The sequence below is a fragment of the Vidua macroura genome, chromosome 15, assembly GCF_024509145.1.
Source record: "Vidua macroura isolate BioBank_ID:100142 chromosome 15, ASM2450914v1, whole genome shotgun sequence".
NCBI classification, from domain to species: domain Eukaryota; kingdom Metazoa; phylum Chordata; class Aves; order Passeriformes; family Viduidae; genus Vidua; species Vidua macroura.
This window is the reverse complement of record NC_071585.1, coordinates 2,531,931-2,600,750: the sequence shown is the minus strand read 5'-3', so window position 1 is coordinate 2,600,750 and position 68,820 is coordinate 2,531,931. Positions and strand designations below refer to the sequence as shown.

Genomic DNA, 68,820 nt, shown 5'->3' with positions numbered 1-68,820 from the left:
TTCCACAAGGCAATACCAGAGACACGGAGCCGTGCCTGGGGTCAGAGCAAGAGCAAATCTCACTGTGCTGCATTTCCTAGGACATGGAGATGGCTCAATCCCAGACCTGTGGGAATGGCAGGGATTGGAATGTGATGGGAACAGGGCTCGAGCCTGCTTAGCAGAGCTTTGGGAATACTGAGAAGAGAAACAGGGAAGGTTCCTATTGCTCCGATGGCAGATGCATGACAAGGAGCCAATTGCTGTGCAGAAATCAGGGATTAACCCACAGAGAGCCAACAGAGAGGGGGAGAGAATGCAGGGGGCAAAACACGGCATGGAGATCAGGACACAGAGGTGGCTGGGAGCACACGGAGCACAGGGAGCACGAGGAAAGGGGGAAATGTGGGAATACACGGCCAGAACCTGGGACAACCTCATGCAGGAGCAGAAGCCATCCTCCTCCTCAGGCAGGGAAGCAAAGGCAGAGATGGAGGATTCACAGCCACGAGGCCGGAATGCACCAAAGGCAGCAAATCCCCCGGCCCAGACGACACATCTGGAGCCTCCAAGAGCCCCGAGCCCGGTGACGGAGCTCTCAGCAGTAAGACACAAATTCACATCCTCCAACTGTGGCACCGGGGGCAGTAAAGGCTGGGCCTACATTTGAAAGCAGGCCCCGGGGTGTGCTCGGGCTCACAAACCAATAAGCTTTGCTTCAGCGCGAGCAAATGCTTGGAACAATTATGCAGAAGCGTAATTAGAAATCTTGGCGAGCAGGGGCTCCTGAGCTGCCGTATCCAGCACTTCAAACGAGCACACGAGCTCCTGGTTTCCAGGCTGGGTTATTCCTGGGGCTGCTTCCCCCCATGGACACACGAGCCGTGCCCGTGCATCAGCAGGCACATTTTGGGGCTGGGATGGAGGGCTTGGCAGCAAGGAGAGCTGTGAGCAGGGCTCAGGGCCAGCAGGACCCAGTTTTAGATGGGTTTAGGCTCTGCCAAGCTGCTGGAACCCACCGTGAGAGCTGCAGGTCCCACCCAGCAGAGCTCAGAAGGCTCAAGGCTAGCAGGATGCAGTTTTAGATGGGTTTAGGCTCTGCCAAGCTCCTCAAACACATCCTGAGAGCTGCGGGTCCCTCCCAGCAGAGCTCAGGGAGAGCAGGATGCAGTTTTAGATGGGTTTAGGCTCTGCCAAGCTCTTCAAACCCACCCTGAGAGCTGCAGGTTCCTCCCAGCAGAGCTCAGGGAGAGCAGGACCCAGTTTTAGATGGGTTTAGGCTCTACCAAGCTCCTCAAACCCACCCTGAGGGTTGCAGGTCACTACCAACAGAGCTCAGGGCCAGCACGACCCAGTTTTAGAGGGATTTCGGCTCTGCCAAGCTCTTCAAACCCACCCTGAGAGCTGCTGGTCACCATCTCAGGGGGCTGCAGTGCCAGGAAGATGCTGCCAGAGGTTGTTGTTTGCTCTTGGTGTGTCTTTTCCTCCTTCAGGGCACCTTTTGCACCTCCCCATATCCAGCCACCAATCTGGGGATGCCTCAAATTGAAGTGAGTCCCTGGAAGTGTTCAAAGCCACGCTGGACAGGGCTTGGAGTGACCAAGTCTAGGAGAAGTTGTCTGCCAAGAGGGTTGGAATAAGGTGGTGTTAAAGACCCTTTTCAACCCTTGATTCTGTGACTCCATGGCTCCAAAAAATGTGCAGTTGTGACACCTGGGGACATGATTTCACAGTGAACACGGTGGTGCTGTTGGACTTGATGACCTTGGAGGTTTTTCCAACCTAAACAATTCTCTGATTCTGGGATCTAAATCCTGCAGAGCTCCCTCACATCGGTGACATCAGCCAGGAGCTAAAATCACCTCATTGCCTCAGAAAACCTGGCTGAAAGAGAAGGAAATGAAACCCAACCCTGCAGTGCCCAAGGGCCTGGCAGTCCCCTGAGGCACCAGGGTGTCCCTGCAGGGCTGGGGGCGCTGCCTCCCGCGGCTGCTGCTCTGGGGTTTATTTTTGCCCTGCTAACAATAGGATTGCAAACCAAAACTCAATTATGGGATCCTCTGTATCCCTTCCTCCCCTCCCACTTTCCTGAAGAGGTGGAGTGGCACGGAAAGGTCCACAGGGTTTTAAATACCTGACTCAGGCTCGAAAAAAACACCAAACAAAACCAGCTGAGAAAGACATTTCTGTAAGATTTTTGGTGACAAAGCTCCCTGAAAAGCACCTTTGGGATCATCCTGATGCTCGGGGTGCCCCTCTTTGTGTGCCTTCGGAGCTCCCCGTTGTTTGGAGTGGGGGCTGGGCAGGCAGGGGCACAGGGGAGCGTTTCTGCCCCAGGCTGTTCTCTGCAGAAAGGAGAGCAAGCGCCTCCCTCCAGGGCTTCCTCTGCCTGCCTGCTGCCCCGGGGCGTTCGTGCACCTTCCTCGGGAGCCTTGGCACCGGGCACCTCCGGGACTGCGGGCTGGGAGTCCCCACTGCAGCTCCCTCAGCATCAGCCCAGGGGCCTGAGAAGGGAAATCAGGAGGGACCCCAGCCCTGGCTCTTCATTGTTGGAAAAGTAGGCCAGGTCTCCCAGGCTCTGCCGTGCTCCTTCCAGCAGTCCCAGCATGTCTCCAGTTCATTCCTGCCAACCCTGCCCTCTCCTGCTCCAATGTGATCCTCAGATCACAGGGAGGCCCCGATGTCACCGGCCCTGCTTTGAGCTGGGCCTGGCCGGTGCCTCCCGGGGCAGCTGTGGGGTCACACAGAGCCAAAGTGGGGCAGGGAGGAGGATCAGGAGGTTCCCAGCTTGGGGGCTGCCCTTTCACCCACCTAAAAAACCACTCGGGAGCTTCTTGGTGCTCGGTGAGGCACCCACACCCCCTGGCACCCCCTGGCACCCCCAGGAGGGAGCGGGAGGTGAGGGACACCCCGAGCATCACCATGGCTGTGGTGCTGGTGTCCCCGCAGGGCTGACAGCGGTGGTGGCACAGCAGTGGTGGTGGCACGGCAGCAATGGGGGCACAGTTGCTGTGTCCTCCCCACCCCTCCTTGGCTTTCTGCAGCTGCCCCATCCCACATCTCTGTGAGGTGACACCGTGGGTGTCGTACACGGGCCGAGAGCTGCCACCTGGAGCAGCCCAGCATGAGCTGTGGGGCAGCCCCTGCACGGGGCAGGGGAGCAGGAGGGGGGCCCAGATCTCCTTCTGCCCTGGATTTCTGCAGTCTGGTGCTGGCTGTGCCCCCACCTCCTGTCACCGGGCACCCTGTGACACCAGCGCTGCCCCTTCACCCTCCTCACGCTGCAGAGGGGCTGAGCAGCTCCCTGCCCACTCCACAGTGCCCTTGGATGTGCTCTCAGCCCTCTCCAGGTCTGAGTGGTGCTGCTGCAATCAGGCCAAGAGCTTTCATTTTGTGAGCAAAATTGGGACCAGGTTCACTCCAAACGTCTCGCTGTGAGCCAGGCCAACACTCTCTGGTGATTTTCCTTCCTCTGCTCCTCTGCCCCTCCATTGGTGTGCCTGGCACAGCCCTCCCTAACCCTGGTGGCACTTCCCTCCTTGGCTCCACATCGGGCTCAGCTCAGTGGGATTTGCTGGATGGGGACACCATGGGTTCACTTCCCTGCAGCTCCTCCCCAAGGCTGCAGCTCCCTGTGACCCCCCTGTGCCATCTCCACGCTCAGTCGTGATTTCCTGAAGGCTGTTGGGTCAGCTCATGGTGGTTTTGCCAGGGAGCTCAAGCTGAGGTGGCTCAGGGATCTCGTTATCCCGTGACAATGGGATCTCATCACCCAAATCTCCCCTCCAAATTGTCTCATTCGTTTTTACTCCTTGCTGTGGAGAAGACCCAGACACCAAAAGGGCTTCTGCTTCTTGACCTCCACATCCTGCAGCTCAAAGTCTCTTTTGTGGTTGAAGCCTTGATGGGTCTGAGCCAGAATGAGGTTGAAGGGTCAGGGCCAGGCTCTGGGGTGACAGGAAGAACATCCCCCCCATGGTGAGACTGTCCCCATCATTCCCAGACTGTCCCAAGAGCCTGCTCCATGCCCTCTGCAGCCCCTGCGTGGCTCTTAGCCCCAAACCCCCCTGCTCCCAGTCCATTCCTCTGGTGCTTCCTCATTTCACTGAGGAACACAGACACATTCCACCTGTTTCCAGCCAAGCCCCTGGGCAGCAGAGCCCGGAGCTGGGAGCAGCATCCGGGCCACCAACACATTGTCCCTGCAAGAGGCCGTGCCAGCAATGCTGGAAGGAGGCACCTCCCTGTCCTGAGTGCCTGAAGGTGCCCAGCCCATTCCCCAGATGTCAGACAGCCTCTCTCCAGGTCACTCCAGCACATCCCTGACCCTGGCAGAGGGCAGGGCTCAGTCCCGTGGCAGCAGGGCCAGCTCCTGTCCTGTGCCAGGCCACCATTGATGCTGCTGGTGGCCATGGACTCGTTTGCCTGCTCAGCTCTCTCAGCCCGTGGCTGCCAGGCTCCCAGGCATGTGGGCTGCAGTCCCTCCTGGGGGCCCTTGCACCGTGCCAAGGGAGCTTTTCTTATCTTCACAGGAATGAAAACCTTTCCGAAATCAAAGTGCTTGGGTGGCTTTGAAGAGTTTCCTCTGGAGATGAAACGAGGTTGCTTGCGAGCACCAGCAATCGCTGCTGAGCTGCAGCTCCTGGGGACACCGGGCTGCTGGGGAGCACTGGGCAGTGGCCTGGGGGTGCCCTGGCCTGGCCACTTTGGCCACAGGAGCCGCCCTCCAGGCTGGAAGCTGCCCCTCGTGCAGAGCCCACCAACAGCAGGCTGTTCTGGCTCATTCCCACCCGGCTCCACGCTGGGAATTGTGTGCCATGAAAGGCAGCCAGCAAAGGGACGGGAGAGAGGATTACGTGGAGATGCTGGAGATGTTCAAAGCACACCCTGCACTGCGAGGGGCTGCTCAAATCCTCCAGGGCCCAGGACCCACAGGGCCCCTTTGCAAGGCAAAAAGGAATTCAAGGGCCAGTGCAGCAAATGAGCCTGGAGAAAAACTGCCCCTCTGGAGGAACCCACCAGGCCGGCCTGATCTGAGGCGCTGGACAAGGGGTGGACGTGGAGGGGCCAACCTTGCAGTGGCCTGGGGACAGGCAGATGTGGGCATGTGATGTGGCACTCAGCAGCACAGGCTGTAGCTGTCAGCCTGCCCTGGGCAGCAGAGAACACCTGGCAGGCCGGTGTGCATGAAGATTATTTGTTGTTTGATATTTTCCCTTCAATGCTTTTGTCCCAAAATAAATACACAAAAGTTCAGGGTCCTGCAGGTTGTGTCTGTTAGGGATGCTGGAGTCAGGGATTGCTTTGGAGTGATCCACGCTGTTTGTTTACCAGGATGGGCAAAGTCTGCTCTCCCTGCTTGCTCCCAGTTCCTCAGGATCCTTTCCCAAAGCTCCCTCACCCCTTCCCTGCTCAGCCCTGCCACCTTTCCCTGCTTGCTCCTAATTCCTCAGGATCCTTTCCCAAAGCTCCCTCACCCCCTCCCTGCTCAGCCCTGCCACCCTTCCCTGCTTCCACGGCCTTCCTGCTCTGGGCAGGGCATGCTGGCCTGCGTGGCACCCAGCAACGCTTCTGTCTCTGGGGCCACATGGACTTTGTCCCCCTCAGGAGTGAAGGCCCACGCTGGGTGCCAGCCTGGGGTGGTGATGCTCAGGCACAGGGGAAGCAGGACGTGCTGTGAGCTCTGTGCCATCGCCCTGGCACCTGGGCACAGCTGGGAGTGATGTCCCATCCCGAGTATTCCACCACTGCATCCCAGGGTCAGCACTGCCACTGTGCCCCAGCCCCAAGAGAAGATCCCCCACTGCAGACCTCCAGCCATCCCTCTGAGGCTCCTTCTCTCCCTCGGGAAGGGCTGTATCTGATCTTGGCTGGCCTTTCTTGCAGATCCCAGCTTGTCTGCCACTTGTTTAGCCCTGCATTCCCCTTCCATCCTCACCCCAGGGCCTCTGGATTTTGCCCTGTAAAGTGTTGGCTCCAGGATATTGCAGAGCAAACACAGTGGAGATAAAGGGGCAGCATCACCCCCTCGGAGCAAACACAAGCCCAGCCCTGCAGAGGTCACTCAGGTCCATCGCTGCTGCCGCCCTTCCCACCCCAGCCCCTGGCTGGCCCCGTGCTCCTGCCCCGTGCCAGCTCCAGAGGGACAGTGACCTCCCCCCAGAGCCTGCCCCCAGTGCATTCCCATTCCCAGCCCGTGCTGCCCTGCTCTCCCCCATGCCAGTGCCAGGGCTGCCTGTTCCTGCCCTCCATGCCCACAGGGATCTGTTCCTGCCCTGCTGGTGCTCGTGGCACCTTGGCTCCCTGTCCCCCTTGTCTCCTCCTCTGTCCCCATGGCCTAACCCTGCCCTCAGTCTGTCCCTGCCATCTCCTGCCGGCTCCACGCTCACCCTGAGCTCTCCCTGCTCTGCTGTCCCCACCACAGTCCCTGACCTGCTGTTGTCACCCAGGAGCCTCCCATGGTCCCCATCTGTCCCTAAACCCTACAGAACTCTGCTGGTCGTGTGTCCCTCCTCGCCAGGGATGGGGGATGAGCCTCTCCCTGTCTTCATGCCCAGAGCTGCTCCTCTCCTCTCCTCTCCTCTCCTCTCCTCTCCTCTCCTCTCCTCTCCTCTCCTCTCCTCTCCTCTCCTCTCCTCTCCTCTCCTCTCCTCTCCTCTCCTCTCCTCTCCTCTCCTCTCCTCTCCTCTCCTCTCCTCTCCTCTCCTCTCCTCTCCTCTCCTCTCCTCTCCTCTCCTCTCCTCTCCTCTCCTCTCCTCTCCTCTCCTCTCCAGCCCAGCCCAGACTCCACGGGCAAGTCCCAGCCTGAGCAGAGGTTTCTGTGTGTCCCATCCCCGTGCCAGTCACGGGCAGGGCAGGGCAAGGCAGGTCTGCTCTCCCTGAGTCTCCTCCTGCTCCCTTGGGCCGCAGGATCCTGTGGAGGGAGGTCAGGGCTCCCCGACAGCTCCCGTTGGGAGGATGTGGAAACCTCCCTTCCCCGGTGCCTGCTTGCTTGTCTCCAGGGCTGGACGATCTCCCAGCAGCAGCTGGAGGTGGGATGTCAGGCAGGAGACCGTTGGACCCTAACAAAAGCAGGAAATGGGTGTAATTCTCCTTCGGAGGAGGAATGAATAGCAGATCCCCGGAGGAGGCGAGGCCAGCTCAGCGAGCGGCAGGACGTGAGAAACTCGCCTCATTCCTCGCAGGGCTGCACTTCCTGAGAGCTTCCCCCTTCCTGCTGCTCTCCAGCCTCCCCCCAGCTCTGGCAGACCCTCAGCAGCTCCGGCAGCAGGACAGGAACCACCAGAGTCCTGGCCAGGGTGCCTGTTCCCAAACCTGCCGCTGCCAGGTCATGGGGAGCCTGGGATGGGGACAGCTGAGGGGCCCAGGGGACATGAATGATGTGATTTAGTGGGTGACATCCCCATTTTGGATTGAGATGAGTTTGAAGGCCACTTCCAACCCAAACCATGCTGTGATTCCATGACTCTGTGACCCCACACCTCGTGTAGAGCCCCACTCACTCCTTCCTTATACCCAGGAGCAGGAATTTGAGTGTTTTGGGAATAAAGAGTGCCAGAGGCAGGGGATGGGAGGGAGGCCACAACAGCCCAGACCACTGGCATGGGCACGGTGCTGGGAACAGCAGGAGCCGCCCCTTGGGGATGGCTCCCAACCTGGGGGAGCTGTTGGAGCATCCCAGGGGTTTCCAGCAGCCTGGGAGTGCCAGGGAAGCTCCTCTCCAGTCTGAATGCCAGGATCAGCTCAGGCACTGAGCACCCAAGCTCCATCAGCCCCCAGCGTTTCATTTTGGGGCTCTGCTGCTTCTTCTTGAGATCTCTGGTGCTGCAGAGGATGGGTGGGGACTGGAGAAACCTTCCTGAACCCTGGAGCAGGGAATTGATTGATTAATCAGTGCTTGAATAATTGCAGGGCACTGCAGACATTCTGTTCCCTATGGAGGGAAGGGATGAGGTGGAGGATCTGGCCAGGGAGGTCACTAACCCCAGCCTGTCCTCGCCTCAGCCTCAGAGCTGCTCCCAGGATTAAATGGTTTCTTTTTAAAAGTGAGATCTAATCTGGTGACAAAAGCTGCAGCAGTGCTGTGAGCCCGTCATCTCCCCACGAAAAGCTCCTCCAGCCTTCAAATGCTCTCACCACTTGGATGCTGGATTTCAATCCAAGGCTGAATCTGCCTCTCTTCAGCTCCAGCAAGTTACTCCTTGCTGTGGGATTTAAGGGTTCCCCCGCTCTGTTTTCCATGTGGGAGGACACAGGCCAGGTGCTCAGATCACCTGATAACAGAGTTTTAGCAGCATCAAACCCTAGGCCTGCCTTTTCCAGCCTGTGGCTGGGTCTGTGGTGCTCATTCCAGCTCTCTGGTGTTCCCCTGACATCCCCAGTGTGGGTGCCAGACAAAGAGCTCCAGCAGGGCGCTATTCACCGATTTGCAGCCCCCACACACCAGTACACAATGGTCCCTAATTACTCTTTCACAGACAAATCTGCATTGCTGGACCAGGCAGATATTCCTGGGAGGGCTTAAACTTAAAGCTGGCTTGGTTGCTGGTTAAAAGCCAGGGTTCCTCTCCCCAGCCTGTATGGGCACGTCCAGAGTCACTGCTTTCCAAGATCCAGCCTGAGGGCTTCAAATCTAAACTTCAGTCCCAGCTATATTCCGGATATCTGCCGTCAAACACCCCCTGACCATTTAACCAGCTGAAAACATCCTCTTCCCTTTCTGTCTCATCACTCTGGGTGTCATTTTCCAGCTTTCCCAGCAAAGATTTCATCTCTTCATCTCCATCATTGATAAAAATGTTTCATACAGCGGACGAAGCGCGGGGCCCCGGGGGAGGGAGGTGGGAATAATGCTCCTTTCTGCTCTCTCCCCATTAGCAGCCCCCTCGGAGATCTGCCAGGGAAGCAGTTTGAATCCATCTCATCTGTGCCCTGTTAATTCCTTCTAATGCAAGTTTTAATCAAAATGTCAGGTGGAAGGAAGTCAAATGCCTCGGAGAGATCCGAGTGTGCTCTATCAACACAAGTGCCTCTCTCCCCCAGCCCTGACAGTGATGACAGTGATCCTGTCACACGCAGACAGAGGTCTGGGTGACAACCCTGCTGGCCCTGCCACCAACGCTGGCTGCAGCTCCTGAGCCTGGGGACATCACAACACCAGGTGGGTCTTGGTCTCATCCCAGGGATCCACGTGTGGAAGGAAACCCATGGGACACCAGCAACCCCCCCTGAGTGATGCCCTCACCACCTTCTCCAAGCCCAGACCCACCTTTCCTCCTCATTATCCAGGGAATGCTGCCCCCTGAGGAAGGGGAGGAGCTTTCTGTAATGCTCAGCCCCGATGTCCATCCCTGGAGGAGCTTCCAGTGTGGCAGTGGTGGAGCTCATGTGGCCCTGAGGGACAAGGGACAGTGGTCCTGAGGATGGGGAAGAGCTTTCAGGGCTGGATGAGGAGACTGGAGATGCTCAGCCCCAATGTCCATCCCAGGAGGAGCTCCCAACCCTGTGCCCTGGGATGCGGGGTGGGCTGAGCGCTGTGGGAGGACCAGGGCTCAGGGGCTTCCCCGGCTTGCGGGATCTTTCATCCTCCGTCACCACAAAGCCAGGCCAGATCTGCATTTGCAGCAGCCCACAGAAGCTGCCTCTGTTGTCTTATTTTTGTTATTTTTGAGAGGATATTTTAGCGCTGAGCACATTCCCTCCTGTTGCCATGGCAGCCGTGACAGGGGTTATATACCGTGAGAAAAATACCAAAATTAATGAGTGAGTGAAAGAGCAGCCAAGAGAAAAACAAGGTTAAAAAAAGAGTTAAAACAGTAATAAAAACAATCTCCCAATAATTTGGCAGCGAGCATCCCACAGGCAAGACAGGCGGCGAACATCGGAGCCCTGCGGCTCCTCCGAGGCTCCCAGCTGGGCCTGGCTGCCTGCGGCCCGTGGCCGGAGCATCGCCGCGGTCCGAGGGATGCGCTGCTCCCACAGCATCCCACCGACGCTCCGGATGGGGCTGCACCCACCCAGCTCCTTCCCCCGCAAACCTGCAGCCCTCGGTGACGCAGGAGGCGAGCGGAGGAGAAGTTCTTTAATGTGCTCATTTCCTCGCATTTGGGTTTTGAGGATCTTTTTGTTTTTAATTGTAGAAACAAGCGGATTGTCAGAACATCTGTGTTATTAGCATTTGCTGCCCAAATCCGAGCTGCTGCTTCTCCTGCGGAGCCCAGAGCTGATGAGAGAGAGAACAGAGGAGCCTTTGAACTCCTTGCAGCAGACGGCAGCCAGGTTGCTGCGTGTGTGTGTTGGGGAGGGGGTATTTATTCTCTTGTAAGGTTCATTTGCTCTCCGTGTTTCCCTTTCTTCTCACTTTCCCAGAGATTTAGCTGGATGCTCTTCCCTCGCAGGCTTTGTTCTTCTGACAAGGCCCCACCGGCACCACGAAGCAGCTGCCTCTGTGTGATGCCAGGGCGGCCCAGCACGGGGTACCTGGAGCAGCCCAGCACGGGGGACCTGGAGCTCGGGGCAAGCCAGAGCCTCCAGCAGCAGCTCCGGGGGCGGTGGCACTGCCAGCCCTGGAGGGGCTCATGGAATAACTCTGCAGACAGAGCTGCTGCCTGAGGGCTTCTTGTTGCTCAGACTGGCTCTGCTTTCTGGGAATGGTGAAGACAAGGTGAGGATGGGTGACTCATCTGGAGCTGGTACGTGTACAGGATGGAATTCTTCCCTGTTAGGGTGGTGAGACACAGGTTGCCCAGAGAAGCTGTGGATGCTTCATCCCTGGAAGTGTTTAGGGCAGGTTTGGACGGGGCTTGGAGCACCATGGGATAGTGAAACGTGTCCCTGCCAGACAAGGGTGGAATGAGATGGTCCTTGAGCTCCTTTCCAACCCAAACCATTCTGGGATTCTACAATAACTCCCAGGAGAAGGAAGTACAGGGAATGGTGAGCTTCCTGTTTGTCAGAGGGCAAGGAGCACTGTGGGAGAGGCTTTCAAAGGCAGTGGGGTGGAGGAGGAAGGCAGAGACGGATGAGGCAGCCCTGGGATGCCAAACCAGCAGGGGCCTGGGCATGGTGTCCCCCCAGCTCCCCAGGCCACGGGTGCTGCTGGCACTGCTCTGCCAGGTTGCTCCCCTGGGCTGCACAGAGGTGGTTCCTGATGCCAGGACACTTTTCCCCTGCATTCCTAGAGCCTGGACCTGTCCCTCAGAAACATGTCTGAGCAGATGCTGAGGTGACAGTCACGGGTGTCCCACAAATCAGCGGCACCCAGTGATCCACGTACGTGCCCAGCTCCCCGGCACTCCCTGTGCCACTGCCCATCGACTCCTTGGCTGCCCCGTGACTCTTGTGAAATGCAAACCTTTGGTCCCCAGCAATCTCTAAAGTTTGCTGTCCCTGCTCCACGAGCAGCCTTGGATCCACGGGGTCACTCTCGGTTTCTCCCTTTGCTCCAGCTCTCCGTCCCTCCAAGGAGGGCTGCCAGTTACTGATCCATCAAATCTCCCCTTGTCTCCGGAGAATTTCACTCCCTCTCCCTGCCCAGCTCACGCTGGATCAGCAGGGCACAGCCTGACAAACCCCACAGCTCCTCTCCCTGCCCCAAAGGTGGGCTGTGACCTTCCCTGGCTTCTCAATTCACATCTTCTGCTAAATTGGCTTCATGTGAATTGACACTCGGAAAAAAAGCCTTGCACACAGACGCGGAGGAGCCGACATCTCTGGAGGAGCAGAAAGTCTGGGAGGAGAGCTGGGCTTTCCATCCTGAGGGATGACTCGCCAGCCCCCTTTTCCTGTCTAGTGGGACGCAGCCCTGCCACGGCCTGAACCTGCTTTGTTGCCGGGGAAAAGCAGGGAGATTTGGGAGAAAAGCCCGGCAATTTTGGGGGGAAAACAGGGTGATTTAGAGTGTGAGATAGAGCCGAGCTGCTCCGAGCAGGCAGGCGCAGCCTCTAGATGGTGCAGTCATGCAGCCGAGCTGAGCATGTGTGCAGCGAAGGGCGCTGCGCAACAGGTTGGCGTAGCTCAGCGGGGAGACGCGCTCCCATCCTCGCTGCGGCGGAGCGGGAAGGACTTTCCAGCATCCTGGCGAGAAATCCGCGCCGCAACCGGCCCGGAAGGCGGGTGAGGGGCAGCGCCACGGGCTGCGCGACCCTCGGAGGGTGCTGAGGGTTTTGGCAGGCCGGGCTGCAGCTCTAGCTGCTGGCAGAGAGCGCGGCCGCTCCTTGCAGGAGCGCGGAGGCGGCGGAGGCAGCAAGGGAAGGGGCAGCCCTGGAACACGCGGTCCCCAGGCCTCCGGGGACTTCGCTTGGCCAGCCGAGGGGCCGGGGTGAGGAGCCAGCTGAGGGAGAACAGCTTGTGAAAACATCGCAAGGGCGCAGGGAGCTCGCGGGTGCTTTTGGGAGTCGCAGGTGCTCCGTGCCTGCTGCGCCCCGACACCCCGCACTAAATAAAGCCGTGATTCACCCAGGTGTGACGGCAGGGCACAGCGGCCACTCCAGCCCCACCACCGCAGCCAGCAGGGGAGCTCTGCGGCCCTGCCCGCAGCCCTGCTGGGCTGGGGGGCCGGGGAGGGGTGGGCGCAGCCCCCGCTGAGCTCGGTCCCACGGAGGGACCCTCCCGGCTGCGCTGGCCCGGGTCCCTGGCCCTGTGCAGCGGCGTTGTGGGGCTGTGAAGCGCCGGCTGGAAGAATAAATGATCCAATTAATGATTAAGAGCACCGAGAGGGGAGCGAGAAGGGACACCCGAGCCGCACGTGTGCGGGCGCGGAGCGGTGGGGGTCCCCGTGGTGAGGGGGCCCGGGGGGCCGCGGGGACCCCCGTTCTCCACGGGCACGGCGCTGGGTGCGGTGCCGGCAGCCCGGAGCCGGGCGGCTGTGCCCGGCAGCCGCTGCCCGCTCGTCCCGGCAGCCCGGCCGGGCTCGGGATCTGATAAGGAGCCGGAGCTCCACCTCCCATGGTGGTGGCGGCGAGAGGCGGAGGCAGCGGCGGGCGGGGGGGGGGGGAAGGGGCCGTGCCTGCGCTGCGCTTCCCCTGCACATCCTCACACACACCGAGGGACGGAGGCGGGCACGGACCGAGCTGCCCACCGGGGCTGCCTCCAGCCTGAGCCGCCGCTCCGCCGGAGGAGCCGCAGCCCCGGCCCGGGGAGGGGGGCGGTTCCCGCGGGACATTTATATATTTTCCCCCCTCCCCCCCTTTTTTTTTCCTTTTTTCTTTTTTTTTTCTTTTTTTTTTTTTAATTTTTTTTCAGTATTTTTTTCCATTTGGTTTTCATCCGTGGATAACGCTCGAGAGGAGCCGGGGGGGTGGGGGGAGCGCGGTCCCGGCGGGAAGGAGGCGATGGAGACGCCGCGGGACCAGCGCGCAGGGGCTCGGCACGGAGCGCAGCGCCGGCACCATCCAAGTAAGAGCTGCGGCGGGGCCGGGACCCCGGCCCGCAGCCAGGCAGAGCCGCGGGAGGGGTGCGGGATGCCCCGCGCCGGAGCTCGGCTCTGTGCGGGAGCGCGGGGCCGGGCGGCGGCGGGAGCGGCGCTGGCGAGCATCCCGCTCCCGAGCATCCCGCATCCCTCCGCTCCGCTCCGCGCCGGGCTGTGCGGGGCTCCGCGGCCAGCGGGGCGGCTCCCGCTTGTCCCCGGTCCCGCCCGGCGCTGCCACTTGTTGTGCGGCGCGGCGCGGAGCGCGGCCAGCCCCGCACAGCGCGGCGCAGCGCAGGGCGGGCGGTGGTTGCGGGAGGGCGGCTGTTGCGGGGGGTGCGCGCCTGTTTCGGGGTGTTTATTTTTCCGCGTGGGGGTGGCCCTGGGTGTGTGTCGCTCGTCCAGCCCCGGGTGTGTGCGCCCGCGGGGTGCGCGGCTGCGTGGGAGCCGCAGAAGTTGCGGGTGAGCCGGGAGCCGGCTGGGAGCGGGGCTGTGCGTGAGCCGGAGCGGGGAGCGAGGGGTTGGCGGGGGCGCACGCCGGGGGCCGTGGCGGGGTGTCCGCGTGGGGTGCGTGTGACACCGGGGTGCGGGGACGCGAGTGGGGTGCGCGTGTCTGTGTGCGGAGCTGTGTGTGTGTGACCGGGTGTGCGTGCGGGTGAGTGTGTCAGCGGGCTCCGAGTGTGTCAGCGGGCTCCGAGTGTGTCAGCCGGCTCCGAGTGTGTCAGCGGGTTCCGAGTGTGTCAGCGGGCTCCGAGTGTGTCAGCGGGCTCCGAGTGTGTCAGCCGGCTCCGAGTGTGTCAGCGGGCTCCGAGTGTGTCAGCGGGCTCCGAGTGTGTCAGCCGGCTCCGAGTGTGTCAGCGGGTTCCGAGTGTGTCAGCGGGCTGTGCGTGCCTGCGCCGCGGAGGATCCCTGTTTCCCGGTACGCGAGGCTGAGCGCGAAGCCGGTGCCGGCAGAGCGGCTCCCGTGGTTTTGTCACGGGTGTCTGCGTGCGTGTGTCCGTGTGTATGCGCGTGTCTCTGTGCGTGTGCGCGGGGCTGGCGGAGCCGCCTGGGGGAGCGGGGGCTCCGCTCCCCTCCGTGTCCGCAGCCGGAGCCAGCGGCAGCCGGAGCCTCAGCCTGGGCAGCGCCGCGGGGACCGGGGAGCCTCGGCCGCGGCGGCCGGCAGCGGTGCCCGGCCTCCATCCTCCCTCCAAGCCGCCGCAGCCGGCAGCAGCGGCTCCCGCGGAGCGCTGCGAGGCCGGGGGGGACCCTGTCCCCCTTCCCCAAGGTCCCCCCAACCCTCCCGGCTGCATCCCCGGAGCAGAGCCGCTCCCGCTGTGCCCGGCTCCCAGCGGCCCTGCCGGGGTGTTTCAGGCTCGCGACATTTTTGACTTCCCCCAGGGCCCCTCTCCAGCTGGGAGGGAGGGAACAGGAGCCCGGAGTGGCTATGGGGGACCCACGGCTGGGAGGATGGGGGTGCCGCTCCAGGGAGGCTCTGACAGGTCTCTGCCTCGCTGGCTGCCAGACTTGGAAGGGATGTGGAGAAGGCAGCAAGAGGAGGGAGGGCCCTGGGCTTTGCCGGCTTTTCATCACTGCTCAGCTCCTCAGGGATGATTTTGGGGTGACGCTGTTGCCAGGTCAGTGGGGTTCCTCCTCGCGGGGTGCTCTGGCTCCCGGCGCTCGGGCCCAGCCTGCAGAAACGCCGAGCAGCCGCAGTGGCAGCCGGAGCTGGAGCAAATCCTAGGACGTGCTACGGAATACCCAGGATTCAGCCCATGCGTGCCTTAGGCGCAGGACTGACCATCAGGGACTGTTTTCTCGGCTAACACGACCCCTGATCTCCGCGTGGAGCTGGGATGAGCTGTTTGCTGCTTGCTGGGATGTCGCTCCAGCTCCGGGTGTCGGAGCAGGGCTGGGGGGAGCACGAAGGGGGGATTAGCACTTGTGTGCTCAGTGCAGGGTTTGGAGAGACTTGTAAGCCGTGGCTCCGAGCCACGCAATCAGCCGCTGGGAGCGAGGAGAGGCTGGACTTTCGTGCCCATTCCCGAAGCGGTGCTGCCTCCCGTGGAATGGGGCCAGCAGGCTGTGGGAATCACAGGGAGCACAGGCTTGTTCAAGCAGTTGCTTAAATTCGCGGCGCTTTATAACCTCTCTCTCATTAAGGCTTGTTTTTTTTTTTGGTGGGGATGGCTGAATTCTGTCGGATTTTGCATGCCACTGTCCTCCGAGAGCTTCCCAGTCATGCATTAAGCAGCGTGACTAACGCCTCTCTCATGTGGTTCAGTCTCTCTCACACACTCCCCGTAGGGAGAATTGTGTGTGCGGAGGAATAGTTGTTTTGGGAGGGGCTTTTATTTTTAAGTGCTCTGTGCTTTGCCAGCAGGTTGGAAAAAGGTGCCTGGCACCAGAGAAGAAAGTGTGGGATGGTCCTTAGATCCCATGGGAAAATAGCCTGGTGCCTTGGACTGGCCCCTGGGAAGCCTGTATCTCCTGCACAGACGTGCTTGTGGAGGCTTCCTCCTCCTCCTCCTCCTCCTCCTCCTCCTCCTCCTCCTCCTCCTCATGCCCAGCTATGGGCTCTCACATCTGCGCCGTGTCATTCTCACCCCTGGGTGCTGAGCAGGATTCCTGACCCTGCTGATTCCTTATCCTGCTGAGCCCAGGGCCCCTCGTGCCTTCCAGCAGTGCCCCTCAGGCTCTCAGGCCCTCTCCTTGCACCTCCCTGCTCTGCAGGGTGCCTTCCTTCAGCTGCAGAATGGGGCTTGGGCTCAGATTCCAGCCCTGGTTTTGGAGCAGAAATCCTGGGTGCTGGGCACCTTTGGGTGACACCCTTCCTCCTCCAGGCTGGCACAGGGCTCCTGGCATTTCCAGCTGCTGGGCCCTCCCTCCCAGCTCCCTCAGCCATGTGAGGCATCAGCACTGCCTTGAGACTTTCCCCTTTCCTGGCGATCTTTCACCTCGCACCAGGGCTTAGTCAGGACGTGGCTACGTCACCAACAGCCAGGCCCAGCCCAGTGCAAACAGCCCAGTGCAAACAGCCCAGTGCAAACAGCCCAGCCGTGGGCACGGTGCCTCTCCCAGCCCTGGCATCCTCCAGGAGCCCTTTCCCAACAGCTGGAGCTGCCCATCTCCCTGTCCTCACTCACGGCCATCCCCAGCGGCAGCGCAGGCCTGTTGGACCTCGGGGCAGGTTCACCCCATGGAGGCAGCTGGATGAGGGGGATCTGGTGTGAGCGCACCCGGGGGGTGGCAGACACGGGTGTGACCCAGGTGCCAGTGCCCCCGCACAGGTGACATCACACACATCCACAGGCGGCGGTGCCAGGGGCATGCGCACACGCGGGCACACGCGTTGTGTGGGGCGCACACACGTGCAGGAGTGCGAGCTCACACTGGGGCACGGGCCCGGGGCGGGCAGGGATGTGCTCCTTGCCCCGTGTGACACAGCTGCACACCCTGCTAGGGCACAGGTGTGACGTGTGTGACTTTACCTATGGATGCACGGCTGTGCTCCGGGCAGGTGCACACCTCTGGAACGCTCACAGTGCACACCCAGCACAGACACACACACGTGTGTGCACACACTGCCCGTGCTGATGCAAAAATCTGTTCTGTTTCTGCTTGGCTCCTGACCTCCTCCATCCTCAGCCTGGTCCAGGGATGGAAGATGTCCTGCTCTCTCTCCTCATCCCTTCCTCCTGGAGTCACACATCCCAGCGCTCATGTGGGCAGCTCTGCATGGCCTCAGCCAGCTGGGGATGGCTCTGCTCTGCACAAAGGAAGTGGCAGGACAAGGGAGCAGAGGCAAGCTTGGCTTCAGGGCCACAGTCTCCTCTCCAGGCATGGAGATGTATTTGCACTGCAGAGGCAGAGCTCATCTCGTCCATGTCCCCATGTCCATGGCGAAGCAGAGGGGTGGAGGGACCCGGAGCTGTTCGCCTGTGGGAAGGACCAAGGAGGACAGTGCAGGGTGTTCCACTTGCTGATGACCCGTACCATGCCAGGCTAACCAGGAACTGGGCACTTGCAGTGTGGCAAGTGCTGCCATTCCACGGAGGGGGATGGTGATGGAGCGCTTGCCCATGGGGCGTTTGCTTGTCCTTGGATGCAGAGTATGGAGAGAGGGAGCGATGGGAGCGGTGAGAGCAGGGTGATGCTGTGGGCCTTGGCAGCCTTTGTGGCTGTTAATTTTAGGGCACCCAATCCCTGGGTTTTTGGGTGCCAGTGAGCTGCGTTGAACCCCTTTATGCTCACGGCTCAGCAGAAGCTCCTGGACCCTGGAGGAGGAAAATGTGTTCCCAGAACAGAAACCAGGGAATGGGAAAGCTGGTGGCCAAGCACAGCACCAGACAGGGGCTTGGTGGCAGAGCATGTGGCTTGGCACAGGAGGGACAGGCTGTGGGGCTGGCGGTATGCCTGGCACGGCCTGGGCAGAGTGTGGGCACAGGGAAGAGGTGCCAGTGGTGGGGGCAGCAGTGCAGGGGTGCAGCAGCGCAGGGGTGTCTCTGCAATGCAGGGGGGCAGCGCTCCCGGCACCGCCACTGCAGCAGCAGGATGGGCACTGGCACGGGGTGGGCACCCAGTGCGTGCCATGTCCCAGACTGGAGTGGGAGGGAATGGGAAGGAACAGTGTGTCTGCAGTGAGGAAGGGAACAGGAGCTGCTGGCGCAGGGTGTGGGGTTGCCTAGTGACTGTGCAGCGAGGGGGATGCTGTGCTGCCATTGCAGTGCGCCGGGGCTGGGCACTGCTGGGGGCTGCCCGGGGGTTCCTGCACTGCAGCACAGCTTGGGCAGGGACCCGGTGTCCCTCTGACTGCCCGGGCACCGGGGGTGGCAGTGCTCCACGGGCAGTGCAGGAGGGATGGCGCTCAGGGCCCCTGCATCCCTGCAGTGCCGGGTGGGTGGTGCCTCTGTACCTGGCAGTGCGAGGCTGGCAGTGCCACTGTGCTGGCAGTGCAGCAAGGGCAGTGCTGCTCTGTTCCTGCCACAGCGGTGCCCTGCGGCCCTGCAGTGCTGGAGGGGTGGCAGCCCTGCATCTCCGCAGCACCCCATGGCCCTGCAGTGCCCTGCAGCCCTGCAGTGCTGGTTGGGCGGCATCCCTGGAGCGCCTCGTCTTCCTGCAGTGCTGGATGGGCGGCAGGATGGGCGGCAGTCCTGCATTCCTGCAGTGGCCTGTGTCCCCGAAGTGACAGCTGCTGCTCTTCCTGCAGTGCAGGCAGTGATGGATGGGAGGGAGCTGTATGCTGGCAGTGCCCCGTGTCCCTGCAGTGCAGGGTGCATGGCAGCCCTGCATCCCTGCAGCGATCCATGGCCTTCCATCCCTGCATGGGTGGCAGCCCTGCATCCCTGCAGTGCCCTGTGTCCCTGGGTGGGTGTCAGTTCTGTATCTTTTCAATGTCCCAGGTCCCTGCAGTGCTGGGTAGGTGACAGCCCCACATCCCCTCAGTGCTGGATGAGTGTCAGTCCCACATCCCCTCAGTGCTGGATGGGTGTCAGTCCCACATCCCCCAGAGCAGGCAGAACTCTCCATTTGGTGCTCCGGTTTCTGCAGTGCTGGCAGCTGTATGCAGTGCCCGTGTGTCCCTGCCATGTGTGGCAGGCAGTGGCCCTGCACTGGTGGCACACAATGCTTCTGTGTTTGGGTGGTGAGACGCTGTCTCGGAGTCTGGCCGGCTCCCATCGGGTTGTTGGCAGCAGGCTGCCTACAGTTCACCCTGTTAGTGTGCCTCGTTGGGTCTAATTACAGTTGGTGTGGTGACGAAGAGGGTGGACAGTGGCAGGAGTGGCTTCCTGCAAGTGACGGGGCTGAGGTTTCAATGACAGGGTTACTCACTCCAGCAGGGCGTTGCAGGACCTTTGCAAGCTGGGACGGGTCCTTCAGGGCACTGGAGGCTTCCAGGAGCCAGCCCCAGCAGCCCCTTCCTTCGGGAGCCGTGCCAGGACCATGTGCGGTCCCACATGGCGCAGTGGGGTAAGCCAGGGAAGTGGGCTGGTCGCTAACCTCCGGTGTCTGTGTCTCCTCCAGCTCCCCTGCAGCGCAGGATGAACCCGCTGGCATCCTGCCTGGGCCTGTGGCTCCTCTGCCAGCTCCCTGCCCTGGCCTCGGGGACACGTGCGATCTACAAAGTGCAGGAGGAACAACCCCCCAACAGCCTCATAGGGAGCCTGGCCTCTGACTACGGCTTACCGGACATGGGGCACCTCTACAAGCTGGAAGTGGGGACCCCGTACCTCCGTGTGGATGGCAAGACTGGGGACATCTACACCACAGAGACCTCCATCGACCGGGAGAGCCTGCGGGAATGCCAGCACCTCCTGCCCGGAGAGCCCTGCTTCCTGGAGTTCGAGGTGTCCATCACTAACCTGAACGCCAACAGCAGCCCACGCCTGCTCGAGGGGCAGATCGAGGTGCTCGATATCAATGACAACACCCCCAACTTCGCCTCACCTGTCCTCACCCTCTCCATCCCTGAAAACACCAATGTCGGGACGCTCTTCCCCATCCCCCTGGCCATGGACCGGGACTCGGGCCCCAACGGCGTTGCCTCCTACGAGCTGATGGCTGGTCCAGAGGCGCAGGAGCTCTTTGGGCTGCAGGTGGCCGAGGACCAGGATGAGAAGCAGCCTCAGCTGATCGTCATGGGGAACCTGGACCGGGAGCAGTGGGACTCTTACGATCTGACCATCAAGGTGCAGGATGGGGGGAACCCCCCTCGGGCGAGCAGTGCCCTGCTCCGCATCACCATCCTGGACATGAACGACAATGCACCCAAGTTCGAGAAGGCACTGTATGAGGCAGAGCTCTCCGAAAACAGCCCTGTGGGGCACTCCGTCCTCCAGGTGAGTGTGCAGGGTTCTTCTCCTCACCGTTTCCCCTCCTGCCTGGTTGCAGGGACAACCCAGGATCATTGACATGGCCGTGGTTCCTCCAGTGAGGAGGGAGGGCTTGATGAAGGAGCCCACAGTGTCGCCCAGGGCCAGCGGGCAGGCAGGTCCCTGGGATATCACATCTGCTCTAGCAAGGTTGGGGAGGATGCACAGGAAGGCACAGCTGGAGTGGGGCTGCAGGACACGGCTGAGGGGCAGCAGCAGAGCTGCAGGGAGCAGGGTTCCACTGGGAGGGCTGGGACCTGAGGGCCACCGGGAACCTGGCATGGGGCCAGCGCGGTCTCAGTGCTGCCCGCAGACAAGACACAGACCCTTTCATAAGTTGCATTCCCTTGGCCGCTCCATGGAAACTCAGGAGGTGGGGACAGGGAGCATCCCTGCTGCCCGTGCGCGGGGCTGGCCATGGCTCCGGAGGTGCCCTGCTGTCTGCAGGGAGCAGGGGCTCTGCCTCGTCTCGGGCAGCGCTGCAAACTGGCCTGGAGAGCCCAGGAGTCTGGATCTTGGTGGATTTGGCTTGGAGGGGGCATTGAGATGATAGTAGTCGACATCTGTTTATCTGCAGCTGCCATCTTAATAAGCGGAGCGTGGCCAGCTCTCATCTGCCTGCTAATTCTGATGTGAATTTTTTAAGAATTCATTTTTCACTGTTAAGAGAATGGAAGTTGGAAGCAGATAAGGGAGCTGCATGGCCGGGAGGAGAATGGGCTGAGATGCCGCTGCTGCCATTGCTCAGCTTTTATCTTTCAGGGGGAAAATGACTTCCGCCTGTTTTGTGAGTGGAGGTAAAAGGTGGAATTTACATTTAACAACTTTCGTTCTCCATCCAAATCTGCTGAGCAAGATAACGGTGGAGCAGCAAATGGTGCAGAGAAGAGGCTGCTCAGAGAGCCGATTAGGGAGGCAAATGTTAGACAAACCTCATCTTCTTTAGAAAGCAAATAATAGGCGTAGAGGCAGGTTTATGGGGATGCAGGGCTCCTGGCGGGTGGGCAGGGATAGACGGTGCTGTGCAGGGCTCAGACAGCCCCAATCCCTGCGTGGCTGCATCCCTGGATGCCACGACGGAGCTGCTGCAGCTCCGCACATCATTGCCTCCCTCCTCGCCCTCACCTGAGCCAGGCAGATGCTCCAGCCCCTCCTTGGGGGCACAGCTGGAGCTATCCCTCCCTGCTGCTGGCTGGGTCTCAGCGGCACGGTTCCATGGTTCCGGAGGATTCCTTGTGTGCAGGAGCCGGCTGGGAGGGGAGCGCAGCCAACCAGCCCAGCCGGTTTCTCCGGAAGAGCGAGGCAGAGCCTCCGTGCCCGAGGGTGGCTCCCAGCTGCTCTGCCGGTCCCAGGCTCTTTGCCCCACAATCCCTGGCCCCAGAAGAGGAAATCCTGGTTTTTCCCCCGGCTGTCCTCAGGGAAGGCTGTGGCGGTTTGCGGAGGGGCTCGCTCTGCCGTGCCCTTGTCCTGCTCATCGATTGTCCCTCTGTCCCCCAGGTGAAAGCCAACGATTCAGACCAGGGCGCCAATGCCGAGATCGACTACTCCTTCCACCAGGCCTCGGACATGGTGCGGCGGCTGCTGCGCCTGGACCGCGCCACGGGGCTCATCACCGTGCAGGGCCCCATCGACCGCGAGGACATCGGCACCCTCAAGTTCTCCGTTGTGGCCAAGGACAAGGGCGCGAACCCAAAGAGCGCCCGCACGCAGGTGGTGGTCACCATCAAGGACATGAATGATAACGCACCCTCCATAGAGATCCGGGGCATAGGGTTGGTCACCCACCAGGATGGCATGGCCAACATCTCGGAGGACGTGCCAGTAGAGACAGCAGTAGCTCTGGTGCAGGTGTCCGACCGAGATGAGGGTGAAAATGCCGTGGTGACCTGTGTGGTGGCCGGTGACGTCCCATTCCAGCTGCGCCAGGCCAGTGAGACAGGGAGTGACAGCAAGAAGAAATACTTCCTGCAGACCACCACGCCACTGGACTACGAGTCGGTGAAGGAGTACACGATTGAGATCGTGGCCGTGGACTCGGGGAACCCGCCCCTCTCCAGCACCAACTCCTTGAAGGTGCAGGTGATGGATGTCAATGACAACGCCCCTGTCTTCAGCCAGAGCTTCACTGAGGTGGCCTTCCCTGAGAACAACGAGCCCGACGAGCTGGTCATGGAGGTGAGTGCCACTGACGCTGACAGCGGCTCCAACGCCAAGCTGGTTTATTCCCTGGTGACAGATCCCTCCTCCAAGGGCTCCTTCACCATTGACCCTGACTCCGGGGAGATCCGGGTGAAGGCGGTGCTGGACCGAGAGCAGCAGGAACGCTACGAGTTCTTGGTGGTGGCGGAAGATAAGGGCAGCCCCAGCAAGCAGGGCACAGCGTCTGTGGCCATCAACGTCATGGACAGGAATGACAACGACCCCAAGTTCATGCTGAGCGGCTACAACTTCTCAGTGATGGAGAACATGCCGCCCCTCAGCCCCGTGGGCATGGTGACAGTCATTGATGCTGACAAAGGAGAAAATGCCCGGATCCAGCTGTCGGTGGAACAAGACAACGGGGATTTTGTCATCCAAAATGGCACTGGCACCATCCTCTCCAGCATCTCTTTCGACCGGGAGCAGCAGAGCACCTACACCTTCCGACTCAAGGCGGTGGACGGTGGGGATCCCCCCAGGTCTGCCTATGTGGGGGTGACCATCAATGTCTTGGATGAGAATGACAATGCCCCCTTCATCACTTCCCCTTCCAACGCCACCTACAAGCACATCCTACCCCACACCAGCCCCGGCCAGCAGGTGAGCAAGGTCAAGGCGGAGGACATCGACTCAGGCATCAACGCCGAGCTGATCTACAGCATCACAGGAGGAAACCCCTTCGAGCTCTTCCAGATCTCCCCGCAGAGCGGAGATATCACTCTGGAGAAGGAGATCCTGCGCAAGCACCACGGCCTGCACCGCCTGGTCGTGCGCGTCAACGACAAGGGCAAGCCCTCGCGGCACGGCACGGCTCTGGTGCACTTCTACGTCAACGAGACGCTGGCCAACCGCACGCTGCTGGACACGCTGGTGGGGCACAGCCTGGACACCCCGCTGGACATCGACATCGCTGGCGACCCTGAGTACGAGCGCAGCAAGCAGCGGAGCAACATCCTCTTCGGGGTCATCGCTGGCATTGTGGCTGTCACCCTGGTCATCGTGCTGGTGGTCCTGGTGCGCTACTGCCGGCAGCGCGAGGCCAAGAGCGGCTACCAGGCGGGCAAGAAGGAGACCAAGGACCTGTATGCACCCAAGCAGGCCAGCAAGAGCGGGAAGAGTAAGAACAAGGTGAAGAAGAGCAAGTCTCCCAAGCCACCCAAGCCCACAGAGGATGAGGAGGAGACGGGGCTGCAGAAATCGCTCAAGTTCAACCTCATGAACGACTCCGTCAGTGACAGCCCCCGGATCCACCTGCCCCTGAACTACCCTCCGGGCAGCCCGGACCTGGGCCGCCACTACCGCTCCAACTCGCCGCTGCCCTCCATCCAGCTGCAGCCTCAGTCACCCTCTGCCTCCAAGAAGCACCAAGTGGTGCAGGACCTGCCGGCCACCAACACCTTTGTTGGCACCGGGGACAACAACTCGACGGGCTCCGAGCAGTACTCGGACTACAGCTACCGCACCAACCCCCAGAAATACACCAACAAGCAGGTAGGAGAGCTCATCCTGAGGCCGGCGGCGGCGCCCCCGCTGCACCGGGGAGCCATCTGGACAGAGGTGTGGGAGTGAGCGTGGACTGGCCCCCAGCCCTGCATGCGTGGCCCAGGGGGCTGGTGCTGGACTACCCCGGAGCCGAGCCACAGAGCCTGGGCATGGTGCAGGGAGGAGATGGGGACGGTGTGAGGGAGGCCAAAACCTGTCTGAGCCCTTGTCAGAGCGCCCGGGGCTGGGTCCTGGTGGCGCTGCCCGGGTGATGGTGATGCAAAGGGCGCTGCATGTGTGTGGCTCTGCATGTGGGGCTCGGGGCAGGGAATGCCACCCACCTGCGTCCCCTTTGGGGACCACTCTAAGAGCACCAAGGAGGGCGATGCCCACCCTCCCATCCCTCCCTCCGCTTGGGCTGGCTCATGGGGAGGAGGGACTGGTCCTGCTCCTGCCACAGCCGGGTTCCAGCCCTGCCCTGCTCCGGGGAGCAGTTGGGAAGGCTCTGGCCTCACTGTTGCCAGCCCGGCTCTGCTGGTGCGGCTGAGCCTGCCACCATCCCTGCGCCAGGGCGCCTCAAAGGGAGCTCTGCGCCCGCTGCGGCTGCCCGGGCAGGTGGGGCTGGGTGGAGGAGCAAAGATCTGCCTTTTTCCCAGGCTCAGGCTCTGGCTTCCCCCAGGCTCGGGCCCTCTGCCACAGCCGGCACGGTGAAATCCGGGCTTCCCTTACCACAAGCACCGGGGCTGGAGCTGTGGCTCTGCGGGAGAGGATCTGCAGATCCTGGTGGCACGGGAATGGCCCGTCCGTGTGGCCGGGCTGGGGCTGTGCTGGGGGCCGGGGGAGAGGGGCACTGAGGTCTCTGCTGCGGTCGGGTCACTGCTCTTGGTGTTGCCGGGGGGTTCTCTGCGTGCGGGGCAGGGCGGAGGCAGGTCTTGGCTGCTCGCTGGTGTGCACTGGAGCTTGGAGCTGAGCCACAAGGTCGTGGGCTGAGTGTGGAGCTTGCAGGACCCTCTTTCTCGGGCTGTCTGGCCACTTAGGAGCTTGCGCCATGTTTCTGCTTTGGCACTTCTGTCCTTAACCAGTCAGGGAGGGAGAGGGGGAGCGAGTGCCTGTGGCTTTGTCTTCTTCCTGGGGCCCCATGGGTGAGGACCACCCACTCCCCCCCGTGCTGTACCCCCTGTGCCCCATGAGACCCCTGCCCCCTTCTTTGTACCCCAGTGAGCGGCAGGCTGGGCTCCTGCTGTGGGGCTGAGCTCAGCTGCCCTGTTGGATTTGACTTCAATAAAGTTTTCTATTTTTGACCGATTGTGCCTTATTTTCCCTGCTGCCCCTGGAAAGGCTCTCCCAGCAATTTCCCAGGCATATTTTCCATGTCCTTGGCCACTGGAGCACTCAGGCCCTGTGGAGGCCAGAAGTGATGCTCATGTGGGCCGGCCATCTCCACAAACCCTCCACCTCTCACAGCCCAGCGTGGTCAGTCCAGAGGCCTCATGGTGCTGACCCTTCATCCCCAGGTTGACATGTCCCATGTCCAGTCACTACCTGGCCCTCTGAAGACGTCCCTCCAGGACAGGGTTCCCAACACACACACACACACACACACACGTGTGGATGTGGATGCAGTCTGAGCCACGACCCAGCCCGCCCAGCTTTCATTTAATTTCATTTCACACCAGCATCCTCCCTCAAAGCTTCTCCTGGTTGATCTCCACATCCTCTTGAGCCACACCCACGTCCCACAGCCAGAGCGTGGTGGAGCAGATCCCTGTGCCTGGCTAGCCTGACCCAAATCCCGCCGGCGCGGGCTGGCAGCCGCCGGCTCCCACCCGCCGCAGTGCTGCAATGAGGGCGCACGCGGTTGCAGATGGAGCCTTGGCATGTCAGCAGCGCCCAGATCCCGGCGCTCCCCCACCCTGGCAGGTGACGGGAAGGAGAGATCCTCTCAGGAAGGCTTGCTGGAGCCGGGTGGTCTTGCTCCCCATGCAGATGGCTCTGCCCTCTATGGGATCTCGTGGTGGGTTGGACGGGGCTGATGCCAATGTCATGGACCTTGCTCAGGGTCTTGTCTCCAGCTGTTTGGAGTAAAGATGGACCTTGGTAGGCAGGAACAGTCCAACACCCCTCTCCCACCATCCCACTATCCCATCTCAGGGACCCCCCTCCCTGCCCACCCGTTCCTGTTTCTTCTGGCTTTTCTTCCAAACTGGGGCACCCATCCCTGCTCCGTCACACCAGTTCACCTCTTCCCCAGGGCCTCCAGTGGCCTCACCAGGCTGCTGGGGCCGAGGAGCTGTGGCGCTGGGAGAGATTAGATCAGCCGGGGAAACCAGTGGTTCTGGCTTCGGTGGTTTGAGCCCTGTGCCAGCCTTGGCTCTCACAGCCTCCTCGTTTGTTTTGCTAACAGCATAAGGTTTTATCTTGAACCATCCAGGAAGTGTCTGGGCCTCCTGGGCAGGCAGGGCTGGGACCCGCAGGGAGATGTGATGGCTGCAGAGGAGGAAAGGAGACACCAGCAACCACCTCAGTAACTGCTCCCCGCAGGGCTGGGCCGGGCAGTCTGGGGGCTTGGCTCAGCCCTGCTATCTGCTTCCCTTTGGGAACTTTCTGAGAGAAGTTTCCCTTCCTTCCTCGTCCTCAGCAGCTCTTTGATGAACCAGGGGTTAGAACTCCAGGCGCTGGTGTGGGGAGCGGCTCTTTCTTCTGCCTGGCTCCCAGGCTCCATCCTTTTTTACCGGGAGGAGATATTCTACATCCTTTCCCAAGAGCTGCCCTGTGTCTTTACAGCACCCCACCACCCGGGAAGGCAGCTGGAGTGGTGTGAACTTGAGTGAGCTCAGCAGAGGTTCCTGCACCTGCCCGCGGGCTCGGAGCGCGGTGCAGCATTAATTACTCTCTGCGGGAGGGGAGGAGAGGAATATTGTAGCTGTAATGGACAGAAATGAAATCGTCTTGTTTGAGAATTTAGCTCAGAGTATCCATAAATTGCAGGTTTAGGTGCTGGCAGATGTCTGGGAAAGTCTCCCACTGTCCTGGATCAGTGGGTTTTCTCAAGGTCATTCACGTGGAATGAGCTGATAAATGGATCCAGCAAGGAGCTGCAGATGGAGCTGAGGGTTCATGGAGGACCTGCCCTGCTTTCCCCCAGTTTCAGAGAGACACTGTGCTGGGAGCAGTTGCTCCACACTATGAATCAGCTCCTCCTGCTGGGATCGATGGGGCTTGGGTCAGATTTGGCTCTGCCTGGCTGAGATCGAATGAGGGAAGTGTTGTTGAGGGGCTGCAGATCCCTGGATCTGCTGGGAAGAGTGGCTGTGTCAAAGCACAGCAGCTTGTGAGCATCACTGGGGTGTCTGGGGGAGCTGGGGGAGCACAGGACAGGTGGGGAGTGGGCAGTGCACCGTGCTGGAGCATTGGTGAGGATGCTGAGGGCACCATGGGCAAGGCAGGAAGGTGCAGTGGCCCCTGGTGTGTCTGTGCTGGGGACTTGGGTTGATGGCAGGGAGCGAGAGCACCCTGGGGCATTTGGGACCTCAAAATGAGGAGCTTCAGCCACGGGAGAAGAGCAACCCCTGGTACAGGCTGGATGAGCAGCCTGTGGTGTGCACAGGCTGTGCTGCGGGGGCAGGTGACAGTGGGGTGACACCCTGCGCCCCCCACGTGGCAGGTGACAGCGGGATGGTCACTGCCAGCACCCTGTGGAGGTGGCACAGAGGGGAGCGCGGTCTCGGTGACAAGGAGGGGCAGGGACACGTGCACAGCTGTGTGTCAGGGGTAGGGGATGCAGGGGCTGCAGCCGGAGTCTCCCCCAGGAGGAAGGTGGCACAGGGCAGGGTACAACTCCTGTCCCCAAAGAGGTGGCAGGGGGGACCGTGCAGCCTGGGCTGTGGCAGCAGGTGGCACAGGGGGTGCACAGTCCCAGGGAGAGGGGCACAGGGCTGTGCACAGGCTGGGCTGTGTGGAGGGCAGCAGTGGGGTGGACACAGTGACAGAGGGTGGGCAGCCTTGGCCAGGTGACATCTCTGTAGGCAGTGTCTGCAAGGAGACAGTGGCACTTACCGTCCCTAACACACCAGGGAGGTCATCGGCTCTCTCCTGCCTGGCAGCCCCTGGCCCCACTAGTGCTGGGGACCTCGTCCTTTCTCCCTTGAAGGCTCCCCCAGCCTGCGCTCCCTGCCTGGGACTCCCCACATGGGGCTGGGTGACAGCACTGCCCAGTTCCCCTCTTGCCATTCCTCCCTGCTTCTCATTCCTCCCTCCCCTCCTCTTCCTCTCCCTCCTCACTGCCTCAGCCTCTCCCCTGCCTGATGCCCTTGGAGCCAGCGTTGGCCTTTCCTAGCTTGGATCTAGGGAACTCCTCCTTTCCCCTCCCCAAATCTTCCTGCTTCTTTCACAACTGTGTCTGCTCCTCTCCACCCTCTCTCCTGATCTCTCCCTTCGCCCTGGCTTTCTCCAGTCTCTCCTGACCGTGCTGGCCCCGGTACAGAGGGATGCTGAGCCCTCCCAGCACAGGGCTGAGCCCCTGGCTGGCTCTGCCGGCCGAGCTGTGGATCCTGGGGGATGAAAGCCCTGGCTGTGTGTGCAGCCGCCCTCTCCAAGCCTCCCTGATTGATATTCCCAGCACTGCTCTGCCCGCTCGGCCGGGCTCTCAGCTGCAGTGCTGTTCCCTGGAGCGGGGCCCAGCCCTGCAGGCTGCTTCACCCAACACCCAAATCCTGGGGCAGAACTGGGGCTGTGACAGGGTGTGTCCCCGTGGTCCCTGTGTGTCCCCGTGGTCCCTGCGTGTCCCCAGGCACTCGGTGGCCCCTCAGCCCACGGAGCACCCAGAGGTGTGGATGGGGTGAAGCACAGAGGGTGGGATGCGGCTGGAGGGGGTGGAGGGTGGGGTGTTCCCGGGTGAGGACAGAGCTGGGATGTTCTGGGATGGGATGGGATGGGATGGGATGGGATGGAAGGAGGTTGGAGTAATGAGAGGGTGCAGGATGTAGGACAGGCCAGGGAGGGTGTTGTGAAGGGAACAAGGGCTAAGGAATGCCTGGAGCAAAGGGCACAGAGTGGCTGGAATTGTGTCAGGGCTGGGGAGGCCGGCCCTGGGAGCTGTGGGACAGCAGCAAAGGGGTGGCTGCTGTGCTCTGGTGGCCAGCCGGGACCCCCAGAGTGAATCCCCCTGTGTGGGGCTGTGCCAGGGCAGATCCCAAAAAGCCCCTTTGTGGCTCGTGGGGTGTTGGACACTCAGCCCCTGTGGTGCCCTGGCAAATATCCCACTGGTTGGCACATCCTTTGGAATGTGAGCCCTGTGCCAGGCCCAAATCACCTTCCTGCCCCTCCACCCTCATCCCCACACACCCCTGTCCTGTGAGAGCACCTGCCAGGAGCCCTGGGCACGGCCCATCCCCAGGGCAGGCTGTGCTGCCGTTGCACAGCCCAGCTCTGCTCCTGGCAGAAACCAAGATGGTCAGCGGGGATTATTCCAAAAGAGGCTCTTCCTGCAGTGCCCTGAACCTTCAGCACCCCAGAAAGCACAGACAGCCCAGCTGAGGGACAGGAGGGTTGAACAGGGTGAGGAGGTCACCCCTGCCATCTTGGTGCCCCCTTTCTTGTCACCTCTGACTGTGGCTGCAGCATCCCCCAGTCCAGCCTGGGAGAAGCTCAGCCTTGGCTTCATCTCTGGAGTCAGACCTGCGACTCAGCCTCACTCAGCTTCCCCCCAACAGGTCCTTCACTGACCTTGTCTTTTGTCCTGACCCTTTCTGTACTTCAAGGAGAGCTACAAAAAAGATGGAGAGATTTTACACAGGCAGAGAGCGATAGGACAAGGGCAATTCTTTTAAACTAAAAGAGGAGAGATTTAGATGGGATATTGAGAAGGATTGTTCTCTGGGAGGTTGGGAGGCCCTGGCACAGGGTGCCCAGAGAAGCTGTGGCTGCCCCATGATCCCTGGAAGTGCCCAAGGCCGGGTTGGACAAGGTTTGGAGCAGCCTGGAATGGTGGAAGGTGTCCCTGCCATGGCAGGGGGTGGGATGGGATGGGCTTTAAGGTTCCTTCCAACTCAAAGCATACCATGATTTTATTCTCTGATTTTCTGAACTTTTCTGGAGGTCTCTGCACCCTTGAGGACCTGCTTTCCATATCCTACCTATAGTAAATGTTTCTTTTCCGAGTGTGATTCCCAACCCAACCCTCTCGAGAGGAAGAGGAGGTCAGGCAGAGGACCAGAAAGAAAACAACTCCCCCAGATCCCTTAAAAACACCCCTGGTTGTTTTGCATCAATGCCTTGTGTGGTGGAAGCTGTTTACTGCCTCAGCCCTTCAGCTGCTCACAGGGAAGCGTGGGTGGGTTTGTGGTGGGAGCGTGGGTTGTGACCTGCCAGGAGAGCAGGAGAAAGCTCCACCACCTCGTTGTTTCCATCCTTCTGGCACTCACAGCCAGGCCTTGTGGGTCCTGGCCGGAGATCCCTGAAGATGCCCCTTTCCTGGGACGTAAACATCCTTCTGAGCTCCTCCTGGCTTGCAAAACACCCGCTCTGATCTCCTATCTGCACATGGCACGGGGATCCTGGCACGCTCCATCAAAGCTGGGAGCCGTCCTGTGGGGAGGGCAGCGAATCCCCACCTCTCTCCCTGGGAACTGATCCCGCTCCGGAGCTGTCAGAGCAGCGTGCCCTGATTCAGCTCCTCGGAGACATCTTGAAAGGCCCGAGCAACCTGAAAGCCTGCAGCTATTTTGCTCCCACATGGCCTGGTTTTCACATCCTCCCAGCTCCCCGGTGCTCAGGAACAGCTGCTGGGGAGGCCCTGGCCCTGCTGGGGGGGCACCTGGTGGCTGAGATCCTGCTGGAAGTGTCCTGCTGGAGCGATGTGTGATGTTCCTCTCACACTCGTCCATTCATCTTCCTGCTTGTTCATCAAAAGCACTTGAGCCCCGTGGAAAGCAAACCCATGTTTCAGATGTTTGAAGAGCCCTTCATTCTCACTCAGGCGGGGCAAGACCTTCTGAGGTGTTGTGATTCCAGGCTCTGCAAGTGCCTGGAGGAGCTTGGGTGGGTTTTTTTCCCCAAGGATTTCAAGTGGATCACAGTTTATTAGAGATTATCAGGGCGTCTCTTGCCCAGAGAGCTCAGAAACCTTTGCTAATGTGCTGGAAATTTGTCTGGAGCCAGGATCTGGTTTGGCCAAGGATGTGACAGCAATCCTGGGATTTGAGGAGCTCATCCATCCCAGGGGGCCTGTGCCAGTGGGAATGGGAATTGGAGCAGTGCAGGCAAGATAAGTGGCCCTAAGAAGCCTTGCTATGACTTGTCCTACCTGTCTGATGTCTCCGAAGGAAGGATTGTCTCACCCGGTATCTCCACTCATCAGGAGGTGCAGACCACTAAGGTGAGGGCTCTGCCCATCTCTGCAGCGTGTGGGTGCCCAGACCTCTGGAACAGGCACAATTCCTTGGGCAAACAGGAAAAGCTGCTGCCCTTTGCCTGTGGAAATAGAACTGGTTGCAAAACAGGTTTGTCCTCAGAGGAAAATTTTCAATTTGAAAGCAAATCAGGAAGAACTGACAATTTTCCCCCCTATTTCCCAGGTCAATCAGAATATATATTATATATAAATATTTTTTTTCCTAGTAATGTCTAAAGGCATGATTCTGCCTGACCTTTTTGAGTTGAGCTCCATAATTAATACTTGGCTGGAGTCCTGAAGTGAAAGGTACCTTTGCAAGAGCATCAGTTTTTCATTTTCACGTGTCAGCAAAGATCTCCCCCCACGCCCCAACCCTGAAACAGGGAGCTCGCTTGAATAATGATCTGATTTCAGCAAATTGACAGGTTTTCTGTGGAAAGGCTTCCATGGAAGCATTCCTGGTTATCTCCGTTTTATTTTTATAGAGTCCTAAGTCTACAGCTTTGGACCCCCTGCTCTCCCCAGAGCCTTCAACGCTCCCTGTCAGCTCCACTGGGTTCAACTGGGAGCCAGATTAGCTCATTATTTTCCCAGCATCATTTTCCCACTCTGCAGCTGTTGGATTCCTTGAGGGTTTTATTCAAGTGTTGCTCCCAGTCCTGGAAGCCTTTTCTCCCTGGGATTTTAAGATAGTTTTAATGTGATTATGAGGCCTCCTGCTGCGTCCAGGGAAATTTCCACTCCACACCAACCATCTCCAGAATAGCTCCATTATCAGCTGGATGGTGACGGACATTCCAGGGCAGCACGGCCAGGCCAATTTAGACATCATTCCATAAAGATTATGACCCCTTTCCATTTTACCGTTCGCCCTTCTGATGATTTATTTCCGTCTTTTCCTTGCCCATCTTCATTTCACCCAAAGAAAAGCCAAATGGCACCTCCTGGATGGGCTCAGAGCTGGGATAGGCTGAGGGTTAGGCAGGCTCTGTCCCCAGGCTGCCTAAATGGGTTTCTAATTGCATTAGATCTTGCTCTGAGTTAGATAAATTCGATCTGACCAGGCAGGTTGGCACCGGGCTTTGGCGGCTTCTTTGAGCGTCATGCAAATTTCAGGAGGCTTCAGGGCACCTATGTGGAGTCAGCCCGCATTTTCCCTGGATTTATTCATTAAATAGTGCCTCGGGAGCTGATGTCCATTTGAGGCTGGCTGCTCTGCTATCATTATTTCGGCAGGACTTGGAGACTGCCTCTGCTGACTGCAAGGTCAGCACTCGCTAATTGTCAGCTGAGCAGCCACTCAGGAGGGGAGCAGGTGCTTTTTGGGATAATACCTGGGTTTGGGAAGTGGGATTCCATGGATTCCTTCTCTGGTTTGTCAACAGTGAAAGAGCTGAAGGGTTGTTGGGAGCTGGGGACGGACACAGGGATTTGTGGGCAGGCACAGCCACCACACGAGACCCCGTGAGCATCACGGACCAGAGCTGATGTGCCCTGTGGGACCCCAGTGGCTGTGGTGGAGATGACCCCAGTCAAGTCGGGCTGGTAGATGACAGATTTGGGCCTCTAACTGTGCTCCAGAATTGTCAGGGCTCTTTGGGAGACACCATCTGCAGGGACAAAATCTTGTGAGGGCCTCAAGGAGTGTTGTGAATCAAAGGATGGGTCTCACAGGTGTGCACAGATCTTGGCTTAGAGATGGGTCCATCCATGTCCCTCCCTTGTCCAAAGCAGCCCCTGGGACCTGATCCCATGCTCAGCACCAGCCCTTCCCTCAATTCCTTCATGTTGTGCAAACAGGAGCAATCCTGGGAATGCAGCTGGGTCCGCTCAACCAACTGAGCCCCTGGAGATGCTGTGGCAGGGCAGGGAGGGGCCCTTGGGGCAGACAGGACCCCCAGGCCACCAAGGGCAGGCGCAGAGGGAAGCTGTAGATGCCAGGAGGTGACACCAAGCCAGGGAAGAGCTCGCCTTGCCCCTTGTCCCTGTCCCTCAGGGTGCTGCTGTGCCAGGAATGCCCCGAGCTCTTCCCATCACCTGCAGGGTGAGTGCAGAACAAGCAGGGAGGGCTCTTGTGGGGCTTCTGCTCCAAAAATCAGCGCAGTGGCTGCACAATGAGGTGCTGGTGGGTCATTGAACGGGATGGGAAGCGCTGTCTCGGCTCCATCCTCACCCCAGCACGGCACAGAAGCTCTCGTGTCTCAGATGAGCTGTAAAATGGTCGGCTCAAGGACGAGCTGAGCCTGTGTCCTGTTTCCTGGAGCTTGAGCGTTGCCCTGGGTGGTTTTGGCAATTCAGCTCCAGCTTTCCTCGAGGCCTGCCCTGGTTTCCATGGACATAATATTCCCCTCAGCCTCCTGCTCCCAGGGCTGTGCTGCACTGCACTGGAGCCCCGCTCCTCGCCAGGCAAAGCAAATCATTCCCAAGCCTCCGCCCATGGAAAGCTGGCCCTGGGTCACTCAAAGCACGGTCCCTGGGCTTATCTTTCTCTCTTCCTCTCCATATCCAGGGATGGTGCATGGCTCCAGGCTGGTTTGTAACGGAGAGGGCTTGATGAATCCATGTGAAGTTGAGTAACTCCCGCGCCACAATGGCTCCCTTGTCGCTTATTTTGATATTCCGGGCGCTGGCTCTGACATTGCCTTTCACTCCCGGCCCTGTGAGTTGCTGCATTGTGGCGGCTGTTGGGGAAGCAGCTCTCTTGGCAGCTGCCTGAAAGGAGGCTTCTGGCGCGTGGGGAGGCACAGGAGGCCAGGGGAGCCGCGGATCCCGCTTTGGGATCAGCAGTGAGCCAGTTAACAAGCGCTGGATTTTCCCCAGTGCGCTCGAGGAGGGGGGAGCAGGGAGCAGGGTGGCTCCCCTCCATCCCTGCCAGCAGGAAAAGGGTGCCCGGGGCGGATTTTGTGGTTTCCTTTGTGAACAATGGAATTTCTCCTGCTGCTCGGTCCCTGCCCTTGCACAGGCGGTGATGCCGTGGGTTTGTGGGGTCATGATGATATCCCAAATTCCTGTTGCCTCCTGGCACTGCTGTCACTTGGGCTGAGTTTGTTTTCCCTGGGTTCAGCAAGGAGAATCAGCCTGGTGCAGGTCGTGCTGGGAGCTAGAGATGTTTGAATGAGGGAAGGAAGAGGCAGGAGAGAGCAGAGGGGCTGAGGAGTGTTGGGTCCCCTTAGCCCCATCCAGCATCCATGAATCCTCACGGAATCATTAAGGTTGGAAAAGACCTCCAAGATCATCAGGATTTGATGTCACCCAGCCCAGAGCACTGAGTGCCACCTCTGGTCGTTCCTTGAACACCTCCAGGGATGGTGGCTCCACACCCTCCTTCCAATGCCTGACCACCCTTTCCATGAAGAAATGTCTCTCAATACAATTTTTCCTAATGTGCCCTCATGGCAGAAGGAATCAGCACGGCCAGGGATTGGTGTTGGGGGGTTTGGGATGTGCAGCCAGGACCAGGCAGGTCGGGGACAGCCCTCAAAAATTCCTCACCAAAACAAGCTCCTGCTACTGCCAGATGAGCCCCAAAACTGGAGCCGTGGGTTTGGGCCTGGCTTCCCCATGCTGGAAAACTGGGGAAGAGCTGGAAGGGGCAGAGGGAAGGGCAGCAGGGCTGGAAGGGGCACAGGGAAGGGCAGCAGGGCTGGAAGGGGCACAGGGAAGGGCAGCAGGGCTGGAAGGGGCACAGGGAAGGGCAGCAGGGCTGGAAGGGGCACAGGGAAGGGCAGCAGGGCTGGCCAGACCTGCCTGGTGTCTGCAGCAGGACCTGGCAGAGGTGGATGCAGCCTGGATTTGTGGAATTGGAAGGGGGCAGAGTGAGGAGTAATTACTGCCATTCCTCACAACCCTGCAGGTAGGAGAAGTTCAAGGCAAAACGAGCAGGCAGCAGAGGCAGGAGCAAAGGGAAGAGCTTTTCCAGCGAGCATGTGGGCCGGGAGTTCATTGCTGCTGGAATCTGCAGAGGCTGGAGCAGGCACAGACTCAAAAAGGCAGGAGAGCACTTCACAGAGGATGGGGGTCATCAGACAGAGAGCTGCCAATGATTCCTCCTCAGGAAAAATCCCTGAGCTGCGGCAGCACGGAACCTGCAGGATTTTCCCGGGGATGAACATCCCCATCGGAGCATCCCTGCGGAAAGAGGGAACAGGGGCTCTGTTTGTCCCTCAGATGTGGCGCTGGCACAGGTGTCCACACCAGGAATATCACAGTGAGCACTAGGGAGCCCTGAAAATGCAGGTTTTTTATCCAAAGCCACAATTTCTCAGCTGAGAAAATAGACAGCTCTGCCCCAAATCACATTCCAGTGCAGTGGCAGAAGTTGGAAGTAGGAAACCAATAAATACTGGGGCTAAAAGGAGGGAGTTACAGCAATTAGGAGAAATGAGTCATTCTGGAGTGTAGAAAATTAACAAGCAAAGCCAAAGACATTGGGGGAGAATCAATTATTACAAAGTCAACACAATAAGTACTTTTAAAAATGCGCCAGGAAGAGGTGGAATTCAGGAACTGTCAATTCCAAGTGGAGATTGCAAAATTGTTAATTATGGAGAAAAATGCAAAAGTATTGACTAAAGAGTTGGAGTAATTTGGGCTGAGACATAACAACGTAGGACGTGGGACCTGCCCATGTGTTGGGAACCAGCAAAGGCATTCAAAATAGAGATATTTGACATAATTGAATGGAATAATTTGTAGCAAAGAGTGGGATCTCTCTGCTCCGGAGGTGTCCGTGGAGCTGGGGAGCCTGGGATGGGCAGGACTGGCAGGGCAGCGGTGCCACGAGCAGCTGGAAGAGCTGGCTGGGGCTGTGCAGTGCTCACTGCCCTCGGCAGCCCCAGGGAACAACTGGATTAATGGCTAAAGCAGGGAATGGCTGATGGAAATAGCACTGACGTCAGTCACTGTGGCTGATGGCAGGGGACACTGGGCACTGGCATTACGTGACAGGTCTGGCTTTTAAACCTTTCCTTAGGCACGGTCCTGGCCTCTGTGAGGAACAAGGGCTGCTCCAGGCATTCCTGCGGGGCTGGAGAGGCAGAGCTGGTTTGTGTTGGGTACAGAGAGCTGGAGACTGATGGATGCTCCCAGCTGATCATGGGGATTTTATCATCATCATTATTATGATTTTTATTTTGCATGAACACTTCTTTGAGGTTGGACATCAGCAGGAATTTCTGCATGGAAAGGGTGGTCAAGCATTGGGAGGAGCTGCCCAGGGAGGTGTGGAGTGCCCATCCCTGGAGGTGTGGAGTGCCCATCCCTGGAGGTGTGGAGTGCCCATCCCTGGAGGTGTGGAGTGCCCATCCCTGGAGGTGTGGAGTGCCCATCCCTGGAGGTGTCCAAGGAACACCTGGATGTGGCACTTGGTGCTCTAGCTGGGGATCAGGCACAGCTTAGACTCGATGGCCTTGGAGGGCTTTTCCAACCTGGGATTCTGGGATTCTCAGCACGGCATTGTGAGGCAGATCCGGTTTATCCAGAGCTTAGGGAAGGGAAGCTTGGCTGGGATTCCTCGTGGAACGAGGTTCTCCTGGAGCTGCTCCTCAGCTGCCATTCGCCGCTGTAATCGATGGTCTGGAAGGAAATCTGAAATCACTGCTGATAAACCCGCGGCTGCCACGGAGATTGGCGGAGTGGGAGATGGTGCTGAGGACGGGGCAGTCATGCAGAGCAATCCGGATTGCTTGGTAAACTGGGCATTTAAACAAAGTGCGTTTTAACGCGGCGCGGCGCGAAGCTGCGCGTGGTGAAACAGAACGCTGGCTGATATCCTGGGAAGTGCTGACTTTAAAATGGATTCAAGGGTCACGCTGCGTGAGCAGCTCAGGGTTAAGAGCCTGGCACAGACCTCAAGTGGAAAAACCTGCGAGGTTGGAAGGGCAGGAAGGCACTGGAGGAAGCCCTGGTGAGATGGCACCTACAAAGGTCACCTCTGATGAAAAACTGGGGCAAGCAAAGATGAGGGCCCCAAAACAGATTTGCTGTTTGCAGGTTGTGACTTGGACCTGCTGTGTTTGACTCCTCAAACAGAAGGCTCCGGCGTGCCTCGACTGCGCTGCACAAGCAGCTCCTGTGCAGAGGCCACTGCCTGCTCAAAGGCTCTTTAACCTCCCCAGAAAGGTCACACCAAACCCAATTTCTGTGAGTCAAGGCCAGACAAATCGATTCCGTGCCTTTCCATGATTCCAGAGCCGGGCTGTGCGGGTGGGGAGCTTCCCAGGGCACCCACCGCTAGGGCTGGGCACAGAGGGCGGGGGCACTCCCCGTGCCAGGGCCATGCTGCCCTGGGGGGCTGCAGGAGACAGGGCTTGGGAGCCCTGCAGTGAGAGGAGCCCTTTCAAGGGCTGCCCGGCAGGAGGTGACATTTAAAGGCGGTGTTTTTCAGGTAAAAGCGCTGCTGCTGGGACGGAGCCCCCGGGGAAGGGGACGGTGGCTGTCACAGGCTGGCTTTGGGAGGTTGTTTATTTGTGTTATCTCAGCACCCCGAGGAGCTCGGCTCGTCTGGCGGGGCTGGTGCAAGCACGGAGGGAAAGCAGGAGCCCCGAGCTGGGGATGGGCCAGGCAAGGCAGGAAATTGGTTTCAACTGGGTGGGCAGAGGGCAGGGGGAAGGCAGTGCCAGGCTTTACACAATTCCTGTGGGTTGGGAGGGGACTCCAGAGGGCCATCGGCACCTGGGCAGCGCTGCCTTGTCCTCAGCTCCTCCAGAGCCCTCCCGGAGGGGCTCGCCTGTGCCTTAAGGAGACAGCAGAGGGGTTGCACCCTCTGCTCTGGCAGCCCACTGGCACAGGGCGCTGTGCCCCATCCTGAAAGTGTGCCAGGCCAGGCGGGATGGGGCTTGGAGCCACCTGGGCTAGTGGAAGGTGCCTGCCCATGGCGGGGCAGGGGGGATGAGATGAACTTTAAGGCCCTTCCAACTCAAACCCTGCCATGATTCTGTGATTGCACTTGGCCAAAGGTACCACTGTGGGTTTTGTGCCATGGTAATTAACCTGGTCTTCCCTGCTGCAGGTAGAGGTCACTCCTTCTCATCTGCCAGTGGTCCCAAGCAGAGACTTTTCCTTTCCAGCCTTTGCCACCCTTAACCTTCTCTTCCCTGAACCAAATTCTCTTTTTTTTGGAAATATTTTGTCATGGTTTCTAACGACTGCTTGTCTGTTCTTCTCTGCTGAAGTGGGGCACTCTCCTCAAAACCAGCGCCCAGTTCAGCCTCCTGGCACCCAGCAGAGCTGGCACATCCCAGCCCGTTCACACATCCCAATACTGATGCATTTTTGGGTGGGAGATTGGCACCGTGGGTGGATGCCCAGCCAGTGGTGTGCAGTGATCCTCAGCCAGCTGTGATTGCTCCTCACGAGGGTGCAGATGTGACAGATCCATCCCACATCTGTCATGCCAACAGCTAATGAAAACACAGCCCAGCAACGGATTCGGGACACAACCGGAGCTTTAATTTGATCCGTGATCCCAGCTGAAAAGGCTGTCTGCAGTAATTCCTTTGGGAACAACACTTTCCAAATGATTTGCACCCACATTACCCAGACAGGGATGTACTGTGCTGCACCTCTGCTGTTTGCTTGCATTACTTATGAGAAAATCAGCTAAAACAGTGTCAAAAAAAAAAAAAAATCTTCCTCAAGTCGAGCTAGAACATTTACTGCTCCTCCTCCCTCCACGAGACCTGCTGTCTTTTCAAAGGAAGGAGTTCAATGGCTTGACATGTTTGTTTGTGACAAACCTACAGTGGCTGTTACTCATTTCCTTGTTATCTTGTAGGTACTTACAAAGAGTTCTTTTATCTGCTTCAGTATTTTTCCAGGAACTGAAATTAAGCTAACTGTTTTATAATTCTCCAGCTCTTCTTTTTTCTCATCATTAAAGACAGGCACTATTTTAGCTCACTTCCAGTCTTCTGGAAGCTCCCTGATTCTCTACAAATTCTTCAGGAAAAAAAAAATATCTTGGGAAAAAAAAAATAGCAGCCCTAACAGCTCTGAAGTTACTTAAATCAGGTCTCTAAGCATCTGTGGTGAATTTAATCAGGTCCAACCAACCTTAAAGCAGCTCATCTAAATGCTCCCTCTGTGTTCCTTCCCTCTGTTTGTCTCAATTCCTTCCCCTTTCTGGCCGGTGCTCGCTGTGTGTGGGACGCCTGATTGCCACTGATTTGTAGGAAAGGCACCAGCACGAAAAAAGGTATTCAACCTAAACGATGTGTTGGCTCCTCTCTCGCCTCATCACCTTCAGATCCCCATCAAATAATTCCTGTCTTGGGCTTCTTCCTGCGTTTCTGGTGGAGAAACATCGTGGTGGCTTTTTCTTGCTCTCGGTGGTTGTGTTTCATTCCCTGCTCTTGCCCCTTGAACTCTCCACTCCGCTCCGCGGTAATCACACCAAAGAAGGATTTGGTGGAAGGATTTGGAGTGGGATAATGATGTGGCTTAATGGCTGCTGGCAGGGAGCTGCTTCTGAGCATGAGGCAGAGCTGGGGAGGGAAGTGTGAAGTGGGGTCTTGGAAACACTCCAAGCACACAAAAGCGGCGCTGGTGGTGACCCTGGGAGGAGAATCCTGAGGATGGGAGCTGGGGTCAGGCCAGGGGAAGGAGGAGGCTGCCATGGCTCTGTGCTGGGCAGTGATGCCATCAGAGAGGCTTTGGGGTGGCCTTGGCCACGTGAGGCTCTGGGGTTGTGTTAGGAACCCCCAGCCAAGGGTGGGGACAGTGATTCAGGAGGCTGTGCTGATGGGGAGACTTTTCCAGAGCCACCCTACCATAGGAAGGGACATCTGGGTGATGGAAGAGGCTGGGACAGAGCCGTGGAGGGAGTGATGGGTTGGGGGAGCACAGGGACCATGCAAAGTGTGCTCCCTACATGTGACGGGGAGCTCTTGGCTGGGATGGAGCCTGGTGCTGAGTCTGCCGGGATGGCTCTGGGGCTGAGGATGGATGGGGTCAGGTTGGATGACCCCACCCTTTGCCTTCACCTGCGGGGTGGGTGATGCAACATCTCCTCTCTTGTCCGCAGTTACCTCATCGCCGAGTGACGTTCTCTGCAGCCAGCCAGGCTCAGGACCTGCAGGACCCCTCCCAGCACAGCTATTACGACAGTGGGCTGGAGGAATCCGAGACCCCCAGCAGCAAATCTTCGTCGGGGCCCCGCATCGGGCCCCTGGCCCTGCCTGAGGATCACTATGAGCGCACCACGCCCGATGGCAGCATCGGGGAGATGGAGCACCCTGAGAACGGTACGTGCCCGCCCCTCGCGCCTGCCCCTCCCCTGAGACCTGTCCCCGAGGCTTCTGGTCCTCCATGACCCGTGTCCCCGGTGTGGGTGACGTGGAGCTCGGCTGGGACACGCTCGGCTTGGTGGGGGCGGGAGGATGGAGAAGAGGTGAGACTCAGAGCAAGAGCAGCAAGGAGTGGTGGGGAGGGGAAAGGCGGGTGAGGGAGGGGAGGTGTGGGCGAGCTGTGGGATGGGAAGAGTCAAGGAGACAGGTGGGTGGGGCAGGAGATGGGTGTGGCAGGAAGCAGGTGGGTGTGGTGTGGACAGATGGGGGTGGCAGGGGACAGGTGGGTGTGGCAGGGGACAGGTGGATTGGCCCAACACGGTGGTCCGAGATGGCGCGAGCAGAGGGGCTGTACCCCAGCCCATAGGGAGCTCGTGTGCCGCACTCAGCGGTCCCATGGTTGCCCATCCCCACCTCAGCGGGACTGGGGTGTGCTGGAGCTCCCCGTGTGTGTTTGGAGTCTGACCTGTGGGAGGTTCCAGGGGCAGAGGGCAGAGCAGGTTTAGTGGCACAGGCTGGGCTGAGGAGATCCGTGGAGCGGAGGCTCATCGAGTGTGGTGGTGGTGGTGGTGGCAAGCCCCAGAGCGACGTGTCCCTTCACCTTGCCCCTCAGGTCACCTGCCAGTGGGGTCCAGCTTTCCCTGAGAACCCCTGGAGGTGTCTGTGCTGTCACCACCAGAGAGCTGCTTCCCCCTGCCCCGACGCAGCTTCACCCGCGGTCGTGCTGCTCGTGCTGCCTCCGTGCTGCCCCCCTGGCTGCAGCCCACCCCCCCAGCTGTCTTCTCCGGCCAGCTCCCATTGCTTCCTTGGATTTGGCTCTGGCTGTGCACATAACATCTTCTCTCCTGTACCTGCTGCCTTCTGTGCTCATGTCCCCGGGGGAGGTGGCTGTGGAGGTGGCAGGGTCAAAGAAAATTCTGGGAGGGAGGAGGTGGCAGAGGGTTCTCCTGGAGTCTCCTCCTGTTTCTGGGAGCATCCTTGACTTTGGGACAGGTGTGTGCATGGTGGGAAGATGGCTGAGTGTGTGTTCAGACGGGTTTTAGGGAGCTGCAAACCTGCTGGGTCCCTGTGTTGTGGAAATGGACTGGTCTAGTGGAACATCTCTTCCTAATGCCCAGGTTATTCCTGGAGTAACACTGGAGTTTTCTGTGCTACAGCCATTGGAGCGAGGTGTGGTGGGGTTCCCAAATCCATCTGTTGCACCTTCCTGTCCATGAGTGTTGTGCAGATGACTTTCTCCCCAAAAGTGCCAGTCAGTTACCTGGGAAGAGCAGTTTGGAGCAGTTCCTGGAGCCCTGGGACTTGGAAACAGTACCAGGCTTCCCTGAGTACTGGGAAGAGAGGCTGGAAGGGTGGTGAGCAAGGAAATGCCCCATGGATGAGCTGATGGATGTGGCGAGGTAGTGGGGGTGATGGACCTGGAAGAGGAAAGGTTGAGCCCTGGAATGTGACAGGAAACTCAGAGATGATGAGGGAGGAGCAGGGCTAAAAACAGAAAGAGGGGAGAGAGAGGAGCACCTGGAAGGTGGAGGGCAGAGAGTGTTGGCTTGGGATGTTCCTTGGAATGTTCATCGTGTGCCCAGCTGGATGGACAGAGCTGAGGAAGGTCAGGGGACACTGCCTGGAGGGCCCAGGAATGGCTCCCTGCCCACAGCATCACAAACCTGCCCTACAAACCAGCTCCCTGTCTTGGCACAAGGTGCCCTGTGTGTGTTCACCTCCCAGGAGAGCAGCAATCACCCCACGCCCATCCACCACCAGATCCCTGTGTGGTGCAGACCCTGCGGAGGCTCCCAGGGAATAACCACAACCCTGCTCTGCTCTCCATCCCCTGAACGTCCTGCCTTGGCTCCCTGCCCATGGCAGTGGTTGGGAATTAGTCTCCAGTGGCTCCAGCATCTGTCCTGACCTGTGCTGGGTGCAGAGGCCGTGGCAGGTCAAGGCTCTGGGAATCCACCAGCATTATCCCGAGCTGGTCCTGGTGCTCTGCAGATAATCTGGCACGGCAGTTCAGAGGGGACCTGAGGAGCTGGGGCCGGGGTCGTGATCCTCTAAGCAGACTGTGAGGGGACCCTGGCACTGGGACAGGCGATTTGGGGATTAGGAGGCTCTGGGGTGTTAGACCAGCTCACCAGAGTTGTGTTTGCTCCATTCCCTGCCCGAGGTGTGGCACATCCACATCTGTGCTTCCAACCAGACCTTTTAGTCCCGAGAAGGATCATGCCTTGTTTCCTGCAAAGGCTCCCCAGTGATGTGGGACCATCATGACCTTTTGGGGACCGTCCCACCATGTCCTTGCCTTGGCTTCACCAGCAGCACCAGCCCCTCCAAGAGGTCAGATCTTGGGTTTTTGGGAAGCTGTGCAGACAAAGCCGCTCTTGACCTTCTGTTAAACCGTGGAGACGTGCTGGATCCCGCACCCCCATCCCGCGGCACGAGCGCCAGGCTGACACGACTGTGCATTTTCTCAGCTTTCATCTGGTTATAAATATCCAACATAACAGGGCTTCCATTGCTTTCTCCAGGAGATTATCCCTGCAGCCGAACCAATCTGATAAGCAAGTATGCAAGGCTATTTATAGCGTTTCAACTGGAAGACAGATCCATGCCTTTTCTTTGTAGATGGTTCTTCACTTGATTAACACACATCTCAGTGTCCTCCTTTTTTGGACCCTTTCTGCTGTGCAGACTGCAGTAAAATGCTGTATTGCAGGGGCTGAGCCAGGCCCTTTGCAGGAGGAATTACGCTGGTTCTGGTGAAAGCTTCTCCAGGAGCTTGGCACTGACGTGGCAGCTCCTCAGTCATCCCAGGCGTTTGTCATCCCTGCTATTTTCCCTCTCTACCCACTGTTTTTCCTCCCCAACATTTCCCTGCGCTGCTCCCCACCTTGGTGGGGCATGCTGAGCTGGGAACGAAGCTCAGTCTCCCACTTGGCCACCCGGCGCTTTTCCCAAAGACATCTGTTCCCCCCGGATCCCAGATTTGCTTTGGTTGGAAGGAGCCTGGGAATGCTGGTGCTCCACGGAGGCTCTGCCCTGCCATAATGCACGGAGGGCTTGGATGGTGACAGTGCCAGTCACTCTTCATCGAGGGAATTTAACAGGAGTTCAGGACCAAATATGAGCAATTTAGGAATTGTTACATGGAGCCTGTTTTCCCTCTGTCCCTGTGTGGTGCAAATGTATCTGAGATTGTGATTTATTGGATGAAGCATTTCTGATTCATGCTTTTCCACCCCCAAAATCTGTTTTATGGCTGTTATTTAAAGTGGGGACCCCATGCCATTTTTAATGCATGCAGTTACAACCGTGCTCCGAGTATGGAATTACCAACCACCTCATGAGCTTTCCCAACACTCTCCGTGCCGTAGGATCTGCACTTACCAGATGTTCATGAGTTTATCCTCACAGTTCAAGGGAAGAAACTCACCATAGGTGGGGAATGAAACAGAAAATTGCAATTTGCATTTTTGGAGGTGGCTGCTCGCTCTGGGTGACCCTGGATGAGCTGGTAGCTCCTCCCTCTGCCACGTTGGGAACCTGGTATTCCAGAGGCACGAGGCAGGAATCCGGCTGCTCCCAATGCCAGAACCCAGGCTTCTGCTGACATCCAAGGCAGGAGCAGAACTTGGCTTTGGGACTTTGTGGCAGAGCTGGTTTCAAGCCCTCCTGCCTGGTTCAGGCTTTGCCAAGCCCAGCCTTTTCCCAGTGCTGTCCGAGCCCCTCCCAACACCTCGGCACAGCTGGAGTGAATGGATGGAGATTCCACTTCCCAGGTTTGGCTGCTGGGCTCAATAAAACCCCCCAGTCCAGGTTTTCCTTTGTTTCAGGGAAGATTTAGAGGCATGCATTGCAAAGGAAGAAGGAGCAGCTTGTCTCACCTGTGTGTGGCATGGCCATGAAATCCCAGCCTGTGATTCTGCTGGGAGCATCCCTTTAGGAATTTCCCACTTTGTTAGCACAGTGTGTGAGACCCCAGGTGAGCCCTCCCAGTGGAAGGTCCTCTCTGCCCCCAGTTTCCAGTCTACACTTAAACTCTGCTTCAGCTCCTCCCATTTCTTCCCACTGAGTCCCACAACACCAGAATTCCCTCTCCTGGTGCGTACTCGGAGATCCCATTCAGGCAACTCAACATTTAAAGATCTCTTTGAGAGAAAACCGAGTCAAGTCCCTCCCTGTGAGCAGAGCCAAGGCAAGAGATTTTGGCAGCTGGGTGTCTCTTCCTCTCTTCCCACCCTTCCTCGCGCTCCTCCCAGCCATTGCCATCTGCTCCTGCCACCACCACAGACCTGCAGCCTCATTCCTGGGCAGCAGCAACATCTGGCACATCTTGGAGGTGCGTGGTGCTTTTTGGCAACCCTTGCAGAGGCAGCCTGGGGAGAAATTTCCCTCCTCCTCCTTGCTAATTTCTGATTGTAGTTCAAGCCTTCCATTCCTTCCTCTCATTTTCCTCTCTGCATGGTCTCCAATTTGCCCACAAGCTTTTGGTGGGCTGGATGTGTTCAGGTGATGTCCCACAGTCCCCCAGCAGCACTTGGTGACATCCACAGCATCTCCAGGTGCAGGGATGATGTGTCTGGGAGTGTTTGTGTTCACAGTGTCACCATGGCATGGAAATATGGCTGCACCTGGCTGTGTGTGCACCCTGCAGTGCCAGGGATGGTGGAATGGTTTGGCTTGGAAAGGACCTTAAAGGATTATCCAGTCCCACCCCCTGCCACGGGCAAGAACACCTTTCCCTATCCCAGATTGCTGCAGCCTGGCCTTGGGCACTGCCAGGGATCCAGGGGCAGCCCCAGCTGCTCTGGGCACCCTGTGCCAGAGCCTGCCCACCCTCCCAGGGAACAATTCCTAATTCCCAATATCCCATCCATCCCTGCCCTCTGGCAGTGGGAGCCATTCCCTGTGTCCTGTCCCTCCATCCCTTGTCCCAGGTTCCTCTCCAGCTCTCCTGGAAGGCCCTGAAAGGTGCTCTGAGCTCTCCCTGGGGGTGCTGAGCACCCCCAGCTCTGAGCTCCTTGAGAAGGTGGATGGCTCAGAGTATTCCCGAGCCAGCCATCCTCTTTTGCTGCTCACCACAAGGATGGATTTGCAGCCCTGGGCAGTCGCTGCCTCCTGCCTCTGCTTTAGTGCCAGTCATGAGCTGCTTTTTAAGGTTCTCACTGTGATTGTTGTTCAATTCCTTGCAGCCAACAGATGGGACAAAAAAATTACATTCTGTCTCCTTCCCTGGCACAGAGACTCCTCTAGATCTTAAAATCTATTCTCTTTTTCCTACATTATCTCTAAATGTCCCTTTCATCTTGCAGAGAGTTCCAGGCACATTTGCAGTCTGTGGAGTTGTTTTTTTTTTTTTTTTTCAAATGTACCATGCAGCCCTTCTGCTTTGGTGCAGAGGCTGAGGAATGCTTTGGAGTGGGCTTTGTCTGGGATGTGGGATTCCAGCTAGATCCGTGCCATTCCCGGTCTTTGCTGACTGGGATCCAGCAGGTCACACCTCTGCCCAGCTGAGCTCGGGTCTGGCCGCTGCTTGGACTCGTCTCTAGCTGAGACATTGTGGGTTTGGGTTTTTGTAACTGATCTTCAGCCCTTTTTAACACTTCAGGGCTGGAATTCCTTTTGTCCTGACCAGCAGCTCCCACCGCTGCCCAGATTTAGGGTGTCCACATTCTTTGTGAATGTTCTGCTCATCATCTGCCTCTGGAAATTCTTTCTGGGTCCCTCAGTGATCTTTTTCTTCTGCAGAAGAATTCGGGAGCTTCTCTCCTTTCCACACTTAATGTTGGTTCATCCCCAAAACCGGCTCCTGGTTTGCTTAATCACTGCTGGGAAAAGATTTTTATCAGGACAGACAACATCCAGCAGATTGCAAATGGCCCTGGATTACCCCATCCTGGTTTCAACATTTCTGCCTGAGCTGGAACTCCAGCCCTATTTCCTTATTTTCCATGTTTTCCAGCGGCCGTGTCTGGGCACACTCTGACGCCAGAGCTGCTCGGGGCAGGGCAGGGCAGGGCAGTTGTCCTGCCACGCCAGCCAGGTGACCTTCCTTAATTGTCCCCAGGAGCTGGGGTAAACAGGGGACGGCTGTTCCCCTGCCCCAGGAGCAAGCACATTGCTCCCAGCTCCAGAGAGTGCCTTTAATCCTCTCAAGACCTTCTAAGAAGGCTGCTCCTCGCTTCAGACGTTGTCCAAAATAGCTGCAATAATTTATCTGCCTCTCTTGCCTCACAGGATTATGTGGCGGCACACACATAAGGCTGTCCTCGAGTTCTCCAAAGATCCTTGGCGGATCCTGGACATCTTTAGAGGAGTTATTTGTAGAACCCAAATTTCCCTGCTGGATTCTGGCTGCTCTTTCCCCCCCCCCCTTTCTGTCCCTGAGCCCCTGAGGTGTGATTGTGAAAGGTCCAGGCAGTGCAGTCACTCAGAGTCAACGCCCAAGAGACAAAATCTCCGTATTTCAGTGGGAAGGTGCCTTCTCTTGGAGCACATCTAGGTCCCCACGGCTCTGTGTGTGCCTGCTGCATTCAGGATTGGACTTTTGGGAGTTTTCTGCTGGTCATTGCGACCCTGGGCTGGGCTGGGATCTCTTCCATTCCCTCTTGCTGTCTGTGGCAAGCCAGTGGAAATCCACAAATGCCCTCTCGTTTGTAATATGTCCATCACATTCCCCCTGCTCTGAATTTACTGGGTGGAGAAAATTCTATCATTTCTCCTAATCTTTATTCCTCTTTCCCTCTGGAAGCCCTCCCGAGGATGCTCTGTCCCTGTGCATGGTGAGTGCACAGCTCGGGGAGGTGACCCTGCCCTCGCTGTGTGGATTTTCCAGACAATCCTGCAGAGACCCCAGGCCTGGGGAGCAGCTGGGAGCTGCTGACCCCAAGCTCACCCCGCTCTTAGGCTTGGTCAGCTCCATGGCAAACTTTGAGACTTTCCTTAAGGGAATCAGCTACAAACAGATGGGAATATGGAAGTTTTTAGCTAAGAATTATAAATGAGCTCGTTGAGGGAAGGCGCCTTCTTCTGTCCCAGGGAAGGGAGGATTTCCCATCTTCCCAACAAGGGAGGCCAAACTGTGTCATGGAACTCCTCCAGTCCAAGGCAGGAACGTTTTCCACCACATTCCACCTCAGCAGGCCTGGGAAAAGGTTTTCACCTGGCAGAACATGACCCCGGTGACATTAAAACAGGAACCCAACCCACACAGGACTTGGCATTTTCCTTTTCCCTGGCAATGGTTGCAAATTCCGATGCAAATGCCCATGCAAATGGTCATGCACAGCTATTCTTATCTCTGGGCCAAATCTCAACATCCCTTCTTTGGTAGAAAGTCGATTTTCCAAAAATAGTTTACATCAGCCTCCAACTATTCATGGCTTCAGCTCGAGAGTTCCTTAAACCCTGTTCCAGGAAGAGTTTTCCGAATTAGATCTGCAATGGGAATGGGAGGGTGGAGCCCTTCTTTGCTTGTCCCACGTTCCTCTCCAGGGAGGACATTTCTTTGGAGCGAGGGGTTGGGTGAAGCTGCTTCAGGCTCTTCTTGTGTGTTTCCCAGCCCATTTTAAAATGCACGCTTGAACTTGGGACTTGCTGCTGTTTCTTCAGACAGGTGGGGGACAGCCAGGAATGGGAATGATGATTCCTCCTGAGCCACAGTGCTCTGTGTGTTTTGGGAGCAGAACAGGCAGGTCCCTCCTTGGTTGGCTCACCCCTGTCCCTGTCCCAGCACGGCTCCATGGTCAGCTGGACAGGGGAGTGACCAGGCTGAGCTTTTGCTGGGCCACATTTTTTTGGCCATTTTTGCTCTCCAGACAGAGCAGTTTTCCCACCCTGCCTGCTCTGTGGCTCCACAAAGAGCTGAACTTGCAGGAAGCTGGGATTCTGCAGGAGGCAGGGATTCTGAGCTTGGCATTCAGCTTTAGAACACGTCTAAACCAGAAAAAGCCACCGAGTGTAAAAGCAACAGACAGGCAGGATCCCTCAGCAGCCCCAGACTATTTGTTGTTTTCAAAGACCTGCTTCCTTAGAAAGCTCCTTTTGAAGTAATTTGACGTGCCATTTCCAGCTCCTGTGTGATCTACCGCAGTTATTCCCCCTTTATCTGCCTCCCAATGCTCCGGAATGTCTCCATAAACCTGCCTGGCAGTGCCTCTGCCCGTGCAAGGGACCTGCATTAGTGTGGGATTTAAACTTAATGCCAGAGGAGCTTACAAACTCTCCCATTTGAGCTTCTCGTGGACTCCACACTGCAGTTTCTTTCTCATAAAAATAGCAGGTGGCTGAGTTTGAAGGATCGGTCAGGTGTGGATCCCTCACATGGAAAATCCCTCTCACCAGCAGGAGATAGAGGATAAGGGATTCATCCCTGTCCCCGGTGAAATCAATGGGAGCTTTGCTGTTGAGACAGGTCAGGTGTCAGTCTCAGTTGTTGGCTCTTCCCCGGGATTTGATCCTTTGTGCTGTCACCATTAAAGAATCTCTCTTCCTGTCTCCTTCCCACGGGCTCTCATCCATCCTGATTTGAAGTCCCCTCCGTTAAGTGGCTGCAACGCCGGCGCTCCGCTTCCCCGGCAGAGAGGACACTCCATAAATCTCCCATTAGTCATGGCTGTGGCGAGCCATCCCAGGGACAGGCTGCTGTGCCTCAGAGGTTATCAAACCGTGGCAGCCCCTGCGTTTGCCTCTCCTTCCCGAGAGCTCAGTTCCCTGCCAGCATCCAGGGCTCATTTCCTGGGAGCTGAGGCGGCCACGCTTTGCTCAGGGACACAACAGCGGCCACGTGGTGCTCAGTCCTTGTTCCCTGGCCAGTGTGGCTGGAGCTGGGCTCCCTTTCCAGCAACTTTGAGCAGGACAAGAAGCTTCCAATGAGCAGGAATGGGGGAATTTATGTGTTGGTGGCCAGAAGGCTCCTTTTTCCCAGGAGAGACACGCAGGGACGTTGTGTGTGTTGTCCCCAGCGGGGTGGAGAGCGAGTTGTGCCTCTGAACGGGGTACAAGGCTCCCAGATGATCCCTGTGAGGTATTTCACCCTCAATCCTTGTGGAAAAGGAGGCTGAACCTCACTGGTGGGAGCGTGGAACCTCCGGGGGTGTCATGGACACCGAGTCCTACCTGGATGCTCCTTCCAGGGCTGTATCCCTAAAAATAAACATCCAGACCTCATTCCTGGGCTTGGGGGACAAGAACAGGGAAGGATCCCTCCAAAGTGCTCTGTTCCAGGGTTCTTGTCTGCAGGGAGCTCACATCAGAATGAGACTGATGATGAGGACTCTGCTCGTGGTAGCTCTTGGACGTGCTTGGATTTACACTTGGCATCTTTACTCCGGCATAAGACTGGTGTTGGGCTAAAATAACATCATTTTTCCAATAATTTGGGGTAGACTGGCAGGGATGCTGTGAATCAGGAATAAATCAGCTCAGGTGGCCCATGGCTGAAACCTGTGACTCCCCTGTAAGTCTGTGTTCTGCATTAGTCAGGTATAAAATGCTCTTCCAGGGATGAACAAGGAGCACGGGAGAGGCTGGGGAAGGGATCCAGCAGGGAAGAGCAGGGTGCTGGAATGCACGGGTTCCTGGGAACAGCAGTTCTCCGTCAGCTGTGTGTGTCTGCCTGGACGTGAGGAAACAAGGAGGCAGCAGGAAAAGGAGGAGGGGGTCAGGATGTGATCCCCGCTCAGGGATGTCGGAATGGCTGTCGTGTTGTTTTATCGCTGCCGAGGAAAGAGAAAATGGAGCAGGGAATGCAAAATGACAGAGAGTGAGGAGATGTGATATTTGCCTGATGTATTTTGCTGGTAATTAGTGTAATGCCAATTAGACAGAAGTAATCTTTTTTTTTTTTTCCCCTTCTTCAGCTGTATAAATTATTGCTGGAATATATGCCAGCTCAAACCGAGATATTAAACTCGGAGTGATGTGGAAATCTCTGCTCCTTGAGGATCTCTAGATGAAATTACCCAGACAACAGGGATCTTGACAAAAGTAAGGCTGACTCTATCCAGAAAGAAAACGAATCAAAGCCAAAGGAATTTTTGTATTCCACGTCTGGCGTCTTGCTGCTTATTAGCCACACAGGAAGGGGCCCCCACAGAGATGCAGCAACATCAGTGAGAAAAGGCAAATATCTCGCCTTTCCTGCAAACAATGCCACTTGCAGGCTATTGTTCCTCTATCAGCTTCCCTGAGGAGCAAATCCCGAGCCCTTCCCGTGCTGGGGCTGCAGGTAAACCCTGCCGCCCACGTGCATTCCATTTGTCATTCCCTGAGCCCTGTTTTCTCCCACACCGGGACAGCAGCGCCGGGGTTGTTTCGCCTCCGGGTCCCTCGGGACGCGGAGCTCTTTAATGATGATGTACGGCTTCCTTCAAAGGGTCAATTGCTGGCCTGGACCTCTCCAATCGCGGATCCCTCGGAGCTCTCTACCTGGGCACAGACGCTGCTCTGCTCCGTGCTGCACACGGATTTTCCCTCGCATGAGGAGCAGACCTGCTCCTGCCGGCTCCTCCCTTTGGAAAAATAACTGCAAAAAATTATTCCCGTGGACCGGTTCTGGAAATTTTCATCCATCTCTGTTGGATTGTGAAATCCAAATCTTCTCGTGCTCATCCTGCTGCTCCCTGGTGCTGTGCTCTGAGCACATCCCCTTTGCCAGCCTGCCTCTGACGTGGGGGGGATGATGTATCCCGCTTGTCCCGCCTGGGTTTTAGGATTTTGTAATCCTCGCTGGCTCTTTAAAGCGTGTTTTATTCATGGCAGCCTTTAGGACTGCCTCTGGCAGGCCTCCCTCGAGTGGTGCAAACTTTATTGCATCTCTCCTCCAGCAGCCTGTAAACTGCAGCACCCAGGGGTAGCTGGAGGTTGATATTCCCTATCGGAAGCGATTTTCTGTCTTTTCCTCGCTTTTCCGCAAGGGCTTCTTGCTGCCATCCTAAAAACAAACACAGGGCACAGCAAAATTCATCAGGATCAGGTTTTTTCCCCAAATGAGCCATCACCAGGCTGCCCTGCTCCTGAACTTCCCCATAGCCCATGTTTGCTCCTTCAGCCAGATGCTTTGGTGCTGATCCCTTCTGCTTTTCCAGGAGAAGGGGATTTCTCCCCAGTCCTGGCCATTAAAGAAGGGGATTTCTCCCCAGTCCTGGCCATTAGGGTGGCAGATCCTTTCAGTGCTTGGTGGGGAATCACAGCAAGAGGGCAAACGCTCCAATTCAAGCACCAGGGTTGATTTCTTGGGGTGAATTTTGCCTGCACCACAGGAGGATGTGACTTGTGCTGCTCCTGCCACGTGCCAGCCACAAAACCTCTTCTTGTGGTGCTCCCACTGCAGATTTTCAGCCTCACAGTCTGTGGGCGTTGGAGGCGTCAATAAGGAGCGTTTTCAGCTGCTTTGTGGCACGGCTGCACTGCAGAGAAAGGGGCTGGGCAGTCCAGGGGTTCGGGCTCTGGATCTCAGAGCAACCAGCAGAGAAACGGCCCCATTTGATCTTTGTGGGATCATTCCCGCAAAGTTCCCTGGCTATATCCCTGCTCTAACGCTCCCAGGACTGCTGTGTGTTGGATTTCACGGGGGTTTGGTTCCCTAGGGCTGGGTTTGGGATCCAGGGCTGTGAGTGCCTCCAGCAGGGACGGACGTTTCCCCCTCAGCACAGCCCAAGAGCCCCACCCTACATTTAGTGCTCGTCCCCTGATCCTTCTCACAGCCACCAAAAATTCCGTCAGGGATCTGCCTCTTCCCCAATGATACCTGCAGGACACGATCAGGACAGGCTGTAAAAGAGCTGGAATGACGTGGGGGTGCTCCCTTTCCTCGGAAGCACCCCAGGAAAGATCCGTGGCAAGGAAACAAAGCATCCACATGCAAATCCATACTGTCATTTCCTCTCCCGGTTTCCTTGGGGTTTGGCTTGACTCTCTTCCAAGGGCTCTTCCTTCTCCCTGCTCTGCTTCCCTCCAAGTGGTCTCAGTTCCCTTTGTTTGCAGATCTCCTCCTTGAGAGGAGCCCTTTTCATAAACTTGTGTTTTCTTTCGTCACTTAAACACCTCCCTAACTTCAAAGGCTGGGAACAGCACTTGGCTCTGTGGCTCCCGGCCCCCCTGCACACACGATTTCCCCCCATCCATTGTCCTGCCAGGGAAGGATTATTAAATTGTTGATGGAGCTGAACAATGGTTCTGTTCAAAGGCAGACATGCGAACGCCACTTCTTTTCTCCTTGACACAAGAGCTTTAATACCCAGGAACAATGAGAGGCAGCCACCAAGGAGCAAACACTGGAGAGGACTCACAAAGCCAGGCTGGTATTCCCAAATCCCTGTGCACATGAACTGGTGCTCCTTGGAGTGCTCCCCGTGGCTGTAGCTGAGGTGAGAAGACTGGCCATGCTGAAAATTAATTAGAAATAATCCAATTATTGCCTGTTAATACTGGCTTGTGTGATTAGGACATGAGCAAGGGGCGGGAGAGGACCACCCTTTACACAGAATCATGGAATTAAGGTTGGAAAAAACCTCGGAGATCATCAAGTCCAACCATTCCCCAGCACTGCCAAGGCCACCACTAACCCCTGTCCCCAAATGGACACGGCTTTGAAACCCCTCCAGGGTGACTCCACCACTGCCCTGGGCAGCTCTGCCAGGGCTTGGCCATCCTTCAGGGAAGAAATTTTCCCTGATGTCCATCTTGAACCTCTTCTGGTGCAACCTGAGGCCACTCACCCTGGGAGCAGCTCCTGATTTCCCATTTGCCCTCTCCTGTCAGGGAGTTGTGCAGAGCCACAGAGTGTGCCCTCAGCCTCCTTTTCTGCAGCCGAGCCCCTTTCCAGCCCGTCCCTGGGCGGGTGCTTGTTCCCGGTGCCGCGCTGGCAGCGGGCTGCTCCCGCGGCTCCGCTCCTGGCGCTCGGGGCGTGCCGGGCACACACGGCTCCAGCCGGGCCGTGCCTCCGGAGCAGCTCTGCGAGCCTGCAGTGAGGATCCTTCCCTGCACTGCGCAGCCTCAGGCTCTGACATTTTGTGCTGCACAGGCTCCTTTCCGATCGCTTATCGCCTCAGCTGCTTGCCAATACCACAGCTGCGATTTTCCATGCTGGGTTCCCCTCAGGTTGATTTCTTTCTCTGTTTTTCATAAGTTTTAGCCGAGCTGTTCCAGCTAGTTTTGGAGAACAAGCCGTGCTGCCTCAGCCCTGCTAACAAAGTGATTATGAAAATTTCCTTTCAAGATCCATTAGCTTAACCACACTTTGGGAGGGAGGTGTGGGATTCGGCATAGGGGCTGCTTGTCCCAAAATGTGCACTGAATGTACCTCAGAACACATCCCTGGGGAGCTGCGCCCACACTGCCCTGTGTGGCCTTCAGACAACAGCATTCCCAGGGTTTATCCATCGAGGGATTGGATTCCAACTGACAAAGGAGGTTTAGATTGGATATCAGGGAAAAAATCTTTCCCTGTGAAGGTGGTGAGGCCTTGAGGTTGCCCAGAGAAGCTGTGGCTGCCCCTGAATCCCTGGAAGTGTCCAAGGCCAGGTTGGATGGGGCTTGGAGCAGCCTGGGGTAGTGAAAGGTCTCCCTGCCCATGGCAGGGAACAAGATGAGCTTTGAGGTTCCTTCCAACCCAAACTATTCTGTGATTCCATGATCCTTTGATCCATGTTCTCTTTTGGAGACCAGCAAGGGTTTGCTGCCATTGCTTCGTGGACATCCATCCTGTTCCCTGATTTACATCCATCAGTTGCTCGGTGGCCTCCCTCCTGGACATCTCCCAGTGCTCTGTGGTCCCCAGTTTTCTTTGGGAAGCTGGGTTCAGCATGGCTGGGATTGTCCTTTTCCTCTGGGAGGGTTGGGCATGGCTGGCTCTGCTCTGGGACTCCGGGGTCAGGGTGTACCTGAGGGTGCCTTGCTGGGAGCCCAGGGGTGCCCAGGCGGGCAAGGAGGCCGTGGGCACCTGGCCTGGATCAAAACCAGTGTGACAGCAGGAGCAGGGCAGGGCCTGTCCCCTGTGCTGGCACTGCTGGGGGACCTCGAGGGCTGTGCCCAGTTCTGGCCCCTCATGGCCAGAGAGCCCTGGAGGGGCTGGAGCGTGTCCAGGGCAGGGAACGGAGCTGGGAAGGGGCTGGAGCCCCAGGAGAGGCTGAGGGAGCTGGGAAGGGGCTCAGCCTGGAGAAAAAGAGGCTCAGGGGGGCCTTGTGGCTCTGCACAGCTCCTGACAGGGGGGGACAGCCGGGGGGGTTGGGCTCTGCTCCCAGGGAACAGGGACAGGAGGAGAGGGAACGGCCTCAGGCTGGGCCAGGGCAGGCTCAGGGTGGGCAGCAGCAGGAATTTCCCCATGGAAAGGGGGGTCAGGGATTGGGAGGAGCTGCCCAGGGGGGTTTGGAGTGCCCATCCCTGGAGGTGTCCCAGGAAGGGCTGGAGGTGGCACTGAGTGCTCTGGGCTGGGCACAAGGAGGGGATCAGGCACGGCTTGGATTTGATGATCCTGGAGGGCTTTTCCAACCTTGGTGATTCTGGGATTCTGTGGGAGAGCTGTTCTGGGAGATGGAGCCAGTCTCAAGTGCCTCCCACCAAGGCATTTCCTTGGCTCATTCCCAGGCTGTGACACCGCCCAGGTCACCCAGGAGCAGAGCTGTCCCCTGTCCCCCCACGCATGGCACAGGGTGGCACACTGGGGTCCCTCGCTGTCCCGGTCCCCAGCCAGCACAGAGGGACTCTTCCTTTATCTTCTTCTCCCTTTGATTGTCCTTCCCAGGGCCCGTTCCTCCCTTCTCCTGCTCTTCCTGGCGAGCTGGCAGAGGCTGCCTCAAGCTCCAGTGCCCTCTGTGATGAGCTGCTGCCAGCCAGGGAAGCAGGCTGCAGCTTTAATTAAATGATAAGGGCAGAGCTCCGGAAGTGGGGAGCAGAAGTGGGGAGATAAGTACAGCGGTGTCTGCCACCACACTTGCCCAGGCTCTTTCTAATTAGCTTTGAGAAGCTCTGGAGAGGCAGATTAACCCTTGCAGGTGCTGGGTGAGCGCTGGGGTGCAGCAGGAGGAGGGTGCCCAGGCCAGCCCCTGGTGCAATGCCGTGGGTTGGGTGGGGTGGGCTGGAAGGGACCCTCTGTGCTCCCCCCAGCCCGGGGCAGAGGGGACAGGTCAGGGAGGATCAGACCTGGCCTTTCACAGGCTCAGGCACTTTCAAAGATCAAGGATTATGTGCTCAGGTTCCCCCTGGAAGAAGCATTTGCTGCTGTGACATCCCCCTGCTGGGTGGGGAGACTGTCCCCAGCCCCACAGGGCACAATCCTGCCATGGCTCAGGTCTCCAGCCCCTCTGGAACCACGACCAGCGATTGTCTGAGAGCTGGGGACCTGGGGACACGGGGTAAGAGGATAACTGTGTGTCACCAACCATGATTATATGGACTGGCAGCTCCCCAGGACCTGGTGCCACCAGGGCCACCACCTGTCCCTCACCCAGGTCCAGCTGAGAGTGAAGTGCACCAGAGGGCTGGGAAGGGCACCTGGGCTGTGTCACCAGGTCAGTGGGGGCTCAGAGTGGCACTGGTGACACTGCTCGTGGTGGCCTGGGCCCTTGTGGTCACACTGGCTGGTAGCACAGGGCACCCGGAGTGTGCCAGGGAGCTCTGGGGTGGCCATTCCCGTGTCCCCAGGGAGCTCTGGGGTGGCCATTCCCGTGTCCCCAGGGAGCTCTGGGACAGCCATTCCCGTGTCCCCAGGGAGCTCTGGGGTGGCCATTCCCGTGTCCCCAGGGAGCTCTGGGGTGGCCATTCCCGTGTCCCCAGGGAGCTCTGGGACAGCCATTCCCATGTCCCCAGGGAGCTCTGGGACAGCCATTCCCGTGTCCCCAGGGAGCTCTGGGACAGCCATTCCCGTGTCCCCAGGGAGCTCTGGGACAGCCATTCCCGTGTCCCCAGGGAGCTCTGGGGTGGCCATTCCCGTGTCCCCAGGGAGCTCTGGGACAGCCATTCCCATGTCCCCAGGGAGCTCTGGGACAGCCATTCCCGTGTCCCCAGGGAGCTCTGGGGTGGCCATTCCCGTGTCCCCAGGGAGCTCTGGGGTGGCCATTCCCGTGTCCCCAGGGAGCTCTGGGACAGCCATTCCCGTGTCCCCAGGGAGGTCCTGCCTGCAGGGGGGGGACAGGCCATCCCCACAGCCCCCTGCGGGGGGAATCCCATGCATCCATCAGCAGGGCCAGGTGGGAATGCAGGCAGGAGCAATCGAGGAGGAATTTGGGCAGCAGGAATGCGCATCCAAGGCATGCATGAGCTGGCAGCCCCCGGGGATGGCAGGTGCTGCTGCTGCCATGGGATTTACATAACCATCATTAGCCCTGTGCTCCCACCTGCCCCAGCTCCTGGGGCAGGGAGGGAAGGAGGGCAGCTCCACTGCCCAAATTCCACGCTTTTAGGGCCTTTGTGCGCCCCTAAAGGAACCTCAGGCATTGTTGCTCACCTGGATGCTGCAGGAGCCAATGCTGGAAGAGGGTTTGGTTATTCCATGGATTGGTTTGGACTCCCCAGCCTTTCTGGTGAATATTTGTGCAATGCCCCTGGTCTGTAGGACAGCCAGAGGATAATGTTGGGATATTAATGGATCCAGGATTTCCCTCCGGACCTGGACTGGGTTATTTTATGCAATGTGAGTGAGGGGATTGCCCAGCAATACCTGTTCCGTGCCTTTGCTTTTGGCTGCTGTGAGTTTGAGCTGCAGGGACCTGATTTTTCATAGAGGGCATGTGCCAGGTACCAAATATTTTGTGCCAGGTACCAAATATTTAGAGAAGTGCCAGTGAAATGTGCCCAGATATTTTATTTCTGGAAGGAGGAGAGAAAATTGCTGGTATTTTTCTCATTAGGAGAGCAACACCCCCATCCTCCAGCCCCTTTTCAGAGGAGGAGTTTTCTGTGATCTCTTGACCCTTTCCTTGTACCTTCCCCAGTTTCTGCAGCCTCTGGGGCAGAGTCTCACTGACAAATCAGCTCCTTCCCTGTTAAATCTCCCAGGTGGTTCTGTCCTCCCCCTGCAAGCCACAAAGGGACCCCAGGGGAAATATTTCCCACCAGAGTGTGACTCTGCTCTGCATCACGAAGCACTTGCAGGAGGAGAATTAAGGCTGCCTGGACAATCCTAATTTTGGCATTTCCTAACCTTTGAACCCTGTAATCCTATTTAGGTGCTTCTTAGCATAATTATTCAGCAGTTTAATGTAATAATTCTGCTTTTTATAGTCCAGTGAAGGTTGAAGCCCCTCTGTGCCAGGGTAGGAGATCATGGGGGTGGCACCACGACCACAAAATCTCTTATAGAGGGGTTGAATTTGTTTTGCTGGGTATCACAGGGAAGCTGTGGGGTGATGGGGATTTTGGGAGCCCTCAGTGTGTTGCTGAGCCCTGCAGGAGCATGCTCAGTGTCCGGGAACGTCCATCTGGGTGCTCTGCCTGCCGTTGCTGTGGCGATGTGGCCGCTGTGACTGCAGCAGGAAGGTGGCTCCTCCGGCTCCAGCACACGCGGGAAAACACATCCCCTGGGAGCCAGGAAAAGGGAAAACACATCCCCTGGGAGAGCGGGGCAAAGGAAAACACATCCCCTGGGAGCCAGGAAAAGGGAAAACACATCCCCTGGGAGAGCGGGGCAAAGGAAAACACATCCCCTGGGAGCCAGGAAAAGGGAAAACACATCCCCTGGGAGAGCGGGGCAAAGGAAAACACATCCCCTGGGAGCCAGGAAAAGGGAAAACACATCCCCTGGGAGAGCGGGGCAAAGGAAAACACATCCCTTGGGAGGCAGAAGGGAAGAACACATCCCCTGGGAGTGGGGAAAGGGAAGAACACATCCCCTGGGAGTGGGGAAAGGGAAGAACACATCCCCTGGGAGCAGGGAAAGCGCCCCAGCCCCAGCCAGCTGTGCTGGCGATGCTGAGCCTGGTGGGTTCATCTGTCCACATCCCTTCCTGGGATCCCTCGGCAGGGGCTGGGAAGCCGTTTGCAGCTCTGGAGTGCTGGGATATCCTCCAGGGGCTGGGGGCTGCTCCGTGAGCGCAGCTGGGGGCCGGCAGCCCATTCCCTTCAGGGCGAGCTGTCCGTGCTGCTCGGAGCCGCTGCTGTTCGGCACAAGGGCAGAGCCAGCGGGGCGGGAGGGGCCGGGGGGATGCTGGGGCTGTGTTCCATCTCCTGACTCCGGAGCCCCGGAGAAGCCCGGGCAGCTCGGGGGATGCATGGAAGAGCGGGTGTTGCTCCTTCTTGCCCCGGGAGTCGGAGGTGTGGCTTGGAGCCGCAGCCACCACCTCGGTGGGCAGTGCCGGGTCGGGCTCCGATACCGGGAGCCATCTGGAGCGAGGGTGGGAAGTTTGGGAAGCCATCTGGCTGGGTGTTGTAGTGCGAGGATTGGTCCCGCAGCCGTCTGGCTGGGTGTTGCAGCGCTAGCGGCGGTCCTGCAAGCCGCCTGCACCGGGAGGGGGTGCGGGAGCCGCGGCTGGGGCCGCGGGGGCTGCCCTGGGCTGCGGGGAGCTCCGGCCCCTGCTCCCGCTCCCGAGCGCTCCGTGCCCATCCGTGCCCGCTGTGGGGACATTGCTGAGCTCTGGGCTTGTCCACGGGAATATGGGCCAGGAATGGGTGAGGAGACGCGGGAGGGATCCTGCATCCAAAGGGTGTCCTGGGGGATCAGCCAGGCAGAGATTGTCCTGCTCTGCTCTGGGCTGGGGCAGCTCGGGTGCCACAACATCAGAGAGCCAAAGCTGTTCCGGAGTGTCCAAAGGAGGGGCCGGGCTGGGGAAGGCTCTGCAGGGGCCACCCGAGGAGAGCTGAGGGCACTGGGCTGGTTCAGCTGCAGCAGAGGAGCCGAGGGCAGAGCTCAGGGAAGGAGGGAACGGCTGCAGGGGGAGCTTTGGGATGGACATCAGGGAAAGGTTCTTCCCCAGAGGGTGCTGGCACTGCCCAGGCTCCCCAGGGAATGAGCACGGCCCGAGGCTGCCAGAGCTCCAGGAGCCTTTGGACACCAGGGGTGCACAGGGGGATTGTTGGGGTGTCTGGGCAGGGCCAGGAGCTGGACTGGATGATCCCAGTGAGTCCCTTCAGCTCAGAATATTCCATGATTCCCTGCTGGGATAATGCACTGGCTGTGCCCCCCTCATTTGGGTACCGTGAAGGGGGACCTTGTCTCTGGGCCTTGTGAAGGAGATCCTGGCTCCAGAGGCACCTGCAGCACAGCTCCCCTCTCCCAACAGCCCTGGAAAGGGGAAAACGTGTTGGGAATGAGGCACGGAGCTTCTGTTCCCTGCAGGAAGCTCCTGCTGGGATGGGATGGGATGGGATAGGATAGGATAGGATAGGATAGGATAGGATAGGATAGGATAGGGATAGGATAGGATAGGATAGGATAGGATAGGATAGGATAGGATAGGGATAGGATAGGATAGGATAGGATAGGATAGGATAGGATAGGATAGGATAGGACAGGATAGGACAGGACAGCAATGGGGCTAGCCAGTGTAAGAACATGGAATGTTGGACTGCACAATCCCAGCTGTTCCTAAGGGCGTCTGAGGAGGGAGGGGAGCAGCAGCACTGGTGCCTGGAGGAAGCAGCTCCGCAGGGAAGTGGTATCTGGAGGGAGCAGCGCTGTAAAACATGGAACCTGGGGGAGATGGCTCCACTGCAGCAGCGCTGCCTGCAGGGAAGGCAGCAGCGGGGGCAGGCACACCTGGAGGCAGCAGCAGCACAGAACATGGCACCTGCAGGACGTGGCACCCTGGGGGACCCGTACCTGGAGGCACAGCGCCGTGGGGGATGGCACTTCCCGGGAATGGCGCTGCGGGGAATGGCACCTGGAGGGAGCAGCGCCGTGGGAGAGCTGTGCCTTCGGGAGTGCGCCGTGGGGGACACACCTGGGGGGACACACCTGGGAGGACACGCCTGTGGGGAGTGGCGCTGCGGGAGAGTGGCACCTGTGGAGAACACTGGCACGGCAGGATGGGACCTGCCAGCAGCTCTGCCATGGGCAGCGGGGAGCAGGATTCCTGGGAATGGTTCCTGGAGGAGCCATGGTGCAGGAGAACGGCACCAGGAATGGTGAAATGGGGAATGGTGCCGACTGCCAGGAGCTGTGGGGCAGCAAGGGAGTCCTTGTTGCACAGGGAGGGGGGACAGTGCTGCTGGGAGCTGATGTCATGGGGGCCACCACTGTCAGGGACATCCCAGAGGGGTCTGCAGAGCCCTGAGGGCTTGGAATGGGAGAGGAGGCATTTCCAGCATGGCCAAGCTGCCTCTCCTGGGAGCACTGCCCCTTTCCCTGGCTCAGGACAGACCTTTGGAACCCCTGGCACCCTGGGGTGCAGTGTGGGACCTGCTTTGTCCCTCTGTCCCCAGGGCCAGCACAGGTCAGGCCTTTGGGGCTCTGCTCTTGGGGCAGCTGGCTGGAACGAGTTCTCCCCAGGGAGGGAAGAAGGCTCTTTCTGATCCCAGCTTAGGGAAAGCATCTGGTTTTCCTCCCAGCTCCTCTCCCCACACTCCCCTTCCCCATTTCCCCACACCACGGAGCCTCTCCAGTCCCTCCTGGCATGCTGTGCTTCCCTCCTCCCCTTTCCTGGGCTTCTCTGCATCCTCTGCCATGCTCTGCTCTGTCACAGCCCCACTGCCTCCCCTCCCAGAGCCGCTCCAGCACTTTCCCTCCCTTCCAAGACTTCTCCTGTGCTGCATCATCAATCCCTGCTCTCCCTGCACTGACACAAGTGGAAGACACGGGAGGACCAAACCAGGCTGGGGATAAAAACCAGGCTGGCATAAAAAACGTGCTCGGGGCTGGCTCTCAGCCTCTGCTTGGAGCTCCCAGGCTTGCAGAGGGCCAGGAAACCTCTGCCCATCTCCTGCAGGAGATGGAAGTGCTGCTGGCTGAGGCTGCTGCTTTTGTCTTGTTCCCAAAGTGCCCCAGAGCTTTGCTGGAATCCCCCAGAAAGGTTTTGGAGGAGCCCTGTGACGGGATGAGCTCCTGCCCTGGGTGGGGAGAGAGGGAGACAGGAATAATTAGCAGCAGCACCAATTTGTGCCTCTTCCCAGAGGAGCCAATCTGGCATCTCTGAGGGGGTCCTGGTGTAAAACCAAAGGGATCTGACTTTTCCTGCCCTGGGTTCATCCCTAAGGAGGAGAATGCCCCGAGGCAGCTGACAAGGGGATGCCAGAGAGAGGCAAAGCTGCAGGAAGGGGGGAGCCAGGAGGATGTGAGGGTTGTGAATGCCCAAGCAACCACTTCCCTGCCTGGGAAGCACAATCTGGTGGCCTGGAATAACCAGGATGGGCCAAAGCTCAGGAAAACACGGCAGCTACACAAAGCTTTACTTGGTGTGCCCAGGACACCCTGATACCAGAGAGGGCGTGGCCGTCCTCTTCAGCCCTGGGAATGTTGTCACATCCCAGGGCCTCAGAGGCACAAAAGTGCCTTTTGGGTGGAGGAGGGAAATCCCCAGTACCCCTTGTGCACCCCAAGGTGCGAGCCTGCCTCCTCACCACCCCACAAAATTGGGGAAAATCTATGGGCAAAATTGCCACCAAGGAGGGATTTGTCCTTGTCTGGTGGCACATTGGAGTTCCTGAGCCACCAGCATGTGCTGGGAATTAGGCCATGGGGTCGTGTTTTCCCTCAGTCCCAGCTATTTAGGAATTCCACCCTGCCCCGTTCCGGGCTCATGGCACAGAATCCGCTCCTCAGCGGCTCCGCAAGCGAGGGGACAACGCTGGAAAAGGGTTCAGTGCCAGGAGCAGACAATGGGTAGAGCAGAATAAAAGATCCTGAACACAGCGTTCCTGCTTGATCCTGCCATTCCCAAGCTGCTGCTGGCACAAGGAAATCTCTGTAGCTTTGTTCCCTGCAGAGGTGGATTTTATTGCAGTCCTGCCAGTCCCCTCTGCGGGCTCGGCAAAGCTCCTTCTGCCCCATGAAGAGGGGATGGCTCCCACCCACTCCCCTGGGAGCACAGAGCACCAGGACCTTTCTGCAAGAGGAAAGGACATCCAGGAGGAAAGTTGGTGAGGAAAGGATGGCGATAATTCCTCATGGACACAAGGGGAAGACCACAGAACATGACCTCAAAGTGCCCAAGCCATTGCGTGGCCACTGGAGCATCCTGTGGTTCTGAGAGGAAAACCTGGTGGATCCTCTTGGGTTCAGATTCCGTTCTCTGCTTCTGCTTGCCAGAGTAGGGATGAAACGGAGCCGTTGTGCCTCTGGTTTTGTATCTCACGTGGGAGAGAGAATTGAGGCGATTCCCCAGGAAATAGGGCAGCTGGTGCACGGCCAGCCCCAAGGACGTCCCTGCCAAGCCGCGCTCTCGTGCTGTCCATGCCACCGCCGTGTCCCCTGGGCTGCTTTTGTGCTGCTGCTTTTTGTCCCCGCAGAGTGAGCATGGCTGTCCCCTGCACCGCGAGTAGGGCGGAGCATCCTGCTGGGATGTATCCGAGTGTGGATCCGTGTGTGTGTCCATGCGTGTGTATCCATGTGTGTGTCCATGCGTGTGTATCCATGTGTGTGTCCATGCGTGTGTATCCATGTGTGTGTCCATGTGTGTGTCTGTGTGTGGGTATCCCTGCATGTATCCATGTGTGTATCCCTGTGAGTGTGTCCATGTGTGTATCCATGTGTGTGTCCATGCGTGTATCCCTGTGTGTGTATCCATGTGTGTGTCCATGTGTGTATCCCTCTCTGTGTTTATCCATGTGTGTGTATCCATGTGTGTTTATCCGTGTGTGTATCCATGTGTGTGTCCCTGTTTGTGTATTCATGTGTGTGTATCCGTGTGTATCTGTGTGTGTGAATCCATGTGTGTATCCCTGTGTGCATCCATGTCTGTATCCCTGTGTGTGTATCCCTGTGTGTGTATCCATGTGTGTATCCCTGTGTGTGTATTCCTGTGTGTGTATCCCTGCGTGTGTATCCCAGTGTGTATTCCTGCGTGTGTATCCATGTGTGTATCCCTGTGTGTGTATTCCTGTGTGTGTATCCCTGTGTGTGTATATCCCTGTGTGTATCCCTGTGTGTGTATCCGTGTGTGTATCCCTGTGTGTGTATATCCCTGTGTGTATCCCTGTGTGTGTATCCCTGTGTGTATCCCTGTGTGTGTATCCCAGTGTGTATTCCTGCGTGTGTATCCATGTGTGTATCCATGCGTGTATCCCTGTGTGTATCCATGTGTGTGTATCCATGTGTGTATCCATGTGTGTGTATCCATGTGTGTGTATCCATGTGTGTATCCATGTGTGTGTATCCCTGCGTGTATCCGTGTGTGTATCCCTGTGTGTATCCCTGTGTGTCTATCCGTGTGTGTATCCCTGTGTGTATCCCTGTGTGTATCCATGTGTGTATCCCTGTGTGTGTATCCCTGTGTGTATCCCTGTGTGTATCCGTGTGTGTATCCCTGTGTGTGTATCCCTGTGTGTATCCCTGTGCGTATCCGTGCGTGTATCCCTGTGTGTGTGCACAGCCCCAACCCCTCTGCGTGCCCGAGTTTCTGGTGTCACACCCAGGTGGCCTCCAGCCACCCCGTGCGAGTCCCGCCAGGGCCCCTGGGCTCCAGGGAGGATCAGGGTAAAGCTGGAGCAAGGAGTGAGGGAGGAGCAGCGGTGGCCGAGCGGCCTCCAGGAGGCTGGAGCAGGGCCAGGAGAGGCCAAGGAGGCAGCGGGGACCAGGGGGACAGGGGGTGGCAGAGGCTGACGGGGGTGTGGAGGCCGGGGCTGTGCACTGATGTGACGCTGTCGTCCTTTTTCTGCCCCTCATCAGAGTCCCCTGAGCGGAGCAGGCTGTGAAGGGGGGCTGCCATCAGGTATGTCCGTGTGGCTCCCGCCAGGATGTCCCAGCTGCCAGGGGGAGCCCCCGTGGGTGCCAGGGATGGAATGTGGGCACAGGCCCCAGGGGGAAAACTGGGCTGCCTCAGCCCCCCCGCTGAGGGTTTGGGGAGCGTCACTGGGGGCTGCTTTAGGGCAAGATGTGCTCACACAATGGTTGGCTGCTGACTTCACCCCTTCATCCATGCCGGTGTCGAGCATTCCCAGCATTGTCTGGAGCCTTCTCCTGCGTCCTGTGTGTGAAAGCTGTGCCAGGGTGACTCGGGTGTGTGGCAGTCCCAAACTGGTGGCAGGAGGGAGCGTTGGCCAGGGCAGAAACCCCATCATGGGGCTCTAGTTTGCTTCTTCCCAGGGCTCAGGGAGCATCTGTGGGTCTGCCCTGCTTTTGGGATGGGGGAATTTTGTGGACCAGTGTGTGTCCCACGGGAAGGGGGTGCCCCACAGGTCCCCAGAGCTCCTTAGCATCTCCCTCCATCACTCTGTCAGTGGAGAGAACTCCACGGTGGTGGAGACACGGAGAGGATTTTTGGGAACCACAGGGACATCTGGAAGTCTGAGCAGCCTCAAGGTCATGAGCAGCCCCTGCTTCCACCCCAGCATCAGCACCAGGCTGGATCTGCTTGTGGCAGCAGGCGGTGACGTGTCCCGGAGCACTCTGTGGGTCCCAAATTGGGGCAGAAATCAAGGACTGGCTCATGACTGGGATGGCTCTGAGGGACACTCAGCTCTGCATGGAAGTGCCAAGTTCTGGCCTCAGAAGCCTCATGACAGGTGCTGCCAGTGCCAAGAACACCTGGCCAAGGCTCAGGGACACCTGGGGCAGGGGTGGCTGGTGTGTGAGGACACCAGTACGTGGATTGGTCTAGCTGGTGCTCAGTGTTCTGGCTGTGCCAGGAGAAGCCCTTGGGTGCTGGGCTCCCTCAGGGGCAGGGGTTTGGTGCACAGGGCACCCCTGGCATCTCCACAGGGCACCCCATGGCATCTCCAGCCTCTCTCAGGGTGGGCATGGCTTTGCCTCCGTGTGCTCGGAGATTTCAGGCTCCACATGAGACCAGGACTTTTGGCTGGGCTTGTGGCTCCTGCTGAGGGAGCCAGGGGAGGCTGGAATGTGGCCTGGAATGCCCAGTGGGAGCAGGGCAGGGATGCCCGAGGGTGCTGCCCAGGACACACAGCTGTGCCTCGGGGCTGAGTCCAGGGCAGTTCTGTCTCTGCACAGTGATGCCATCGGTGGTGCCCAAGGGCATTCCTGGATCTTAGCAGGTTCCAAGTGGTGCCTAAATTTCTGGGATCAAGCCTGGTGTGGCAGCGTGTGTCCTGCTGTGCAAATCCAAGCTGTGGAGCCTCCCTGTGCAATCCTGGTCTCCAAAGGGGCTTGGGCAGCTCTGCCCTGTGCTCTGCCTCTTGTTTCTCTGTGCCTTTGGGTTTCCCTCCCTGCTCTGCTTTGCTCCCATTTTTTTGTCCATGGGTCTGGCTCCTGGGATGTCCGTGTGTCCACCTCTTGGGGTGTCTGTGTGTCCAGCTCCTGGGGTGTCCATGGGTTTGGCTCCTGGGGTGTCTGTGAGTCTGGCTGTCCCTCCCAGCATGGGTAGGACAGAGATGTCCAGTCCCTGCTCCTCATCCCTGCATCCCGAGGCAGAGTTCCCGAGGCGAGGTACCCGAGGTGGGGTTCCTGAGGTGTTGTACCCAAGGCAGGGTTCCTGAGCCAGGGTTACCGAGGTGGGGTTCCCGAGGCAGGGTTCCCAAGGCAGGGTTCCTGAGCCGGGGTTCCTGAGGCAGGGTTCCCGAGCCAGGGTTCCCGAGATGCGCTTCCTGAGCTGGGGTTCCCAAGGCAGCGTTTCCAAGGCAGGGTTCCCAAAGCAGGGTTCCCAAGCCGGGGTTCCCAAGGCAGGGTTCCCAAGGCAGGGTTCCCAAGCCGGGGTTCCCAAGGAAGGGTTCCCAAGGCAGGGTTCCTGAGCCGGGGTTCCTGAGGCAGGGTTCTGAGGCAGGGTTCCCGAGCCGGGGTTCCCGAGATGCGGTTCCTGAGCTGGGGTTCCCAAGGCAGCGTTCCCAAGGCAGGGTTCCCAAGGCAGGGTTCTCAAGGCAGGGTTCCCAAGGCAGGGTTCCCAAGGAAGGGTTCCCAAGCTGGGGTACCTGAGGCAGGGTTCCTGAGGCAGGGTTCCCGAGCCGGGGTTCCCGGGGGTAACGCCGCTGTCTCTTGTTCCCCACAGATCTCCGGCCTCTGCCCGATGTAGCCATGACTGGGACCTGCACCCGGGAGTGCACAGAGTTCGGCCACTCCGACACCTGCTGGATGCCTGGCCAGTCCTCCCCCAGCCGCAGGCCCAAGAACGCCCTCAAACTCTCCACTTTTGTGCCTTACCAAGACAGAGGGAGTCAAGAGCAAGTCGGGAACGGCAGCCCCAGACTGTCAGAAGAGCGCAGCACCAAAATGGCCAACCTCCGCCTGCTCCCCACGTACAGTGCCTTCTCCAATAGTAGCCATGAGCCCTGCAAGGACTCTCCCATGGAGGAAATTCCTCTCACCCAGACCTCGGACTTCCAGCCAGCCACCACCCCCTCGGCCCAGACCACCAAGAGGGAGATCTACCTGTGAGGCTGGGCGTGAGGGGCAGGGAGCAGAGGCCAGAGGAACATTTTCCACTTCGATGCTTTATGGCTCCGGCCGCTTCTCCAGGCAGGGGGCTCTGCGGGGAGCAGGGCAGGGCGAGGCAGGGATGAGAGGAGCGCCTTTTTAACCCCGTGTTGCCCGGGGCTGGGGGTGGGTGGGGAGGGTGAAAAGCATCCCAACCCCGATTGCCGAGCATCCCGAACTGCTGCCGGGGAGGGCTGGGCAGGCTCCTGGTGCGGAGGGCACGGAGAAGGGAGAGAAGGGCTTACGTACCAAAGGTCCACGCAGAGCTGGTGGAGTTCCTGGGGCATAGGACGAGGAGTGTCCCCGAGCACGGGGAGCCAGCTGCCTGTCTCTTTGCTGTAGACTCCTGTAAATACGAATCTTATAGGAATGACATTCAAGTCCTGCCTGATCGCAACTTTTTATTGTCCTTGAAACAAAAAAAAAAAAAAGACGTTTAAAGAGAAAACAAAACAAAACAAAAAGCAGACAAAAAAAAAAGAGGAAAAACAAAACAAAACAAAAAAAAAAAAAGAAAAAAAAAAACCCACAGGGAGCAAGTTCCAGCTTTGAATGGTTTCCTGCGTGGAAGAGCCCCTGGGAGCGCAGCGTCCAGCCCGCACTCGTGTTCTATATTGTAAATAGAGATGTGATCAGTCCCTGAAACAGCAGCTGGGGAGCTGGAGGAGAGGGGCAGCATCCTGGCTGGACTGTAGGGACTTTGCTGTTTTTCAGCCTGGATCTCTTTCTGAACGTTGTCACTGTGCCCACAAGCTGCAGGGTCCCTAGGGACTGCCCGGTGCCATAGGTGGGGGCTGCTTTGGGGTGGGGGGGGTCCCCGGTGGTGGCCCTGTGCCTGGCGGGTGGAGGAGGGGTGGGGAAGCCCCCAGTCAAGGGACCGGCTGGGTCCGGGGAGGGGATGTCCCCAGGAAGGGACCGGCTGGGTCCGGAGAAGCCCTCAGTCCGCCTCTGCTGGCAGGGAGGTCGCCAGCGGCTCTGGCTCTCAGCCCATCGCCTCGGGCCTCCTCCGGGGCAGGGGATGCCCACGAGGCCAGGCTGTGCCGTGCCCTCGACCTCCGTCCCATCCGCCTGTAAAGCCACCATTGCCTTTGTGAGGAGGAGCTTTGTCTCAGGGTCACACCGGGGGCCGCCGAGCCCCTGCCCGCTGGACTCCGCTGCCCTTAGGCCACAGGGCCACTCTCACGGGGTCCAGCTTTCTCTTCCATTGTCAAAGGTCCACCGGTCTCCCCGGCAGGTCCCTGCTGCCCCGGTGTCCTCAGCTCCCGTGCAGGGTCCCCACCTGGGGCGGGGGGAGAGGAGCCCCTGCCCCTCACAGGGCTGCCCAGAGGGGGACCCCTGGCTCTGTCGCTGCTCCCTTGGCAGCCGGGGCACAGTCCTGGTTTTGGGGTGCACCCCTGGCCGGAGGGGTCCGGGCGACTCGCGCCTCATTCCCGGGTAGCCCTTCCCCGTCCTCGCCCGCCGGGCCACGGGAGGGGCCGTGCTGCACCCTTGTGCTTCCCGTCTCCAGCTCTGGCACCTTCCTGAGGGAGCGAGGCCGGCAGGGCGGGTCTCCTGTGGCGCCGCATCCTCGGAGCGCACGGTCCGTGCCCGCGGGGCTGGCGCGGGGCTCTGCCGGGCTCCGGGGACACAGGGACCCCGCAGGGCTGGGGCACGGCCTGCCCTGCCGTAGCTGTAGTGCCTCTCGGGACCCCCTGCCCAGCCTCTCCCCCCCAGCACCCCGCTCCGAGCAGCTCCTCTCCCCCTGATGGGGCGGTGGCAGACGCAGCCACCTCCCCGCG

At 58.4% G+C, this 68,820-nt stretch overlaps 1 protein-coding gene across 3 annotated transcripts; it reads left to right on the top strand.

Moving 5' to 3' along the window:
• The first annotated feature begins 12,016 nt into the window (after positions 1–12,016).
• PCDH1 (protocadherin 1) lies at positions 12,017–67,505 on the top strand. Of its 3 annotated transcripts, XM_053991335.1 has the most exons (6): positions 13,041–13,374; positions 19,388–20,202; positions 21,733–23,925; positions 40,332–40,551; positions 64,346–64,388; positions 66,618–66,704. In XM_053991335.1, exons 1-5 carry the CDS (start codon positions 13,311–13,313, stop codon positions 64,369–64,371), a joined length of 3,318 nt encoding a protein of 1,105 aa, XP_053847310.1. In that variant the 5' UTR covers positions 13,041–13,310; the 3' UTR covers positions 64,372–64,388; positions 66,618–66,704. The 3 variants fall into 3 exon arrangements, with proteins under 3 accessions (XP_053847309.1, XP_053847310.1, XP_053847308.1); XM_053991334.1 differs by lacking the exons at positions 13,041–13,374; positions 64,346–64,388 and adding an exon at positions 12,017–12,093 and having other exon boundaries at positions 66,618–67,505; XM_053991333.1 differs by lacking the exon at positions 64,346–64,388 and having other exon boundaries at positions 66,618–67,505.
• The last annotated feature ends 1,315 nt before the right edge of the window (positions 67,506–68,820 follow it).

Coding starts and splice junctions, on each gene's coding strand:
- PCDH1 (XM_053991333.1), top strand. CDS start 13,311: ATGGAGACGCCGCGGGACCAGCGCGCAGGGGCTCGGCACGGAGCGCAG. Junction 13,375..19,387: donor GCAGCGCCGGCACCATCCAA/GTAAGAGCTGCG, acceptor TGTCTCCTCCAG/CTCCCCTGCAGCGCAGGATG. Junction 40,552..66,617: donor GATGGAGCACCCTGAGAACG/GTACGTGCCCGC, acceptor TGTTCCCCACAG/ATCTCCGGCCTCTGCCCGAT.